Raw genomic sequence first — 72,089 nt, 5'->3', positions numbered from 1 at the left:
GGCCTTTAGAAGCCGTTTTTCGGGATTCTGAGCTTAATTTGGGATCACAACTTTAAAAGGCGTTTTCTGGCCTTTAGAAGCCGTTTTTCGAGATTCTGAGCTTAATTTGGGATCACAACTTTAAAATGCGTTTTCTGGCCTTTAGAAGCACTTTTTGGGGATTCTGAGCTTAATTTGGGATCACCACTTTAAAATGCGTTTTCTGGCCTTTAGAAGCACTTTCTGGGGATTCTGAGCTTAATTTGGGATCACAACTTTAAAATGCGTTTTCTGGCCTTTAGAAGCACTTTTTGGGGATTCTGAGCTTAATTTGGGATCACAACTTTAAAATGCGTTTTCTGGCCTTTAGAAGCCGTTTTTCGGTATTCTGAGATTAATTTGGGATCACAACTTTAAAATGCGTTTTCTGGCCTTTAGAAGCACTTTTTGGGGATTCTGAGCTTAATTTGGGATCACAACTTTAAAATGCGTTTTCTGGCCTTTAGAAGCCGTTTTTCGGGATTCTGAGCTTAATTTGGGGTCACAACTTTAAAATGCGTTTTCTGGCCTTTAGAAGCCGTTTTTCGGGATTCTGAGCTTAATTTGGGATCACAACTTTAAAATGCGTTTTCTGGCCTTTAGAAGCACTTTTTGGGGATTCTGAGCTTAATTTGGGATCACAACTTTAAAATGCGTTTTCTGGCCTTTAGAAGCACTTTTTGGGGATTCTGAGCTTAATTTGGGATCACAACTTTAAAATGCGTTTTCTGGCCTTAAGAAGCCGTTTTTCGGGATTCTGAGATTAATTTAGGATCACAACTTTAAAATGCGTTTCCTGGCCTTTAGAAGCACTTTTTGGGGATTCTGAGCTTAATTTGGGATCACAACTTTAAAATGCGTTTTCTGGCCTTTAGAAGCCGTTTTTCGGGATTCTGAGCTTAATTTGGGATCACAACTTTAAAAGGCGTTTTCTGGCCTTTAGAAGCCGTTTTTCGGGATTCTGAGCTTAATTTAGGATCACAACTTTAAAATGCGTTTTCTGGCCTTTAGAAGCACTTTTTGGGGATTCTGAGCTTAATTTGGGATCACAACTTTAAAATGCGTTTTCTGGCCTTTAGAAGCACTTTTTGGGGATTCTGAGCTTAATTTGGGATCACAACTTTAAAATGCGATTTCTGGCCTTTAGAAGCCGTTTTTCGGGATTCTAAGCTTAATTTGGGATCACAACTTTAAAATGCGTTTTCTGGCCTTTAGAAGCACTTTTTGGGGATTCTGAGCCTAATTTGAGATCACAACTTTAAAATGCGTTTTCTGGCCTTTAGAAGCCGTTTTTCGGGATTCTGAGCTTAATTTGGGATCACAACTTTAAAATGCGTTTTCTGGCCTTTAGAAGCACTTTTTGGGGATTCTGAGCTTAATTTGGGATCACCACTTTAAAATGCGTTTTCTGGCCTTTAGAAGCACTTTTTGGGGATTCTGAGCTTAATTAGGGATCACAACTTTAAAATGCGTTTTCAGGCCTTTAGAAGCCGTTTTTCGGGATTCTGAGCTTAATTTGGAATCACAACTTTAAAATGCGTTTTCTGGCCTTTAGAAGCACTTTTTGGGGATTCTGAGCTTAATTTGGGATCACAATTTTAAAATGCGTTTTCTGGCCTTTAGAAGCACTTTTTGGGGATTCTGAGCTTAATTTGGGAACACAACTTTAAAATGCGTTTTCTGGCCTTTAGAAGCCGTTTTTCGGGATTCTGAGCTTAATTTAGGATCACAACTTTAAAATGCGTTTTCTGGCCTTTAGAAGCACTTTTTGGGGATTCTGAGCTTAATTTGGGATCACAACTTTAAAATGCGTTTTCTGGCCTTTAGAAGCACTTTTTGGGGATTCTGAGCTTAATTTGGGATCACAACTTTAAAAGGCGTTTTCTGGCCTTTAGAAGCCGTTTTTCGGGATTCTGAGCTTAATTTAGGATCACAACTTTAAAATGCGTTTTCTGGCCTTTAGAAGCACTTTTTGGGGATTCTGAGCTTAATTTGGGATCACAACTTTAAAATGCGTTTTCTGGCCTTTAGAAGCACTTTTTGGGGATTCTGAGCTTAATTTGGGAACACAACTTTAAAATGCGTTTTCTGGCCTTTAGAAGCCGTTTTTCGGGATTCTGAGCTTAATTTGGGATCACAACTTTAAAATGCGTTTTCTGGCCTTTAGAAGCACTTTTTGGGGATTCTGAGCTTAATTTGGGATCACAACTTTAAAAGGCGTTTTCTGGCCTTTAGAAGCACTTTCTGGGGATTCTGAGCTTAATTTGGGATCACAACTTTAAAATGCGTTTTCTGGCCTTTAGAAGCACTTTTTGGGGATTCTGAGCTTAATTTGGGATCACAACTTTAAAATGCGTTTTCTGGCCTTTAGAAGCACTTTTTGGGGATTCTGAGCTTAATTTGAGATCACAACTTTAAAATGCGTTTTCTGGCCTTTAGAAGCACTTTTTGGGGATTCTGAGCTTAATTTGGGATCACAACTTTAAAATGCGTTTTCTGGCCTTTAGAAGCACTTTTTGGGGATTCTGAGCTTAATTTGGGAACACAACTTTAAAATGCGTTTTCTGGCCTTTAGAAGCCGTTTTTCGGGATTCTGAGCTTAATTTGGGATCACAACTTTAAAATGCGTTTTCTGGCCTTTAGAAGCACTTTTTGGGGATTCTGAGCTTAATTTGGGATCACCACTTTAAAATGCGTTTTCTGGCCTTTAGAAGCACTTTTTGGGGATTTTGAGCTTAATTTGGGATCACAACTTTAAAATGCGTTTTCTGGCCTTTAGAAGCCGTTTTTCGGGATTCTGAGATTAATTTAGGATCACAACTTTAAAATGCGTTTTCTGGCCTTTAGAAGCACTTTTTGGGGATTCTGAGCTTAATTTGGGATCACAACTTTAAAATGCGTTTTCTGGCCTTTAGAAGCACTTTTTGGGGATTCTGAGCTTAATTTGGGATCACAACTTTAAAATGCGTTTTCTGGCCTTTAGAAGCACTTTTTGGGGATTCTGAGCTTAATTTGGGATCACAACTTTAAAATGCGTTTTCTGGCCTTTAGAAGCACTTTTTGGGGATTCTGAGCTTAATTTGGGATCACAACTTTAAAATGCGTTTTCTGGCCTTTAGAAGCTTTTTCTGGGGATTCTGAGCTTAATTTGGGATCACAATTTTAAAATGCGTTTTCTGGTCTTTAGAAGCCGTTTTTCGGGATTCTGAGCTTAATTTGGGATCACAACTTTAAAATGCGTTTTCTGGCCTTTAGAAGCACTTTTTGGGGATTCTGAGCTTAATTTGGGATCACAACTTTAAAATGTGTTTTCTGGCCTTTAGAAGCACTTTTTGGGGATTCTGAGCTTAATTTGGGATCACAACTTTAAAATGCGTTTTCTGGCCTTTAGAAGCCGTTTTTCGGGATTCTGAGCTTAATTTGGGATCACAACTTTAAAATGCGTTTTCTGGCCTTTAGAAGCACTTTTTGGGGATTCTGAGCTTAATTTGGGATCACAACTTTAAAATGTGTTTTCTGGCCTTTAGAAGCACTTTTTGGGGATTCTGAGCTTAATTTGGGATCACAACTTTAAAATGCGTTTTCTGGCCTTTAGAAGCACTTTTTGGGGATTCTGAGCTTAATTTGGGATCACAACTTTAAAATGCATTTTCTGGCCTTTAGAAGCCGTTTTTCGGGATTCTGAGCTTAATTTGGGATCACAACTTTAAAATGCGTTTTCTGGCCTTTAGAAGCCGTTTTTCGGGATTCTGAGCTTAATTTGGGATCACAACTTTAAAATGCGTTTTCTGGCCTTTAGAAGCACTTTTTGGGGATTCTGAGCTTAATTTGGGATCACAACTTTAAAATGCGTTTTCTGGCCTTTAGAAGCACTTTTTGGGGATTCTGAGCTTAATTTGGGATCACAACTTTAAAATGCGTTTTCTGGCCTTAAGAAGCCGTTTTTCGGGATTCTGAGATTAATTTAGGATCACAACTTTAAAATGCGTTTTCTGGCCTTTAGAAGCACTTTTTGGGGATTCTGAGCTTAATTTGGGATCACAACTTTAAAATGCGTTTTCTGGCCTTTAGAAGCCGTTTTTCGGGATTCTGAGCTTAATTTGGGATCACAACTTTAAAAGGCGTTTTCTGGCCTTTAGAAGCCGTTTTTCGGGATTCTGAGCTTAATTTAGGATCACAACTTTAAAATGCGTTTTCTGGCCTTTAGAAGCACTTTTTGGGGATTCTGAGCTTAATTTGGGATCACAACTTTAAAATGCGTTTTCTGGCCTTTAGAAGCACTTTTTGGGGATTCTGAGCTTAATTTGGGATCACAACTTTAAAATGCGATTTCTGGCCTTTAGAAGCCGTTTTTCGGGATTCTAAGCTTAATTTGGGATCACAACTTTAAAATGCGTTTTCTGGCCTTTAGAAGCACTTTTTGGGGATTCTGAGCCTAATTTGAGATCACAACTTTAAAATGCGTTTTCTGGCCTTTAGAAGCCGTTTTTCGGGATTCTGAGCTTAATTTGGGATCACAACTTTAAAATGCGTTTTCTGGCCTTTAGAAGCACTTTTTGGGGATTCTGAGCTTAATTTGGGATCACTACTTTAAAATGCGTTTTCTGGCCTTTAGAAGCACTTTTTGGGGATTCTGAGCTTAATTTGGGATCACCACTTTAAAATGCGTTTTCTGGCCTTTAGAAGCACTTTTTGGGGATTCTGAGCTTAATTTGGGATCACAACTTTAAAATGCGTTTTCTGGCCTTTAGAAGCCGTTTTTCGGGATTCTGAGCTTAATTTGGGATCACAACTTTAAAATGCGTTTTCTGGCCTTTAGAAGCACTTTTTGGGGATTCTGAGCTTAATTTGGGATCACAACTTTAAAATGCGTTTTCTGGCCTTTAGAAGCACTTTCTGGGGATTCTGAGCTTAATTTGGGATCACAATTTTAAAATGCGTTTTCTGGTCTTTAGAAGCCGTTTTTCGGGATTCTGAGCTTAATTTGGGATCACAACTTTAAAATGCGTTTTCTGGCCTTTAGAAGCACATTTTGGGGATTCTGAGCTTAATTTGGGAACACAACTTTAAAATGCGTTTTCTGGCCTTTAGAAGCCGTTTTTCGGGATTCTGAGCTTAATTTGGGATCACAACTTTAAAATGCGTTTTCTGGCCTTTAGAAGCACTTTTTGGGGATTCTGAGCTTAATTTGGGATCACAACTTTAAAATGCGTTTTCTGGCCTTTAGAAGCACTTTTTGGGGATTCTGAGCTTAATTTGAGATCACAACTTTAAAATGCGTTTTCTGGCCTTTAGAAGCACTTTTTGGGGATTCTGAGCTTAATTTGGGATCACAACTTTAAAATGCGTTTTCTGGCCTTTAGAAGCACTTTCTCGGGATTCTGAGCTTAATTTGGGAACACAACTTTAAAATGCGTTTTCTGGCCTTTAGAAGCCGTTTTTCGGGATTCTGAGCTTAATTTGGGATCACAACTTTAAAATGCGTTTTCTGGCCTTTAGAAGCACTTTTAGGGGATTCTGAGCTTAATTTGGGATCACCACTTTAAAATGCGTTTTCTGGCCTTTAGAAGCACTTTTTGGGGATTTTGAGCTTAATTTGGGATCACAACTTTAAAATGCGTTTTCTGGCCTTTAGAAGCCGTTTTTCGGGATTCTGAGATTAATTTAGGATCACAACTTTAAAATGCGTTTTCTGGCCTTTAGAAGCACTTTTTGGGGATTCTGAGCTTAATTTGGGATCACAACTTTAAAATGCGTTTTCTGGCCTTTAGAAGCCGTTTTTCGGGATTCTGAGCTTAATTTGGGATCACAACTTTAAAATGCGTTTTCTGGCCTTTAGAAGCCGTTTTTCGGGATTCTGAGCTTAATTTGGGATCACAACTTTAAAATGCGTTTTCTGGCCTTTAGAAGCACTTTTTGGGGATTCTGAGCTTAATTTGGGATCACAACTTTAAAATGCGTTTTCTGGCCTTTAGAAGCCGTTTTTCGGGATTCTGAGCTTAATTTGGGATCACAACTTTAAAATGCGTTTTCTGGCCTTTAGAAGCACTTTTTGGGGATTCTGAGCTTAATTTGGGATCACAACTTTAAAATGCGTTTTCTGGCCTTTAGAAGCCGTTTTTCGGGATTCTGAGCTTAATTTGGGATCACAACTTTAAAATGCGTTTTCTGGCCTTTAGAAGCCGTTTTTCGGGATTCTGAGCTTAATTTGGGATCACAACTTTAAAATGCGTTTTCTGGCCTTTAGAAGCACTTTTTGGGGATTCTGAGCTTAATTTGGGATCACAACTTTAAAATGCGTTTTCTGGCCTTTAGAAGCCGTTTTTCGGGATTCTGAGCTTAATTTGGGATCACAACTTTAAAATGCGTTTTCTGGCCTTTAGAAGCCGTTTTTCGGGATTCTGAGCTTAATTTGGGATCACAACTTTAAAATGCGTTTTCTGGCCTTTAGAAGCACTTTTTGGGGATTCTGAGCTTAATTTGGGATCACAACTTTAAAATGCGTTTTCTGGCCTTTAGAAGCACTTTTTGGGGATTCTGAGCTTAATTTGGGATCACAACTTTAAAATGCGTTTTCTGGCCTTTAGAAGCACTTTTTGGGGATTCTGAGCTTAATTTGGGATCAAAACTTTAAAATGCGTTTTCTGGCCTTTAGAAGCACTTTTTCGGGATTCTGAGCTTAATTTGGGATCACAACTTTAAAATGCGTTTTCTGGCCTTTAGAAGCACTTTTTGGGGATTCTGAGCTTAATTTCAGATCACAACTTTAAAATGCGTTTTCTGGCCTTTAGAAGCCGTTTTTCGGGATTCTGAGCTTAATTTGGGATCACAACTTTAAAATGCGTTTTCTGGCCTTTAGAAGCACTTTTTGGGGATTCTGAGCTTAATTTGGGATCACAACTTTAAAATGCGTTTTCTGGCCTTTAGAAGCCGTTTTTCGGGATTCTGAGCTTAATTTGGGATCACAACTTTAAAATGCGTTTTCTGGCCTTTAGAAGCCGTTTTTCGGGATTCTGAGCTTAATTTGGGATCACAACTTTAAAATGCGTTTTCTGGCCTTTAGAAGCACTTTTTGGGGATTCTGAGCTTAATTTGGGATCACAACTTTAAAATGCGTTTTCTGGCCTTTAGAAGCACTTTTTGGGGATTCTGAGCTTAATTTGGGATCACAACTTTAAAATGCGTTTTCTGGCCTTTAGAAGCACTTTCTGGGCATTCTGAGCTTAATTTGGGATCACAACTTTAAAATGCGTTTTCTGGCCTTTAGAAGCCGTTTTTCGGGATTCTGAGCTTAATTTGGGATCACAACTTTAAAAGGCGTTTTCTGGCCTTTAGAAGCCGTTTTTCGGGGATTCTGAGCTTAATTTGGGATCACAACTTTAAAATGCGTTTTCTGGCCTTTAGAAGCACTTTTTGGGGATTCTGAGCTTAATTTGGAATCACAACTTTAAAAGGCGTTTTCTGGCCTTTAGAAGCACTTTTTGGGGATTCTGAGCTTAATTTGGGATCACAACTTTAAAAGGCGTTTTCTGGCCTTTAGAAGCCGTTTTTCGGGGATTCTGAGCTTAATTTGGGATCACAACTTTAAAATGCGTTTTCTGGCCTTTAGAAGCACTTTTTGGGGATTCTGAGCTTAATTTGGAATCACAACTTTAAAAGGCGTTTTCTGGCCTTTAGAAGCACTTTCTGGGGATTCTGAGCTTAATTTGGGATCACAACTTTAAAAGGCGTTTTCTGGCCTTTAGAAGCCGTTTTTCGGGGATTCTGAGCTTAATTTGGGATCACAACTTTAAAATGCGTTTTCTGGCCTTTAGAAGCCGTTTTTCGGGATTCTGAGCTTAATTTGGGATCACAACTTTAAAATGCGTTTTCTGGCCTTTAGAAGCCGTTTTTCGGGATTCTGAGCTTTATTTGTGATCACAACTTTAAAATGCGTTTTCTGGCCTTTGGAAGCACTTTTTGGGGATTCTGAGCTTAATTTGGGATCACAACTTTAAAATGCGTTTTCTGGCCTTTAGAAGCCGTTTTTCGGGATTCTGAGCTTAATTTGGGATCACAACTTTAAAATGCGTTTTCTGGCCTTTAGAAGCACTTTTTGGGGATTCTGAGCTTTATTTGGGATCACAACTTTAAAATGCGTTTTCTGGCCTTTAGAAGCCGTTTTTCGGGATTCTGAGCTTAATTTGGGATCACAACTTTAAAATGCGTTTTCTGGCCTTTGGAAGCCGTTTTTCGGGATTCTGAGCTTTATTTGGGATCACAACTTTAAAATGCGTTTTCTGGCCTTTAGAAGCCGTTTTTCGGGATTCTGAGCTTTATTTGGGATCACAACTTTAAAATGCGTTTTCTGGCCTTTAGAAGCACTTTTTGGGGATTTTGAGCTTAATTTGGGATCACAACTTTAAAATGCGTTTTCTGGCCTTTAGAAGCACTTTTTGGGGATTCTGAGCTTAATTTGGGATCACAACTTTAAAATGCGTTTTCTGGCCTTTAGAAGCCGTTTTTCGGGATTCTGAGCTTTATTTGGGATCACAACTTTAAAATGCGTTTTCTGGCCTTTAGAAGCCGTTTTTCGGGATTCTGAGCTTTATTTGGGATCACAACTTTAAAATGCGTTTTCTGGCCTTTAGAAGCACTTTTTGGGGATTCTGAGCTTAATTTGGGATCACAACTTTAAAATGCGTTTTCTGGCCTTTAGAAGCCGTTTTTCGGGATTCTGAGCTTTATTTGGGATCACAACTTTAAAATGCGTTTTCTGGCCTTTAGAAGCACTTTTTGGGGATTCTGAGCTTAATTTGGGATCACAACTTTAAAATGCGTTTTCTGGCCTTTAGAAGCCGTTTTTCGGGATTCTGAGCTTAATTTGGGATCACAACTTTAAAATGCGTTTTCTGGCCTTTAGAAGCACTTTTTCTGGATTCTGAGCTTAATTTGGGATCACAACTTTAAAATGCGTTTTCTGGCCTTTAGAAGCACTTTTTGGGGATTCTGAGCTTAATTTGGGATCACAACTTTAAAATGCGTTTTCTGGCCTTTAGAAGCCGTTTTTCGGGATTCTGAGCTTAATTTGGGATCACAACTTTAAAATGCGTTTTCTGGCCTTTTGAAGCCGTTTTTCGGGATTCTGAGCTTAATTTGGGATCACAACTTTAAAATGCGTTTTCTGGCCTTTAGAAGCCGTTTTTCGGGATTCTGAGCTTAATTTGGGATCACAACTTTAAAATGCGTTTTCTGGCCTTTAGAAGCCGTTTTTCGGGATTCTGAGCTTTATTTGGGATCACAACTTTAAAATGCGTTTTCTGGCCTTTAGAAGCACTTTTTGGGGATTCTGAGCTTTATTTGGGATCACAACTTTAAAATGCGTTTACTGGCCTTTAGAAGCCGTTTTTCGGGATTCTGAGCTTTATTTGGGATCACAACTTTAAAATGCGTTTTCTGGCCTTTAGAAGCACTTTTTGGGGATTTTGAGCTTAATTTGGGATCACAACTTTAAAATGCGTTTTCTGGCCTTTAGAAGCACTTTTTGGGGATTCTGAGCTTAATTTGGGATCACAACTTTAAAATGCGTTTTCTGGCCTTTAGAAGCCGTTTTTCGGGATTCTGAGCTTTATTTGGGATCACAACTTTAAAATGTGTTTTCTGGCCTTTAGAAGCCGTTTTTCGGGATTCTGAGCTTTATTTGGGATCACAACTTTAAAATGCGTTTTCTGGCCTTTAGAAGCACTTTTTGGGGATTCTGAGCTTAATTTGGGATCACAACTTTAAAATGCGTTTTCTGGCCTTTAGAAGCCGTTTTTCGGGATTCTGAGCTTTATTTGGGATCACAACTTTAAAATGCGTTTTCTGGCCTTTAGAAGCACTTTTTGGGGATTCTGAGCTTTATTTGGGATCACAACTTTAAAATGCGTTTTCTGGCCTTTAGAAGCCGTTTTTTGGGATTCTGAGCTTTATTTGGGATCACAACTTTAAAATGCGTTTTCTGGCCTTTAGAAGCACTTTTTGGGGATTCTGAGCTTAATTTGGGATCACAACTTTAAAATGCGTTTTCTGGCCTTTAGAAGCCGTTTTTCGGGATTCTGAGCTTTATTTGGGATCACAACTTTAAAATGCGTTTTCTGGCCTTTAGAAGCCGTTTTTCGGGATTCTGAGCTTTATTTGGGATCACAACTTTAAAATGCGTTTTCTGGCCTTTAGAAGCACTTTTTGGGGATTCTGAGCTTAATTTGGGATCACAACTTTAAAATGCGTTTTCTGGCCTTTAGAAGCCGTTTTTCGGGATTCTGAGCTTTATTTGGGATCACAACTTTAAAATGCGTTTTCTGGCCTTTAGAAGCACTTTTTGGGGATTTTGAGCTTAATTTGGGATCACAACTTTAAAATGCGTTTTCTGGCCTTTAGAAGCACTTTTTGGGGATTCTGAGCTTAATTTGGGATCACAACTTTAAAATGCGTTTTCTGGCCTTTAGAAGCCGTTTTTCGGGATTCTGAGCTTAATTTGGGATCACAACTTTAAAATGCGTTTTCTGGCCTTTAGAAGCCGTTTTTCGGGATTCTGAGCTTTATTTGGGATCACAACTTTAAAATGCGTTTTCTGGCCTTAAGAAGCACTTTTTGGGGATTCTGAGCTTTATTTGGGATCACAACTTTAAAATGCGTTTTCTGGCCTTTAGAAGCACTTTTTGGGGATTCTGAGCTTTATTTGGGATCACAACTTTAAAATGCGTTTTCTGGCCTTTAGAAACACTTTTTGGGGATTTTGAGCTTAATTTGGGATCACAACTTTAAAATGCGTTTTCTGGCCTTTAGAAGCACTTTTTGGGGATTCTGAGCTTAATTTGGGAACACAACTTTAAAATGCGTTTTCTGGCCTTTAGAAGCCGTTTTTCGGGATTCTGAGCTTAATTTGGGATCACAACTTTAAAATGCGTTTTCTGGCCTTTAGAAGCACTTTTTGGGGATTCTGAGCTTTATTTGGGATCACAACTTTAAAATGCGTTTTCTGGCCTTTAGAAGCACTTTTTGGGGATTCTGAGCTTTATTTGGGATCACAACTTTAAAATGCGTTTTCTGGCCTTTAGAAGCCGTTTTTCGGGATTCTGAGCTTAATTTGGGATCACAACTTTAAAATGCGTTTTCTGGCCTTTAGAAGCACTTTTTGGGGATTTTGAGCTTAATTTGGGATCACAACTTTAAAATGCGTTTTCTGGCCTTTAGAAGCACTTTTTGGGGATTTTGAGCTTAATTTGGGATCACAACTTTAAAATGCGTTTTCTGGCCTTTAGAAGCACTTTTTGGGGATTCTGAGCTTAATTTGGGATCACAACTTTAAAATGCGTTTTCTGGCCTTTAGAAGCCGTTTTTCGGGATTCTGAGCTTAATTTGGGATCACAACTTTAAAATGCGTTTTCTGGCCTTTAGAAGCACTTTTTGGGGATTCTGAGCTTTATTTGGGATCACAACTTTAAAATGCGTTTTCTGGCCTTTAGAAGCACTTTTTGGGGATTCTGAGCTTTATTTGGGATCACAACTTTAAAATGCGTTTTCTGGCCTTTAGAAGCACTTTTTGGGGATTCTGAGCTTTATTTGGGATCACAACTTTAAAATGCGTTTTCTGGCCTTTAGAAGCACTTTTTGGGGATTCTGAGCTTTATTTGGGATCACAACTTTAAAATGCGTTTTCTGGCCTTTAGAAGCACTTTTTGGGGATTTTGAGCTTAATTTGGGATCACAACTTTAAAATGCGTTTTCTGGCCTTTAGAAGCACTTTTTGGGGATTCTGAGCTTTATTTGGGATCACAACTTTAAAATGCGTTTTCTGGCCTTTAGAAGCCGTTTTTCGGGATTCTGAGCTTAATTTGGGATCACAACTTTAAAATGCGTTTTCTGGCCTTTTGAAGCACTTTTTGGGGATTCTGAGCTTAATTTGGGATCACAACTTTAAAATGCGTTTTCTGGCCTTTAGAAGCCGTTTTTCGGGATTCTGAGCTTTATTTGGGATCACAACTTTAAAATGCGTTTTCTGGCCTTTAGAAGCCGTTTTTCGGGATTCTGAGCTTTATTTGGATCACAACTTTAAAATGCGTTTTCTGACCTTTAGAAGCCGTTTTTCGGGATTCTGAGCTTTATTTGGGATCACAACTTTAAAATGCGTTTTCTGGCCTTTAGAAGCACTTTTTGGGGATTCTGAGCTTAATTTGGGATCACAACTTTTAAATGCGTTTTCTGGCCTTTAGAAGCACTTTTTGGGGATTCTGAGCTTAATTTGGGATCACAACTTTAAAATGCGTTTTTTGGCCTTTAGAAGCCGTTTTTCGGGATTCTGAGCTTTATTTGGGATCCCAACTTTAAAATGCGTTTTCTGGCCTTTAGAAGCCGTTTTTCGGATTCTGAGCTTAATTTGGGATCACAACTTTAAAATGCGTTTTCTGGCCTTTAGAAGCCGTTTTTGGGGATTCTGAGCTTAATTTGGGATCACAACTTTAAAATGCGTTTTCTGGCCTTTAGAAGCCGTTTTTGGGGATTCTGAGCTTTATTTGGGATCACAACTTTAAAATGCGTTTTCTGGCCTTTAGAAGCCATTTTTCGGGATTCTGAGCTTAATTTGGGATCACAACTTTAAAATGCGTTTTCTGGCCTTTAGAAGCCGTTTTTCGGGATTCTGAGCTCAATTTGGGATCACAACTTTAAAATGCGTTTTCTGGCCTTTAGAAGCACTTTTTGGGGATTCTGAGCTTAATTTGGGATACAACTTTAAAATGCGTTTTCTGGCCTTTAGAAGCACTTTTTGGGGATTATGAGTTTAATTTGGGATCACAACTTTAAAATGCGTTTTCTGGCCTTTAGAAGCCGTTTTTCGGGATTCTGAGCTTTATTTGGGATCACAACTTTAAAATGCGTTTTCTGGCCTTTAGAAGCACTTTTTGGGGATTCTGAGCTTAATTTGGGATCACAACTTTTAAATGCGTTTTCTGGCCTTTTGAAGCACTTTTTGGGGATTCTGAGCTTAATTTGGGATCACAACTTTAAAATGCGTTTTCTGGCCTTTAGAAGCCGTTTTTGGGGATTCTGAGCTTAATTTGGGATCACAACTTTAAAATGCGTTTTCTGGCCTTTAGAAGCCGTTTTTGGGGATTCTGAGCTTTATTTGGGATCACAACTTTAAAATGCGTTTTCTGGCCTTTAGAAGCCATTTTTCGGGATTCTGAGATTAATTTGGGATCACAACTTTAAAATGCGTTTTCTGGCCTTTAGAAGCCGTTTTTCGGGATTCTGAGCTTTATTTGGGATCACAACTTTAAAATGCGTTTTCTGGCCTTTAGAAGCCGTTTTTCGGGATTCTGAGCTTTATTTGGGATCACAACTTTAAAATGCGTTTTCTGGCCTTTAGAAGCACTTTTTGGGGATTCTGAGCTTAATTTGGGATACAACTTTAAAATGCGTTTTCTGGCCTTTAGAAGCACTTTTTGGGGATTATGAGTTTAATTTGGGATCACAACTTTAAAATACGTTTTCTGGCCTTTAGAAGCACTTTTTGGGGATTCTGAGCTTAATTTGGGATCACAACTTAAAAATGCGTTTTCTGGCCTTTAGAAGCGTTTTTCGGCGATTCTGAGCTTAATTTGGGATCACAACTTTAAAATGCGATTTCTGGCCTTTAGAAGCGTTTTTTCGAGATTCTGAGCTTAATTTGGGATCACAACTTTAAAATGCGATTTCTGGCCTTTAGAAGCGTTTTTTCGAGATTCTGGGCTTAATTTGGGATCACAACTTTAAAATGCATTTTGGCATTCTGAGCTTAATTTGGAATCACAACTGAAAATGCGTTTGCTGGCCTCTAGAAGCACTTTTTGGGGATTCTGAGCCTAATTTGGACCATAACCAGGGTTGTCAATTGTTTTTGGAAATAGTCTGGAAGATTTTGAAAAAATGTCTGGAAATGGCTGGAATAGTCTGGATTGCCAATTTTTGAAGGAGGTGACCTTTTTTTTTATTTGGTCGCCAGTTGTCAATGTTACAGATAATAAATTGAAATCGTCAGGAGTTAGAGAGGAATGACATCAAAGTGTTAAATTCCAATAAAAAAAAACGGATCGTTTAACCAGGTATACAGCTACTCGTAAGTACAAGTGAGATACCAATAAAACTTGAATAAGACTTCATTCCAATTCTTATGGAATCACCCGTAAGAGTGAAGGGCCTTTGGTTCTCCTGCTAGCCTAAACACACTTTACAGCACAGCCATTTTATCTGGATAGGTCCAATCTACCACTAGCTCTCCTAAATAAAAGAAAATAAAAAAAGTCGTACTTGCACACAAGTTTCTGCATCCAACAACTTACATAGTGCACACTACACAACATTGTATACAAATTATGTGCTACACAACATGTGTAGCGCAACAATTTCAAAGGCACCCTTTAGTTGCACAACACTCCGCTCAAGGCAGAAGACCCGAAAAGAGCGATACTTCCCAAATAAAACAGCTGTCAAAAATGTGCGCACGATTCGCCACGCCACCCTTAATTCTCTTTCAGTCAGTCTTTTAGTCAGTGAAGACGAACGGCGCGAAGCGGACAGAAAGGAAGGAAATATGTTTAGATTGTCGTGAGCAAAGCAAATAATCGGTGAAAATAGTAGATGTGCGCGCTCGTTTCCGGGGCCTTTCGGCTTGTGATGGGGTTGTTTCGAAATGTTTTCTAGCCTCATTATTCATTATGAATCAAAAGTGTTACAGGAAATCGGGGAATAGTTACCAGCTTGTTGCAACTTTGTAATGCGGTTGGGTGGACCGCTGACGGTGTTGAGTCGAGTGCAATTTACGCTCCCCAAAAAGTGCTAAAAATAGCAAGGGGAGGGCAATATTTGCCTAGCAGCGTCTCCTGCATTTTTCGGTGTGTGTCAAGATTTTGTTGTTGATAACCAAAAATCAGTGATTGGTACCTACATATTGGAAGATTTCGATAGAAGCGGCGTCACTTATCTATTATTTCAAATGAAGTGAATATAAATATTGCTGATTGTTGCTAAAACATGGATATGACGTAGGGTTACCAGTGATTAAATAATAAATATTGAAATGATCGAAAATTCACGAGTGTTATTGAGGCTAAAAAAAGGTTCATGCATCCAAGAAGAAGATATTTTCCTTTATAATTTTTTAAATATGGTATCTCAGAGTTACTACTTCTTCGATACAGTTGATTGGTGTGGAATAAACGTTGTCAAGCTTCTATTTCAAATGTCCTTCGCTCTTTTCAACAGATTCGTAATTTTCTTGTAATGTTCTGTTCGTCTATTTTTTTTAAATCAATCTGATTGATAAAGCTACTCAGAATATCTAATAACAAGTTCAAGGTGATTTCTTTAAAATAACGGACTGCTCTTTGCAGGGAAAGTTTCAAGGCCATTAAATTTAACAACAGTAAATGATGGAGGATTCTCTAACAGTTGTTTGCCAACAACTGGCCATCTAAATCTGTTAGCAAATCAAACTGACAAGCTGTAGAGGAGTGAATTTCCTTATCAACATCTGTCCGGTGGCGGGGTGTTATCAATTTGCTGGTAGTTTTGATTTGAAATTAACCATCACAATTTACAGTTACCGGGAGCGTGTCTCAGCAGTTGGTCTCTGCACTATTTCTCGGAAGCTGACTCATTAAGATTAGCAATCGTTCAACAGGCTATCCCTAATCAGCGGGCTTTGTTCTCCGTGAGAATTAAGTGCAGCGTTATTCAAAATATTTATGCTTGGCGATTTTTTTTTCAAGAAAACCTGTTATCAAAACTATCACGAAAAAAGAGTCCACTATCTGGGCATGTTTTAGAGCTAAGCTTAGTGATCAGACATAAAAAAAACAAACCTGTAGGAAATTATAGTGAAGAAAATAGCTGTAAAAGGTAATCTGAAAGTAATAATGGATCCTCCTGAAGAAACTTTTAAGACAAAATTATACCTAATTTTGCTATTATGCCATAAAAGTTCATTTTGGTAAAATTTTGCCCAAATAAAGTTAGTGTAATGCCAAAATTTGGGTCTCACGTTTCATATTCGGATACCTTGATCATGCAAATACAGGTTTGCAAATGCAGCTAATAGCTGATCGTGTCTCGCAATTCCTGAAGCACCACAATATCCTGTACACCTATCAATAAGGCTTTCGCGAAGGATCGAGTAATCTGACAGCTGTCTCTGAGCTAGTGGATGCAATCCATCCTTGATAGCAGAAAATTCATGGGAGTTTTGTTCTTAGACTTGAAGAAGGCTTTTGACACGATCGACCAGACTATTCTTCTCCGGAAACTAGAATCTTGTGGAATCAGAGGTAGTGCGAACTCCCTTTTTGGGAGTTATTCAACCAAACGGAAACAAAACGTCCAAATAAACCAGTCAACTAGTGATCTATGTAACTTGTCTGTTGGAGTTCCTCAAGGCAGCAACCAAGGGCCTCTTTTGTTCATCCTCTATGTAAACGATCTGCAAAAGTTACATTTACATGGTAAACCCAGACTGTTTGCTGACGATACTATACGATACTGTCCTGCGAGCACACCGATGTTGGAACGATAATTTCCCAGATGTCGACTGATTTAGAAAAACTTCAGGAATATTTTGATGCAATCCTCCTCTCGCTCAACCTGGATAAGACAAAATATGACATCTTTAGATCTACGAATCGACCTTCTGCGAGCCACAATCAGCTGAAAGTTGGAACCACAATTATTGAACAAGTTAAAACTTTCAAATACCTAAGCCTAAAGTTCGACGAGCAGATTAGATGGAACGCGCATATAGATTGCCTTAGAAATGAACTAAGTGCCATACACAGCATCATATGGAAGATTTCGAGATTCGTTCCTTCTAAACTACTAACCTGTGTGTATCATGCATTTGTGCAATCCAAGTTACAATACATGGTCTCGATTTGGGGAGCTGCTAGGAAAAGCTACATCAGACCTCTTCAAGCCATGCAGAACCGATGCTTAAAAGCAGTTTATAAACGGCCAAGACTTATCTCCTCCCACGATCTATACCAAGAAGCCTCGCAGTCGATACTACCAATAGCCGCTTTAAGAGAACTTCAAAGTGTGATTCAGGTCCACAATTAACTGTAAAATCCGCTTTTCCATCACAACCAACAAATCCAGCATCTGAACCACAGATTTCCAACACGCTAAAGAGGAAATCTAGCAACTAGGAGAGCCAACACGGAGAAAATGAAAAGATCGCCTGAATACTACAGCAGAATGAAGTACAATAATCTCCCAGCATTCTTGAAACATGAAACGAACAAAGCTAGTTTCAAGCGTCAAGTCAAAATCCACCTGAAAACCAACTTTACAAGCTTCCTGAACTAAAGTAAAGCAAAACTGTCATGCGTCATCAGTCGTCCTAACCCTGAGTTCGTTGGAGGGGATGGGGTTCTCCAGATCACACCTACAGGCAAGTACCCTGTTACGACAAGAACATCTTCTTCGCGTAGTCAGTTTCCACCTTCCAACAGATGCATCCAGCTAAACACTCCTGACTTCGGAAATCCGGCGTTTTCTACTGGGCCTCCAGCACCGGGACGCAACGAATTAGGAACCACGGAGACCCCAGAGCCCTTCGACTCAGTCGCGCTGTTTCCTGCCAGCGTCAACAGTTGTCCCGGCCCTGAGTTCGTCTGTGGCGAAGGGGTTCTCCAGCTTGCGCTATCAGGCAAGTATAATATCGTCGACTGTTCTTCTCCGCGTGATGAAATCTGCCTTTTCAGCGATCTTCGTTCCGGTACTACATCTGAATCGGACTACTCTATCAGCATTTTCTACCACAACACTGGTGGCGTCAATACCTGCTTGATCGATTATCTGCTTGCTACTTGGTGCTGCTGCTAAGATATCATTGCCTTTACCGAAACATGGCTTAATGACCGTACCCTCTCAAGTCAGATTATTGGCTCAGATTATACAGTGTTTCGTTGCGACCGTAGCCCCCTCAACAGCAAAAAATCTACTGGTGGTGGGGTGTTACTTGCTGTTAGATCTAAACTCCCGGCTGTGCTTATCGAAGACGTTTCCTGGGACGATCTGGATATTCTTTGGACCCGCATTGATCTCGGTAATCGGAAACTCTATCTATGCGTAGTGTACGTGCCTCCTGATCGTTCTGGCGACCACCAGGTCCTTTTCGCGTTGCCTGTCTAAAGTCAGCTCCTTTTGCTCTCCTGAGGATGACATACTTATCATTGGCGACTTCAACATGCCCGGTCTAAAATGGTGCTCCTCTCGAAGTGGCTTTCTGTTTCCAGATCCTGTGCACTCTTCGTTCTCGGCATCTTCTAGCGTATACTTAGACGCCCTGAGTACAGCGACTTTACGTCAGATAAATAATATCGAGAATGAAAACGGACGTATGCTCGACCTCTGTTTCGTTAACGAAGGTTTCTGGATTCCGACGATTGACTTAGCTCCCGCTCCCCTTGTCAAAGCTGTTCCACATCACCCAGCCTTAGTGGTCTCTTTCGCTGCTGCAAGGAGATATGCTCCGGTGAAGAAAACGGCATCCTTCTATCAAGATTTCAAGAACGTGGATTTCGAAACTATATCTCTCGTTCTTGAATCCATCGAATGGGAAGTTGAGCTCAATCCTTCTGATCCAAATGCAGCTGCTGAGACTTTTTCGAACATTCTTAACTACGTTATTGATCGCCATGTTCCGAAACGTAGGGTAGCTACTGATCTACGGGCTCCCTGGGTCACTGAAGAACTGCGCCGACTGAAGACGGCCAAGAAACGTGCACTCCGAAATTACAACAAGCACATATCCCCTTACACTAAGGGAGAATACCGCAAACTAAACTCTGCTCATAAAAAAGTCAGTAAGCGTAGCTACTTGAATTATCTAAATCGGTTACAAAGGAATTTCAAGACCAGTCCGAAATCTTTTTGGAAGCACGTAAAAATTCAACGGGAAGAACCAGGGCTTCCGTCCTACATGTTCCTTGACAGCGACACAGCGAATTCTGATCCAGAAATTTGTGAGCTTTTTGCCGAGAAATTTTCTAGTATTTTCACAACTGGGGGAATTTCCTTGGAGCAACTGGCCAGAGCTGTAGGGAATATATCACCCCTAGGGTCATCTTTGAATGGTATTCTGGTCGACGATGCAGCCATCCTAAAAGCGACAGTTAAGCTAAAAAATTCATCTTCTTCGGGCCCGGACGGTATACCAGCTACCTTTTTGAAGCGTTTTATGCCATCTTTGCTGACACCTATCAGGCATATCTTTCAACCATCGCTGGACGGCGGAATCTTTCCTTCATTGTGGAAAGAAGCTCACATGTTTCCTATCCGCAAAAAGGGAGATAAGAGAGACGTGAGCAACTATCGTTGAATCTCCGCTCTATGCGCGAACGCCAAATTGTTTGAACTAGTTGTTTTGGATCCCTATTTCTCATTTTGCAAGCATCACTTCTCCAACGATCAGCACGGGTTTTCCGCGAGTTCGATGTCCGCGAGTTCGAGCCCAAGAGTAAACATCGAACACAGTTGTACCGGATAAGTTTTTCAGTAACGATCCGCCAACTGTAACGTTGATAAAGTCGCGAATGCCATAAAGATGGTAAAACGACTATAATCGAAACAAAAAAAAAAAAGATCAGCACGGGTTCATGCCTAAAAGATCCACGACTACAAACCTACTGAGCTTTACATCGTTCGTGCAGGACAGCTTTGCCAAGAAAAGTCAAACAGACGCCATTTACACAGATCTCTCTGCTGCGTTCGATAAGGTGAACCACGAAATTGCAATCGCAAAGCTCGAACGATTAGGCTTCAGTGGTTCCCTACTGGATTGGTTCCGGAGTTACTTAATGGGACGAAAGTTATCCGGTGAATCCTTTTTTAGGCAGTTCGTTGCTCCTCGGTGGCACAAAGCTCGCTTATGCCGATGACCTGAAACTTTTTCACACTATAAACGGCCAAGACGACATCAACTTCCTCCAACAGCAATTCACCGCTTTTGCTCACTGGTGCGATATCAATTGCTTGCCCTTGAACCGCAGTAAATGCTCGGTAATATCGTTTACCCGTAAGGGGCATCTTCTTCATGCAGAGTACATCCTCGGAGACCAAACCATCATCCGGGTGGACCATATTAACGATCTGGGCGTTATTCTCGACCGAAGGCTGGAGTTCAAGATTCATACGGACTATGTTGTCGACAAAACTTCTCGAAGCCTTGGATTCTTGTTTCGTATGGCCAAAGATTTCAAAGACGTTTACTGCCTGAAAAGTCTTTATTGTTGCATAGTTCGTTCTATTCTCGAGTACGCTTCAGCTGTTTGGTGCCCTTTCTACCAGAACGGAGCTGAAAGAATCGAGGCTATCCAGCGGCGTTTCTTGCGGTACGCTCTACGACACTTAAACTGGCAGGATCCGTTTCGTTTACCAAGCTATGAAAGCCGCTGCCGTCTCATAGGCTTAGATACGCTTCAAGCACGCCGAAATGCTACACGTGCTCTAGTTGTAGCGGACCTTCTCACAGCTAGAATCGACTGCCCCGAACTGTTGGAGGCCATACCTCTCAGCGTACGACCACGAGGATTACGAAATCAGAACCTGCAGCTCTACGTTCCGATTCGCCTGAACAATTACGGGAATAACAGCGCTTTCATCGGCATTCTAAAAACTTTTAATCGGTTTTCCGAACATTTCGACTTCGACGTCTCAAGGAACGTATTCTGAAGAAAAATTTTAAGTGTATGAAGTATTGTGTAGTCTTATGTTGATATTAATTTTAATATGTTAGTTAGTAATCATTAGGATCAAATTTGATCCGTTGATGTTTTAAACAATAAACAATAAACAATAAAACTATTAAGTTGTGAACCAGCTCGAACTAGTTCCCTTAACAGAGAGCAACCTCTCTGGGGACTTCAAATTCCTTACTTGGAAAATATCTGCCACTAATCGCAACAATAAAAATTTTCTGTATACTTTCTCTCCGCTAGCCACCACCCGCCACCACAGCCCCCACCAAATCGCCCCACCAAACCACCACCAAGCTGCCACCACCAGGCAAAAAATTTGAAAATTGTAATAGTGAAGAAAAGAAATGATGTGCAATCGAAATATTGTAAATTATGAGAAGAAGTAACGAAAAAATAATAAATAGTGAGGAGGTTTTATGCCTTCGGGGAGTATGATCTTCCATTTTTTAAAATAAGATCAACTCCCGGGGGCTTTTCCCTGCTTAAAAAAAAACCTTAATGATGCCTCGTCAAGTCAACGTATGAAAATCACAGAGAAGAGAGTTCGGGCTGGAGCTAAAATCGTGTGTGAGAATACCAACCAAAGTTTCAAACCAAATTCGTAAGTGTACTAACATCCATGAGATGTCGCTACCGGTACACCACGCTTAGAAATTAATACTCATCGCTTATCTCAAAGGAGGCCAGCGCAATATATGACGGTAACAAAATTTTTTGTGTAATGAATTTTAAAAACATCATGATTTAAAAAAGTTATTAACTTATGATTAATAATAACTATATTCATTTCTACTGATTACTAACCCTGAGCTACAAGTCCTCATGTATCGATCTCAGGTAACATCAACCGGAATATCAACCCATAATTTACAATTATAACATTTATGTTCACATTTTCTGTTCTAGAAAACTGTTTACTGATAGTACAATCCCAACACATACTTTAAAACTTCATTCTCACACACGTTTATAACACATTTTTGTTCGGGGCCCGTTGTGTGTTCTCTGTTTAAAAACGTATTAGCTGCCAAAACTTGGCATCGTTACTTACTTACTTAATGATCCCGCGCCGATCCTCCGGTGCATAGGGCCGTGGTAAAAGACCTCCACTGTTGACGATCCGGAGCCAGCGTCTTCACCTGGTCCCAGTCAAAATTCTCGTCAACAGTTCGGATTTCAGCGGCTAGGCTTCGCCGCCACGAATTTCTGGGTCTGCCTCTTCTTCGATGACCTTCTGGATTCCAATCTAGCGCCTCTCTGCAAATCTCGTTTTCATCTCTTCGCAGCGTGTGCCCAATCCATCTCCACTTACGTTCCCGAATCTCGATTTCTAGCGCCTTTTGATGACACCGGCGATGTAGTTCCTCATTCGAGATCCAGTTGCCAGGCCACCAAGCGCGGATGATATTCCTCAGGCAGCGGTTTACAAATACTTGCAGTTTTCGCGTCGTTACCGCATATGTGCACCAAGTTTCGCACCCGTAAAGCAATACGGATTTGACGTTTGATTTGAAGATTCGGATTTTTGTTCGTAGAGAGATCTGGCGTGACCGCCAGATGTTTCGGAGACTCGCAAACGCAAATCGGGCCTTTCTGATCCGTGTTTCGATGTCTTTTCTGGTACCACCATCAGGCGTAATCTGGCTACCGAGATACTGGAAGCACTCCACTTTCTCAACTTGTTGCCCAGCTACCATGAAACTGGAGGGATTTCCTGTGTTGATCTCCATCGACTTGGTCTTTCCGACATTGACTTTGAGACCTGCTGCCTTGGAACTTTCGGTGAGGTCGTCGAGTTTGCTCTGCATATCTGGTTGTGTTTGGGCGAGCAAAACAATATCGTCAGCCAGGTCAAGGTCGTTCAGTTGCTCCATTGTTGAAGGATTCCACGGCAATCCTCGGTTCGGTGCACAGTCAATCGATCCAATCAGAATCTCATCCATTACGATTAGAAAAAGTAGCGGTGATAGAAAACATCCTTGTCTCACTCCAGCAGTTACCGGGATTGGTTCGGACAAGACACCGTCGTGCAAGACCTTGCACGAAAATACCTCATACTGTGCTTCGATGAGATGGACTAGTTTCTCTGGGACCCCTCGTCGCCTTAGAGCAGCCCAGATGTTTTCGTGGTTCAGTCGGTCGAATGCTTTTTCGAAATCAACGAACACCAGCAGAAGAGAGTCCTGGAATTCGTTGATTTGCTCCAGTATGATTCGTAGCGTTGTGATGTGGTCCACACATGATCGTCGAGATCGGAATCCAGCTTGTTGCCGTCGGAGTGTAGCGTCTATTTTCTCCTGGATCCTGTTCAGAATCACTTTGCAGAGTACTTTGAGGGTTGTACAGATCAACGTTATGCCTCGCCAGTTACCGCACTCTGTCAGGTCTCCTTTCTTCGGGACCTTTACGCGGATACCCTGCATCCAGTCGGCCGGGAATGTTGCAGTATCCCAGATGTCAGCGAAAAGACGGTGCAACATTTGTGCTGACAGGGCAGGGTCGGCTTTCAGCATTTCAGCAGGGATACAATCGATCCCAGGTGCTTTGTTGGATTTCATGTTTTTGATTGCCGCTTCTATTTCAGCCAGCGAAGGCGCTTCCGAGTTGACGCCATTTATGCGACTTACTGTTGGCGCTTCGAGCTGCAGATTCTGTTGGCCATCGCTATTCGTGACTCGGAAGAGTTGTTCGAAGTGCTCAGTCCATCGTTTGAGCTGATCTGTTCGATCGGTCAATAACTGACCTGCTCGGTCTTTTAGCGGCATTCTTGCATTAGTCCTTGCACCACTGAGGCGGCGAGAGATGTCATAAAGTAATCGGATATCTCCATTGGCGGCGGCTCTTTCTCCCTCTTCGGCTAGGGAGTTTGTCCAGGCTCTCTTGTCTCGTCTACAAGCTCGTTTAACTGCCTTTTCCAGCTCCGCATATCGTAAGCGGGCGGCTGCTTTGGCTGACCCGGTACATGCCTGCTCAATTCCGACTTTCGCCTTTCTCCGATCATCGACCATCCTCCAAGTTTCATCCGACATCCATTCACTCCTTCTTCCACAAACTTTACCGAGAGTACCATGGCTCGTCGTGATAAAGGCATTCTTGATTCCACACCACTGTTCTTCGACTGTTCCGTCTGTCGGCAGCTCCGAGGCTCGGGATTCTAGCTGTTCAACGTATGCCCTTTTCACCTCTGGATTCTCCAACCGGCGGACGTCGTATCGACACCCGACTTTCTCCTCGCGCCGTTGGACACGTGCAACTCTCAGTCGTATCTCACTTGGCATCGTTGAGCTGTCAAAATTCTTTTGAAAAAATGGATGCTAAACGAGGCATAACTAAGCCTTTTTGAAACCAAAAGTTGACATGACTGTGGCATTAGACTGAGTCGATTTGGGGTCATTTTTGAATTTCTCAAACCCTGGGGTCTAAAAAGCTCCGTCTTGGTCTAAAACTCATCCATGATTTTTTGCAAAATTTTTAAGTAACGTTTACATGAGTAAATTTGAACTTTTAGGTTTGTGTGGGAAAAATGAATATTTTGTACTGAAAAATCAACATCATTTTTGTTTCGTCTGTGGAACCCAGCCAGCTGATGGTTTTTGTGCCAATTTATAAATTCCTTCAAGGAAATTTTTCGCTGAACAACTTTGTCGAAGACCGTAACATGGTATCTAATTAGACAAAAAAGTTATTAGCTGTTTAACAGGGGTATGTCTTTTCGCACTGATAAACAATAAATTCAATTGACATCCCTGCAGAGTGCTTAGCGAGGTATTGCGTGACTACTTTCCAAGCAACACTTCGCGAGGCTCAAGCAGTGATGTCAATTGAATTTATTGTTTATCAGTGCGAAAAGACATACCCCTGTTAAACAGCTAATAACTTTTTTGTCTAATTAGATACCATGTTACGGTCTTCGACAAAGTTGTTTAGCGAAAAATTTCCTTTAGGAATTTCCTTTGGCATAAAAACCATCAGGTGGCTGGGTTCCACAGACGAAACAAAAATGATGTTGATTTCTCTGTACAAAATATTCATTTTTCCCATACAAACCTAAAAGTTCAAATTTACTCATGTAAACGTTACTTAAAAATTTTGCAAAAAATCATGGATGAGTTTTAGACCAAGACGAAGCTTTTTAGACCCCAGGGTTTGAGAAATTCCATGATGACCCCAAATCGACTCAGTCTACTGTGGTATTCGTGTATTCGAACCGAGAGCAACATTTTTCTAATTATTGTACCACCTTAATCAAGACTTAACTACACCAGATTTTTTTTGCTAGCAAAGCAGATACCTTAAAGATGCCTATTTTTACAAATACCTGAAAAATCAACCCTTAATTTGCCACACTATTCCGGAAACGAACAAATTTGCTGTTTGTGTCCAGTTCGATTGAATTTTGAACACCTAAATAAACCTGATTTTTCATACCATAATATATTTTTAAATTTATAATTAGAACACTTATTTTCTACAAAACTGTTTCCTCATTTTTACATTCTGTGAATTTTTCTTCTCTAATAATATAAACTAACATAAATTTAGCCAATTTCAGAAATTTGAAGAAAATGCATTTTTGTTGTTCCACCTGTTTTCTCTAATTTCTTTTTGCAACATATTCAAACTGGGACTCTTTTGTGATGTCTTATCTAGTATGATATCACTTTTGCTACTAACCAAAGGCTGGCTTTTTCCATTTTGTTATAGTAATTTGTCTTCTTGGTCAACATATTTTCGAGATCATTCGTAATTATTTTCAACCGCTGTTGAAATATGTTCTTCATCCAACTCCAAATTTCGTTTGATTTAATACAATTTTCAATTATATGACTATTCGATTCAATTGTTTGACTGTGAACATTGTCTGCCGATCTACTTACTGTATGTTGTACTCAAAAAACTTTTTTTTTTGTTTACAAGGACAAGGGTGATACGGTCAAAATTTGGTCAATATCAACTTGACGTATTTCTTTCAATGTAGCATTTAAAAAACCTGAACACCCCTCATTTTGAAGAGCTGTGTGTGTGTGTGTGTGTGTGTGTGTGTGTGTGTGTGTGTGTGTGTGTGTGTGTGTGTGTGTGTGTGTGTGTGTGTGTGTGTGTGTGTGTGTGTGTGTGTGTGTGTGTGTGTGTGTGTGTGTGTGTGTGTGTGTGTGTGTGTGTGTGTGTGTGTGTGTAAAATGTTGCTCCTATTTTGATTTTGGAATTCACTCTTCAGTTGTCAAAATGCCGCCCAAGAAAGAAGAGCATCGTATCAAAATTTTACTCGCGCATCGCGAAAATCCGAGCTACTCGCACGCAAAGCTGGCAAAATCGCTAAAAGTTGCCAAATCAACCGTTACAAATGTAATTAAACTGTTTGGGGAACGTTTGTCGACAGTCAGGAAGTCTGGATCGGGGGAAATCGAAAACCGGAAGCCGCTGAGACGACAAAGAGAGTTGCCGGTAGTTTCAAGCGAAACCCTAACCTCTCTCTCCGAGATGCCGCAAATAAGCTGGGTGTATCGTCTTCAACCGTGCATCGAGCCAAAAAACGAGTCGGTCTACCAACTTAGAAGAAGGTAGTGACTCCAATTCGCGATGATAAACAAAATACGACGGCCAAAGCGCGATCCCGGAGGCTGTACACGACGACGCTGACGAAGTTTGACTGCGTGGTAATGGACGACGAAACCTACGCCAAAGCCGACTACAAGCAGCTTCCGGGACAGGAGTTTTATACGGCAAAAGGAAGGGGAAAGGTGGCAGATATTTTCAAGCACATGAAACTGTCAAAGTTCGCGAAGAAATATCTGGTTTGGCAAGCCATCTGTACCTGTGGCTTGAAAAGCAGCATTTTCATAGCTTCCGGGACTGTCAACCAAGAATTTTACGTGAAAGAGTGTTTGAATAAACGTCTGCTGCCTTTCCTGAAGAAAAACGGTTGTTTCGTACTGTTTTGGCCGGATTTGGCATCTTGCCATTACGGTAAATTGGAAAATACTGGGCTATTGTCAAGCGGAACCTAAAGAAGACCAAAAAAACTGCTAAGGACGAGCAGCAGTTCAAGGCAAACTGGCTTTGTGCGGCGAAGAAGGTGGACAAGGTGGCTGTACAAAATCTGATGGCATAAAGCGATGGATAAGCGGAAGCCTAACTGAATGTTTTTCCTGAATTTTATACTAATTAAACTTGAAAAAGAAATTTAATTTGAATTTTTAAATAAACGATTTCACCGATTTACACGCGTTTTCCCTTGACCAAATGTTGACCGTATCACCCTTTATGCCATTTTCCTCGTTCATCACCTTGGTCGTTCTCGCTGGTTTGCGTGCTGTAGCCAATACACTACAAACATGGAATTCCAATTTTTTTTAAACTGATATTATTTAAAACGGATGTTTGGCGTGGCGTTGTGGCCGTGTGTTTGGATTTCATCTCGAAGAGTCGCGGTTCAAATTTGGTAACAGAACTAATTTTTTTCATAAGGATGTTGATTGCTTGAGTAAGCGAATCAAACAAATGTGTAGCAGAATTTGCGTGCGTACCGGTATGTATCGAACAAATTTTAAAATGCAGCAATTAAGTAAGATGACTTGAGGTGATGGGAGAAACAAAGATGGATGCCGAGAAACCGGCAGCACCACATGGGCTGGTGGTGACCAAAGTAAGAGCTTTGCTGATTAAATGATTACTTGTGGGCTGAACAGAAGGCCGTTCAAATCTGTAATGGAACTTCAAAGTACTTCAAATATTTTGGGCTGAATAAAACGAAATTCAGCACATTGATTATGCTGATTAAGCTGTGTTTGACCTTTTTAACGAGACTTTTGGTTGCTTGGCTATTTCAGCCTTATTTTCTGAAAAAGTGTCCTTCAACAGTTTAACAGTCAATTGGTAAATTTTACGGAAATTTTGGAAAACTATCAAACATTTTTTAAAGCTAAACAAATGCTGTATCTGCTATCTGCAAAATAAACATATTCACTACAGGAGAAGAAGAGCTTAGTAGAAAAGTGCGCAACTGGCCCGATGCTTCTTCATTGTAGGTATCTACCTATACCTACCTAGTTTAACGAAATGATAAGCTCATCAACAGGTGTCCAGCAGGCAGAGATTTGAATTCGAAAACATTTTCAAGGAGACAATTCTTCAGTCTGTGGCTGGCGGTCGGACGCGCCGGGTGACATTATTTTAATTAACGAGCAAAAAATCGCCAAAATTATCGCTGAAGTAGCATAATTTTTTCCGAACCTAAATGGGAGTGAACTCTTCGATTGTAGTGTATCAATTCATTCGACGTTTTTTGAATGGGTACGATTCCTATAGGCAAAACAGTGAACTGCAGTAAGCAAACGAAGCACTAAATTCAGCTGTTGTGAGACAATCAGGGACCGTTTTGTTGAAATAGCTCAGCGCGGTCAGCATTTTTCGTCATCGGCAACCCAGCTTAACAAGTGCCATAAACGGTTTCAGTAATCAGTTCTTCGTCGTGATAATGCAGTTTAGCGGCCGCTCGATAGCAGCTGTGCAGCGCAGTGATTCTCGATGATGAACTCGTGAGCAAAAAGGGTGGCGACAATTTTTATTCGGCATTATCAAATTGCACGGGGCGGCCGGCCTTCACGAAAGAACAGCTGATAACGTGGAAAAAAGAACAAAAAACAGTTGTGGATTAAATCATTGACGCTTCCGATTCATTGACTCGAGGGAACAAGTGGTGTAGTTTATCGTGAATCAAGTGGCTGTGTTTACCTTTCGATTCAGCTGTAGGGTCCAGTGAGTTTCCTATCGATTCATGGAGTATCAAGAATACTATATGTAGTGCATTTCACTTCTAATCAAGTGGGAGCTTTGAAGCGATTGTCTACGTGACTTGTGTGATTAGACTCTGGATGTTCCTGTGGAATAACTGACCCAGACGGTTGTAGCCGCCAAGAATTGGACAGAATGGCCGAGCCCGCCCAACTACGTCCACCTGATGGAGGCTGGGGATGGATGGTGGCTTTTGCCTATGGAATGGCCAATGTAAGTTCCTCAATTTTATCTACGATAATCTCTGACTAAAGTTCAATTTACTCATCGTTAATCCTTTCCACGGGCTTTTTTCTTGAGACTACGTCAACATAAAAATTGCTCACGAGACCTTAGTAGCTCAACCGGGATCAATGAGCTTCCGTTATCTGCCTGTTTCTATCGAGGTTCCTGGGAAACATAAAGTTGTCTCCAGTTTGTTTTTGCAAAATTGTATGGATCTACAGCCGGAAGATTGCTATCACTTATCAGTTTGGTTTGCGCTGTTTATCAAAGGCTTCGCCATCCGTCTGAGTGGTATCAGATATGGACTTCAATTCTCCTTTTTCATGTTAGTTTCTTAAAGGCTAATAATTTAAATTAAGGTTGCCAGAATTTTTTCAGCACGCATCCGGGCCGGACAAACCGGACAATTTTTATATAAAAACCTGGCAAAATCCAAGCATTTGATTTCAAATTGACGACCAAAAACCCGGGCAATATCTGGGCAAATTTGCTTATAACTCAGAAGTTCCTCAACAAAAATCAAGAAAAAAAAATGATTTTTTTTTTGTCAGACACATCGATAGATTTTGAATCGCATTTTAGGCTTCCAAAAAACCTTTCATGATTATTTTTATAAAACTTGCTCGAATTATTTAGTTTTGAAGGTATTTGTTGTTTTTTTGGTTCAATTTGCCAAATAAAGTAAATAAATCCGGGCAGGGCCGTAGGAAGAACCGGCTCATGGGGGGGGTTTTGGTGACAAAATTTTTCCTATAATATTTTTGCTTGCATATAATGCATAAATAAGGAAAAGTAAAAAAAACTAAAATTTTAGATAATTATTTAGGTTTGAGTTTTTTTACATTCGAAGTGAGGAATTTATTCTAATTTTCGAAAAAAGGTTTTAAAAGTTGCCGATTTGTCAAGAAGTTTAAAAAAATAGGGATTTGAACATTCATTTAAAAAAACTTTTTATATTTACTTACATTAGAAAGTAATCAGCTAATTCTTTTTAAGCATGACCATTTGAGGCATTGGTAAAATATTATTAAATATTTGAAATAAAAGTAAGAGATTAAGTTTGCGGTTCAAATCAGATTTATTTTCTTCTATATTAAAATTAAAGATTTTAGTTTGAACCTTTTTTAAGAAGAATCTGCAATATAAATAATGTTAAACAAAAAACCTTTAAAATAAGTTTTCAATTGAATTTAAACTTGAAAATAAAATACAAGTTCTTTGGCCTCATAAAATTACCATTGATAATTTATTTCATGATTATAATCCTGTGAAATAAAAAAAAAAATCTAAAATTTTATTTTAAATTTGTAATTTTTTCTTGTTTGTGTTTCAAATTGGACTCTGATTTAATAAAAAAAATTTAATTTAAATCCAGAATCAAAATTTTGAAATTGCGATCGCCTGTAATTTGAACTCTTAATAAAATGCTCATATTAATATTTGAATTTTGATTTTAAAACTTAACTTCGAGTTGAATCTGAGTTTTTGATTTTGATTCCGAATCTGAGTACTGCCTTTTAAACATGAGTTCGAAATCTAGATTCCGAATTTGAAAACGATTTTTGGAATTTAAGCTCTAGATAATAATTCTCAATAACTATGAGCCAAAAAGCGATATTTTGATCAAAATTTTCAACCAGAAATCTCTTCTTTGAAATCTGAATGTTTGACTTTAAATGTGAATTCTTTCTTCAGTTATTGATTCGAAATTGAAGCTGGATGAAAATTGAGAATGATGAAACTGTTTAAGATTTTTCAATTCTGGATCAACATTATGAAACTTTCTTTAGTTCCAATTCTGCATAAGAAATAAAGTAAAAATTTCAAATCTCAAAAATGGTTTGTAATTTTAAATACTTTCACTCAATATTCCGAAATCATGAGTTTCGAATATAGAAGTATGAAATCCAAAATCAAGATTCGAATTAGAATGTTTGCGCAATGATGATCCAAACTGAAGTTCAGTAACAATAAACCGGATGCAGAATCCTTAACAGAACATTTAACTTTTGTTTATCGAAAATTTCGAAATACATAAGTCAATTTCAAATCACATATTGAGCTTTCAAAAAACGTTCATATAGTTTTGTTGAAATTTACTCAAAAACATAAGACGCAAAATACCTCATTTTCGTAACTCAATTTAAATTTTTGTTTTATTATGTAAATCAAGTGTAAAAATTCTGCAAAATCTGAATGATTTGGCAAGTTGAGTCTCATCCCATTTAAAAAGGATATTCGGGATCAAATTTCTATCAACAAGTTAAATTTTTTTTTTAAACTGAAGTAGAATGATTGACCTGGGATTAGATTTTTAGGTTTTGTTTTTATTCCTGAAAAGCTATTGCTACTCTTGTATAATTTTAGTCGATCATCAAAATTTTATTGGGAATTCGTAATTTTGAGTATATAGAAGAACATTTTGCTTGGCATTTTTGGACCCTCATGGGGGGGGTTTAACCCCCAAAACCCCCCCCGTTCCTACGGCCATGAATCCGGGCATCATCCGGGCATTTTTTCATAAAATCCAGGCCACCGGGCCGGGCCGGACTGCCCGGATAAAACCGGGCAATTTGGCGACCTTAATTTAAATGGTTATTGACTCAAATGAGAAGCGAATAAGTCAGTTACGCCATTACATCTTATTCTCGGATGAATACTATTTCTTGATTAAAATCAATCGATTTTGAAAAGCCTCCATTTTTTTTTATATTTCAAGAAATTATTATGGGGGCGAATGATGGTCGGTGCCACAAATAAAAAAATCTATTTACAATGAATTTTGTGTGTATTGGGCAACATCTTTTCCCAAGATCGGCATTGCTCCTGGAAGCCTGGCAAGTGCGGATGATGACTGCAGACCACCGGAATTTTTGGCCACTGGTGCGGCAATAGTATGCAGTCAAGTTCGGCACCGGTTCGCCGGGATTTTTGCCCCTAGTTCGGCGAACGGAAGCCTCGGATTCGGCGGCGGTCCCTCGTGGATATTCGCCACTGGTGCGGCGATCGGATTTCACCGAATATTTCGCCACGGTGCGGCGATTTGACGCCCTACGATTCGGTGGCGGTTCCACCGGATGTTCACCACAAATGCGGCGATGGAATTCGGTCCGATTCTGCGGCTGTACCACCGGATATTTTTCACAACTGGTGCGGCGATCGAAAGCAGCCTGGGACCGATTGGTTGAGCCGAATTGTTGTTTGCCAACCCTGGGGAAAGTCTCCGACGAAACCATCGAGATAATGGTGTTGAAATAAAAGAAAAACGGCCGCCTTAGCCTCCTTTTCTTGAATCTTTTTCCTCGCCTCGACCCTTCTCAAGCCGAATTTCCAGGCCGAATTTGCAGACTCAGAGCCGAATTTGCTGTCCGATGGTCCGGTGCAAAGATGCACGGGGTGCGGTTTGTCAAGTTTTAGCTTTATTTTCCCGAACTTTTTGGCACGCTTTCGAGTCTCTTTTCGCGACTTTTCCCCCGGGCAGCACAACTTTTATCTCGCGATGATTTTTCGCGTGCCGACGTCTCACCACGCGCACCGGAAACGATTATGACGTTTCGCTCCGACCCTGCACGCTCACTATGGTTTACTCATTTGCTCTGTACGCTCGGTATCATTCCCTTATGTCTTTTCCTGTAAAACTGCCATGTTTGGATTGAATAAATAATCTGGCGACCCCTTATGCCGACCCCTGGCCCAAAATATGACTCCCTAAATCAATTGTATGTCCTTTACGCGAATTTTCTTCCTAATCCATTGTATATTAGCTTCAAGGTCGCAAAAATCAGTGAACACTTAATATGAACGACCCCTTTTGCCGGCGCCTTACACACAATTTAATACCTGGAATCGATTGCCCATCCCTGAGAACTCCCGTGTGCAAACTTTCATCTCAATCCGATGTATAATAACGTAAATATCGCAAAAACAATGAACAGTCAATATGGACGGCCCCTTTTGCCGACCCTTGATCAAAAATTTAATGAAACAATATTTGGCTTGTATGGACGACCCCCTTCAAAAGAGGTCTTTCGGAAATCTGAAAACATTTTTCATCATTCCTAGTCCTAATGAGCATCCGTGCAAAATTTCAGCTCTCGAGGTCTTAAGATGGCCTAGCCTATAGAGGACAAACAAACAAACACACAGAAAATGCTCTTTATGTAATGCTCCCACCGTAGAATTGGGGAGAGGGAGTGCATCTCACAGCACTAACAAACAAATACAGCTTTAAAAAACGTGAGTTTATTGCACTTGCCAGTAATCAATATATTTTTTAAGTTATTAAAAAAAAATAGAATGAAGTACCTCCCTTCCTCATTTTTACAGGCCTCTAACTAATCACAGTTAGCAAATATCTTTCATATCCCTGAAACTTTATGAACCACTCTAAAACTGTTTCATTCAAAATGAGCACCTCAAGTTGTTGTAAAAGTTTGTCTAAGACATGAAATGTATCAAACTTAAAAGGAAGACGCAAATAATTGTTTTTTTTTTGCAAAATTTCAATTTTGGACAACTATAGGCTGGTCTCATCGTTTGAAGTCACCAGTGAGCCGAGACGAAGTCTTCGACTAACGTATTTATGTTTTTAAATCATATCTGTAATATATAAAACAGGGAGAGAGACAGCCCATACAGAAATGTACGAACACGCAAAACTCTTCACTGGATCATCCGATTTGCATGAGATTTTTTTTGATGTGTTCGTCTTTACGCGAAGAATAACACAACGGAGAGATAATTTCGAAAATGTTTTTGTGGAATTTGAAAATTAATTTTTAGTTTTTATTCGTATCAAATAAAAGTCATGGCACCCAATTTCCATTTTTTTCATTAGAATCACCCAGAGTAGGAAGGCGCCAAAAGCAATCAAGGCTTACTGATGTTCATCCATCTCTCTATAGGCAGTTTTGGCGCCCATTTTCGTTGCAAGTGTACTTTTCACGTGGCACCAGTAAAATGGATACTTGGATGTAATTGTTCACCTTCCGTATGGAGTGAAAAAAAAAGAAGGCAATAAGCCGGCATGGAGTATATCTATTTTCGAAAATTGTCATTTTTGCTTCAGCATCAAGGCAACTTTAACATTTTTAAAGCTGATTTATCCAAAGCTAGCTGGATTGCCCGGTTTTACCCGGACTTGACCGGGTAATTGATAAAACAAAATTTAAAGGGCCCGGTTAAGTCGTCCAGCCCGGCTGTCCGGATTTTGATAAAAAACCCGAATTTTCCGGATTTAGTCATTTCATTTGCCAAATAAAAAAAAATATATTATTAAGTTATTATTCTTAAAAATTTTGCGTACTAAAACGGATTTTTTTGAGCAACTTTTAACATAATAATCATGTTTCTGGATGTTTAAAATACGATTCAAAATTTCTGATGTGTTTCGAAGAAAAAATATTATTGAAGTGCTTTTCGTTTTAATTTTTTTTTGAGTAGTTTCTGAATTTAGCCCAAATTTGCTTGGTATTGCCCGAATTTTGGATTGACAATTTTGAAATCAAATGTCCAGATATTGTTAGGTTTTTAGATCAAATTAATTTGCCTGACCAGGATACACTCGGGAAAAATTCTGATCTCTTTTATTTACTCCGTTATTTTGTTTTGTTTATTTTCGGGTTAATGAAAAACTGTCATATTATTTAAGAAAAATAATATTCAACGTATGACTGTGGAAGTTTTAACATATCCAAAACAACTGAACAGACAACAATGAAATATTTAAGGTATAACACCAAGAGAACGTCTTATTTTTAATTATTAGAATAAGACGACCATAAATTGATTTACTTGGTTTTTGTAAACGTCAAGAATGTAATGAGTTCTAGAATATAATGATATTAACTTTGTAATTCTATGTGGATTTCATCAGAAAACCAAGGAAATGTTAGATACAATCCACTTCTTCCTTTCATACTAAGGTGCTAAAAAACTGAACAAAATTAAGGATATAAATAGGGATGACTTTGTAAAAATAAAGTTCATAATTTGATCCAACACTCAGTATCAGAAATCAGGAACAGATAATTGGTTCAATAACATCTTCAAATACAAGAAGCTTGGAAAATAAAAAATTAAGTCTCGACGAAAATATGATTCAAGATCCGAAACAGAGATAATGAAAACTGAATTAGATTTGCAAAGACTTTTTTGAATTTCATTTCTGATTTTGAATCAAGATCTCAAAGTAAAAAAAGATTTCATAACCGTTTGATTTCAAATTGCTATGAATAAAAATTCCATGTACATACACATATATTGAATGTTCTAATTTTCTTTGTTCAGTGCTTAAGCATCCATTTCTCGATAAATATGATAAAGTTAAAGTCGATATGAAAAAGATGATTTTAAAAAATTAAGAGGAGATTATCTTATACAGAGAACATATCAAATGCATGATAGATAACGAAAAACAGAATGGTATATGGAAATTTGTTGATATTTATATATTTGCAGCATATAAAAAAATCGCGAAATTTCATACCATGAAAAGTGTTGGCCATTTCTACAAATTTGTTACCTATACGATAAAGAAAATTTAAAACATGGTTTTGGCGAAAAAGGAAAGGCAATTGATCAAAACTGCTTAAAATGACGACACATTTCAACAAAACACTTTTTGGCACTTGGGGATTTTTTTTTATTATCTGACGGGTTTGCGCCGGGGGTCTTCAGATTTTCCCCAAAATTGAAAATTTGGTTCATTTTTGCGACTTAAAAACACATGTATTTTTTCAGATTTCTAACATTTTTATTTTTTGAGTTAGCTTCGGTTAGATTTTTTTGTAAATAAAAAATAACCATTTTTCAAAGCTACATAACTCTGTTGTTTCTCAACGGAAATTATAAAATAGCACATCAAAATGCATTGAAATTTTATCAGCTTTCCAAATAGAATAGTTGAAAAAAATTAAATAATGACCTTCAACATGAAAAGTTGTAAATAAACTTTAAATGGCGTCTAAAAGTACCGTCTGCACCACCGAATATTTTGCAAAAAATACCATTGTATAGCTCGATTCATGATGCAACTTTCATCTGAAGACACCAAAGTGGGCCATTAACACCTTGAAAAGTTATGAAAGAAACAATGACAATAAATCTCTTTTTTAACATCGAAAACAAACAATGGTCGAACAACTGCACTCACATATGGAGATAGCAAGCACTTCTTACAACATGGAAACAAAAGAACTTATCAAAGCAGGTAAAAAACACTATTTTTTCGTCCTTTTCAGACTACCCCTACTCGCATAACAGTCCCATATGAATTTTCGTCAGTTTAGGTCAACATAAGGCTTTAACATAAAAGACTAAAAAAAGAGGTTTTGTTCTAGAAATTTCGAAAAAAATATTAATTCGTGGCTGTCCTATATGAAATATACCTTTCGGCGAAATAGTCTTTGGTTTATTGCTTTGAATCGTTTAAACATTTTTTTAACTCACTTGATGTCGAATGATGCACACTAGTTTTCGAAGGCAGGTCTGACTTTCTTAGGAATGACTTCCTGAGCGAAAAACTATCGGATGCAATCAAAAATCGTAGAAAGATTCAACTTACAATGTGGAATTCATGATATTTTTTTGCAAAAGTATGTTTCTTTTTCTGACAATTGCATTTAGAAGTTCAAAAATGATCAAATTTAAGTCTTAGAAAGTAGCTTTGTGAGAAAAATATATTTTGTATGGGACTGTTATGCTAGTAGATTCGAAAAAGGTTTCAAATATGGTCGATTAACAGTCTCATAATGAATAAAAATGGTGCTCTCGACCTTACCAATAACCCAATTTCGAAAATTTCAGGCCTAACGATTTATTATGACAACCTAGAAACGATTTTCGTCTATGCTGAAAGTGGTGGTCACAATTTAAAAATATATTCCAAAACAGAAAAAGCTGATTGTCTCGCTTGCTTATTTTTGTATATGGGACTGTTATGAAAGAAGGGGCGGTAGATTGTTGCATCTTAACTGACTTCATGTTATATCCAAAAATCTAATAACGTATTCGTTTATACCCAGTTTTGCACCAGGTCACAACAAGTTATGCACATTTTACTGCCATTTTTAGAAGTTTATGCGCTAAGTTTTGCATCCGTAATTCCCCAGATTTGATTTAAAATGGACGGTGGAACACTGAAGATTCGTGTGTGAGCGATCGAGGCAGCAAAACACTGACGACGAATTATGTTCGTTCTAGTATGGTCAACCTCAAAACTGGGCGAATGTAGAAAACGAATACGGTAAAGTATCATATTTTCATCATTTTACAGCCTGGGCTGGTCATACTGAGCTCTTTGATTATTTCTACAACATTTGTGCCACTTTCTCATACTTTTTTGATCAATGGGAAAGGATTTTGGTGTCCAGTGCTTAGCTCCCGATATAAAAAATACGTAAAGCACGTCTATATTCCATTTTTTTAATCACATTTTTGTGATCCCAAACATAGGAACTGAACCTTCTACTATTGGCATTGATTATGCTTCACAATGATCTTTAATCGAAAAATTAATAAGTTATATAGTATATGACCAGGTTGTAAAAGCATCATTCCCATTATTAGTTATATCACATAAACAATACGATACTCAGAATTTTGGTTAAAATTTTAAGTCAGTTTTGCTGCAAACACTCTACAAAGCACGAAAAAGAAGTGTTTTTTACCTGCTTTGGTAAGTTCTTTTGTTTCCATGTTGTTAGAAGTGCTTGATATCTCCATATGTGAGTGCAATTGTTCGACCATTGTTTGTTTTCGATGCTAAAAAAGAGATTTATTGTCATTATTTCTTTCATAACTCTTCAAGGTGTTAATGGCCCACTTTGGTGTCTTCAGATGAAAGTTGCATCATGAATTGAGCTATACAATGGTATTTTTTGCAAAATATTCGGTGGTGCAGACGGTACTTTTAGACGCCATTTAAAGTTTATTTACAACTTTTCATGTTGAAGGTCATTATTTAATTTTTTTCAACTATTCTATTTGGAAAGCTGATGAAATTTCAATGCATTTTGATGTGCTATTTTATAATTTCCGTTGAGAAACAACAGAGTTATGTAGCTTTGAAAAATGGTTATTTTTTATTTACAAAAAAATCTAACCGAAGCTAACTCAAAAAATAAAAATGTTAGAAATCTGAAAAAATACATGTGTTTTTGAGTCGCAAAAATGAACCAAATTTTCAATTTTGGGGAAAATCTGAAGACCCCCGGCGCAAATTGTCAGATAATAAAAAAAAATCCCCACTTATCTTGGGGTTAATAGAAATTGAACATATCGGTGTCAAGGATCCTCTGTAAATGAAAAAAAAAAAATAAAACGGAAGAAAAAAGATTTTTAACTTTATCCCAGAAGATATTCGCTTTCCAGTTTTGTTGGAACTTCCAACTTGGAAGTCAATCTTCTTCGAAAATTTTTGCCCCTGGAGGTAGGCACAGAAGTATTACGAAAATAGTCAAAAAATTGTGTCGATTCACTCCGTTTGAAGGTATGTAACAATCCAGTTTCATGAGCGTAAATAATTATTAACATATTTTCTGCTTATTTACATGTTTATTTTTTTTTTTAAATAAGTCTTTATTAGCCTTTTAATCATTACATTCAAGTTATATTATTACAGTATATTAAGTGTTCAGATCAATTATGATCAGTTCAACTCTTTAATTAAGTAGATATTAAACATTGTTTATTTGATTTACATTTGCTAGAGCAATAAATTATTTGATTTATGGGAGAATATACTTACTTACTTACTTACTTACTTAATGATCCCGCGCCGATACTCCGGTGCATAGGGCCGTGGTAAAAGACCTCCACTGTTGACGATCCGGAGCCAGCGTCTTCACCTGGTCCCAGTCAAGATTCTCGTCGACAGTTCGGATTTCAGCGGCTAGGCTTCGCCGCCACGAATTTCTGGGTCTGCCTCTTCTTCGATGACCTTCTGGATTCCAATCTAGAGCCTCTCTGCAAATCTCGTTTTCATCTCTTCGCAGCGTGTGCCCAATCCATCTCCACTTACGTTCCCGAATCTCGATTTCTAGCGCCTTTTGATGACACCGGCGATGTAGTTCCTCATTCGAGATCCAGTTGCCAGGCCACCAAGCGCGGATGATATTCCGCAGGCAGCGGTTTACAAATACTTGCAGTTTTCGCGTCGTCACCGCATATGTGCACCAAGTTTCGCACCCGTACAGCAATACGGATTTGACGTTTGAGTTGAAGATTCGGATTTTTGTTCGTAGAGAGATCTGGCGTGACCGCCAGATGTTTCGGAGACTCGCAAACGCAAATCGGGCCTTTCTGATCCGTGTTTCGATGTCTTTTCTGGTACCACCATCAGGCGTAATCTGGCTACCAAGATACTGGAAGCACTCCACTTTCTCAACTTGTTGCCCAGCTACCATGAAACTGGAGGGATTTCCTGTGTTGATCTCCATCGACTTGGTCTTTCCGACATTGACTTTGAGACCTGCTGCCTTGGAACTTTCGGTGAGCTCGTCGAGTTTGCTCTGCATATCTGGTTGTGTTTGGGCGAGCAAAACAATATCGTCAGCCAGGTCAAGGTCGTTCAGTTGCTCCATTGTTGAAGGATTCCACGGCAATCCTCGGTTCGGTGCACAGTCAATCGATCCAATCAGAATCTCATCCATTACGATTAGAAAAAGTAGCGGTGATAGAAAACATCCTTGTCTCACTCCAGCAGTTACCGGGATTGGTTCGGACAAGACACCGTCGTGCAAGACCTTGCACGAAAATGCCTCATACTGTGCTTCGATGAGATGGACTAGTTTCTCTGGGACCCCTCGTCGCCTTAGAGCCGCCCAGATGTTTTCATGGTTAAGTCGGTCGAATGCTTTTTCGAAATCAACGAACACCAGCAGAAGAGAGTCCTGGAATTCGTTGGTTTGTTCCAGTATGATTCGTAGCGTTGTGATGTGGTCCACACATGATCGTCGAGATCGGAATCCAGCTTGTTGCCGTCGGAGTGTAGCGTCTATTTTCTCCTGGATCCTGTTCAGAATCACTTTGCAGAGTACTTTGAGGGTTGTACAGATCAACGTTATGCCTCGCCAGTTACCACACTCTGTCAGGTCTCCTTTCTTCGGGACCTTTACGCGGATACCCTGCATCCAGTCGGCCGGGAATGTTGCAGTATCCCAGATGTCAGCGAAAAGACGGTGCAACATTTGTGCTGATAGGGCAGGGTCGGCTTTCAGCATTTCAGCAGGGATGCAATCGATCCCAGGTGCTTTGTTGGATTTCATGTTTTTGATTGCCGCTTCTATTTCAGCCAGCGAAGGCGCTTCCGAGTTGACGCCATTTATGCGACTTACTGTTGGCGCTTCGAGCTGCAGATTCTGTTGGCCATCGCTATTCGTGACTCGGAAGAGTTGTTCGAAGTGCTCAGTCCATCGTTTGAGCTGATCTGTTCGATCGGTCAATAACTGACCTGCTCGGTCTTTTAGCGGCATTCTTGCATTAGTCCTTGCACCACTGAGGCGGCGAGAAATGTCATAAAGTAATCGGATATCTCCATTGGCGGCGGCTCTTTCTCCCTCTTCGGCTAGGGAGTTTGTCCAGGCTCTCTTGTCTCGTCTACAAGCTCGTTTAACTGCCTTTTCCAGCTCCGCATATCGTAAGCGGGCGGCTGCTTTGGCTGACCCGGTACATGCCTGCTCAATTCCGACTTTCGCCTTTCTCCGATCGTCGACCATCCTCCAAGTTTCATCCGACATCCATTCACTCCTTCTTCCACAAACTTTACCGAGAGTACCATGGCTCGTCGTGATAAAGGCATTCTTGATTCCACACCACTGTTCTTCGACTGTTCCGTCTGTCGGCAGCTCCGAGGCTCGGGATTCTAGCTGTTCAACGTATGCCCTTTTCACCTCTGGATTCTCCAACCGGCGGACGTCGTATCTACACCCGACTTTCTCCTCGCGCCGTTGGACACGTGCAACTCTCAGTCGTATCTCGCCAAGGACGAGGTGATGGTCAGATGCAATGTCTGCGCTTCGCTTGTTGCGGACATCAAGAAGGCTCCTTCTCCATTTTCGGCTGATGCAGATGTGGTCAATTTGATTTTCTGTTCGGCCATCTCGGGATACCCAAGTGACCTTATGTGCTGGTCGATGGGGGAAGAGCGATCCACCGATCACCATGTTGTTGTTGCCACAAAATTCTACAAATAGCTCTCCGTTTTCGCTCATCTGTCCTAGGCCATGGCGCCCCATGATGCGCTCAAGGTCCTGATTGTCGGAGCCAATCTTTGCGTTGAAGTCGCCCAAATGGATTTGAATGTCACCCTTCGGAATTCTCTCAACCACGCTGTTCAGTTGACTGTAAAACTGCTCTTTCTCCTGCAAGTCGGCAACGTCAGTTGGCGCATAACACTGGACCATTGTAAGGTTTCTAACCCGTGTTCTGAATCTGGCTACGATTATTCTTTCGTTTATCGGTTCCCATCTAATGAGGGCCGCGTAGGCCTGCGGGCTTAACAGGAAACCAACTCCTCGTTCCCGAGTAGCATGTTCTCCTCGTATGCCAGAGTAAAGCAGGACTTGCCCGGATTGTGTCTTGTGTTCTCCAGTATTAGGCCAACGGACTTCGCTCAGTCCCAGAATTTCAAGCTTGAGGCGGCTAGCCTCTCTAGCAAGTTGTTCCAGTTTGCCTTGTTGGGCAAGGGTTAAAACATTCCAAGTTCCAATTCGTGTCCGTGTTTTCATGCTAAAAGTCGTCGCCAAAGTTCCAGGTCGGTCATTTCTTTCGGATTCCGTAACAATTTCAAATCGGGAGCAGTAGGTTGTTAGCCTAAAGTCCCTATCCCGCGATGGGGCTGCCATCTTGGACTTAGCTGGCGGGAGCCGCATTTCATAAATTCAGCCGCTTGCTGCAAGACAGACGCTGTTTGAGCCGCCCCTGACCTGGAGAACAGACGCTCGGTTGTTGTTGCACGCCGCCCCTGACCTGGGGAACAGACGCGTGCGGCCACCTTCTCAGTCTGTATGCGACCAAAGCATCCACCGGGGTTGGGTACCCGATCTCCGCTTAGGTTACTCGCACCCCAGCCAGCACCGCGGGGAGGGGGGGAATATCCTGTATAGAAAAAAAATATTTATATATAAACTTAAGCCTAAACTATATCCTAAAAACTAATTTAATTGTAAAGAGAACGAATCTCTGCGATGGAAGACTGCATCGATTTGCCTCTGAAGTTGGAGATGATTTTGTTGGCCATCTCTTCGATCGATTCAATGCCTGCAATCCGATGAAGATCTTCGGTGCTGTGCCAAAGTGGAAGCCGCAAAATCATTTTCAGAACCTTGTTCTGAATCCTCGGCTTTCTTCCTCGTCGCGCAGCAGCTAGACCAAATCGGAACTGCATACATTATCGCTGGTCGGAAGACTAGCTTATAAATAAGCATCTTATTTCGCAGACACAACTTGGATTTCCTGTTGATGAGAGAATAAAGAGATTTAGTGTATTTATTACATTTAGATTGAATATCTTCAATGTGATGTGTAAGTCCCAAATACTTCACGTGATCAGACCATTCTAAAGAAACCCCATTGAAAGTTATGGAATGATTTTCATTAGCTTTTAAAAAATTTGCTCTTGGCTTATGGGGAAATAAAATAAGTTGAGTTTTGGAAGCGTTAGGAGAAATTTTCCACATTTTCAAGTAATTCAAAAAAGAATTTAAATTTTGTTGCAATCCCGCTGCCCGTAAATTTCGACCTTTGGCTGAAAGCAAAGTATCATCAGCAAACAATCTTCTACCCTTTCCTTCTGGTACTTCAGGAAGATCAGAAGTAAAAATATTGTATAAAATTGGCCCAAGTATACTACCCTGAGGGACACCAGCTCTAATGGGTGTCCTTTCAGAGCATGAATTTTGATAGCTTACTTGTAAGGTTCGGCTAGTTTACTATAGAATTCGATATTCTTATCAAGATGAGTTTTGTTTGAGGAACAACCTTTAATTTCTTGTGTAAAACATGAATTTACTTCTAATGAGAACATATGTACGTGCTCCGTTACAGATCATGATCGTGCCGGTGCTGCAAAGTTTCGGCCTCATCTTCAAGGATACCTTCCGGGAGCTCCAGATCTCGGCAACGGATGCTTCCCTCATCATCAATCTGGCATCGGCTGTCGGCATGACTTTCGGACTGTTCAACGGACCTCTGCTACGAAGTTTTGGCTTCCGCAAAGTGGCCACCCTTGGCGGAGTAATGTTCTCACTCGGACTTATGGCTACATCCAGTGCCGAACGATTTGCCCACTTCATCATTACCTACAGTATTATTGCTTGTAAGTTTGGTTTATCACTTTATTTCTAAAATTGAAAATTAACGTTCAATATTTTTAAATTCCAGCACTCGGAATGGGATTCTGCAATTCATCGTTTTCGCTGGCCTTGAATACATATTTTGTGACCCGAAGGAATAAAGCAGCCGGTATGGCTATGACCATCACAGGACTTGGGCCAATTTTGCTACCTCAACTAGTGTCACTTTTGGTATCACTCTATGGTCCCCGGAACTGTTTGCTCATTATTGGAGCCTTATCTACGCACATCATTGCTGCAGCTCTTCTTCTACAGCCCGTCAAACGTCACATGGTTCCAGTGGTTCCAAAAGAAACCGCAAATGGGAACGCATCTGAGGCTATGTACTCAGCTGTCGAAGGTTTGCTTCGAAATTACTAAAAATATAAAATTAAGTTTTAGAATCAATGTCTACACATTACAGTATCCCATCAGCAAATCACTCAAGCAGATAGTAAATGGGAGATCGAGTCCGATGACGAGGAAGGGTATTTGGACAAGCAAAGCTACATCGCCAATCACGAAATCGATGCCCAAAGTATCTACGGATTTGAGCAAACATCGCAGCTTAGGAAGCAGGATTTCATGATTGGTGCAGTCCTGCTGCCGAGAACCAAAAGTGAAGGTAATATTTTTCAGAAGATACCTACTCGGTTGAAAGTTCTTTGAGTTTTATCAAATTTTCTTTCTTTTTAGTGATCAATCCCATTCGAAGTCGACCTTCAGTTGCGGAGATGCTGGTCTTCAAAACGTACTCACAAAACTTCGAACCAGATTCGAAGGATTCGAAACCGAAGCGCTGGTTTCAAGCCGGTTCGAGTGAAAGCGTCCATCTGGGCAGCTCGATGAAACTTTTCTCCTCCAACCCGGATCGACGTCGTGGTTCCCTGGATGATTGCGGCCAGCAGAGGCGCAAACTTTCGGGTGCCTTTCTGGGTAGAACTTCACCAAGACCACATAAACGATGGTTCGAGCAATCGGAGGATTCAATTCATCTGGGAAGTTCGCTACGGATTTTTGATGACCGAACGCGCCGAAACTCCCATGCAAGCTGTCGAGATATTTCACTTCCGGTGCCAGCCCTATCGCAACCAAAGCTCGCGGTTCTAAGTGAAAATCAGGGCTTGACCGATGAAAACAGGCTTCCATCGATAATGCGCCAAATCGAACGACCTACCTCACCAAAACAACAACCCCTCAAAACGACTACCTTCGATTTTAGCAAATCGAAAAATGGTGCCCCGGTGAAGTCTCTGGAGCCACCACCTGAATACCCTAGGAAGGAAACCATACTTACAAAAATTGTAGCCATTTTTGATCTCACCTTGTTGAGGGACAAGGTCTACGTCAACATGATGCTTGGAATGTCGATCGCGGTCTTCGCCGAAATTAACTTCTCACTGCTGACTCCGTTTATTCTGAACGATCTGGGTTACGAAACAAAACAGATCGCTTCCATCATGTCTACCCTGGCCGTGGCAGATCTCGTTTTCCGGTTCATATCGCCTTTTGTGGGCGATTTCCTCAAACTGAGCCCCCGCATCATGTACATGATCGCACTGACCATGTTGATCGTCACCCGGTTTAGTATCCTACTGGCACAAAACTATACCGAAATGATGGTAGTGGCATTCTTCCTGGGAGTGGCCAAGGGTGTTCGAACCGTCTACATGAGTCTGGTGATTCCCAGTTACATCCCACTGAAACGATTGCCAGCAGCTTCCAGTATCCAAATGATGACCAATGGCATTATCCTGATGACGATTGGGCCGCTGGTCGGTCTGCTGCGGGATCTGTCCGGGACTTACTCGAAAAGTATCATCTTTATCAATGCATTTACTATAGTGACGCTGCTGATGTGGGCCATCGAGATGGTATATGTGAGGCAGCAAATTCGGCGGAGAGAGCGAGAGGAATCGGAAAAGGACGATGCCGTGGATTTGTGATGGTGGTTAAGGCGGCACTTTAATGCAGTATCCACCGCGATCGGTGTTCTCGAGGCTACTTTACCAGTGAGATTAGGAATAAAGTTTTTCAATTCTAATCATTTTTGACTATTCATGTTCCGAAAGTTTCCTTTCTTACAGCTCAGGTTCAATGATTCAATACCACCTTAAAAATTAAAAAAAAAATGCAATCATTTTAAAAATGGGCCTTTAAAAATTGGAGATGGACTCCACCCTAAAAACGTTTCTAGTTCCTGTGCTACAATTGGCCCTCTTTGCAAAATCACTCTGGTGACTCTAAAGTTCTGGCTACTCTTGATGATTTTACATAAAAGATAGAATATTTAATGTAGATCATTCTATCAGAACGGTTTTAAAATGAGTTTCCTCAGTAAAATAATGACACGTTCAAAGTTTGATGTATAAAATAGAACTGAGCGTAGCTCCTGATTTTATTTGTATTTATATCCAACTCGAAAACTCCTTCGGAGTATTTTATGGCAAATTAATCGTTTTTGGTATAAGCCACAAAGCTCGAAAATACGATACACAACAGTTCTCCTTCCTTTAGCTTGAATTTACAATCATAATATTAAGTTTAGGCTTACATATGAAATCCACAAAATTATTCTTTTTCTTAATTCACATAGTAATAAAATTTTCATTATTCTTTTGCACATTTTCCGAACGTGATCTACTTCGTGTCTGGATAGGACTTCGTGACACTTCCATGCACTTAAATTTCGACGAGGGCATTCTCTCGGACTCCGATAGCGTGTTATCGTGCGGGCTCTGATTATCGTCGTCCGAAGATGATGTTTTTCTCCTACGCTTGTTCGTCTGGATTGGTACATTTATGGTGGCTCCTTTTGATCGCTGTTGTTCCACCAATTTCAGTTGGTTGCGGTGTGCATTCATCGTGGTACTGCCAATAGATATTTAGAAAATATTTGGTGAGACTCTTTTAACATACTTCGCTTCTATCCATTTCTGGATTTCTCTTTTATTTGGATTTTCGTAATAAATTCTATCACCTAGTATCAACGGTCGGAAAATCGCTCAAGAAAAGCAATCAGGATTCGTTTCAAGCTAGAATACTTACACCTCCGAGTGCTGTGATACGCACGTGATGAACGTATCCGTTGAATATTTGTCGAACATCAACACTAACTAGATACAAAAAAATATACCATGCCCCATGGGGGGCTACCGTTGCTTTTCGTCACGCGGCTGGCTTATCAACGGTGATCGACATACTTGATGATATATTTTGAACGTCGTTCCACAACCATTCAATAACGCCTATCCTTGCATCATTGTTGATAATGTCCGTTATTGATAGAGGATCATGAATGTCTCATAAGGAAAATCTGAAGGAATACCAGGACCACATGTTGAAAAAATCCGGATGCTGGACAGTTCATTACGGTTACTTAGTAATGATTTTGTTCTTCATATTGTAACCTTCACGCATCGCTCAGAACTGATACACATCAGTTGTGATCCTAGAAGGTTGAAATCCATCAAGGAAGGCAATCACCATCGAGACGTTCGTTGCTGCACATCATGTTTTGCGGGAATGTTTCAAATACAGAAGCGTCGTTGTCATGCATGATTGTTTATATTATTTGGTTGACGAAGGGAAAATTGACTGCTTCGATTTTTTGGCTCTGAATGTAGTAACACATGGCTGATCGAAAATGATTGATTTTCGGAACATTGCCTAGTATTAACTTTGAATAAGCATCAGGTTGTTCTGAAAGAAAACTATTCCAAGAAGTTACCTTCTTGTCACCTTCATTGATGCACTTTTTACAGGTTGTAATGTGCTCTTCTCTCTTTCCTTCCTTTGAAGGAAGTTTTTATACTGTTTACTAGGGTGCAATAAATCAAGTAAGGTCTTTGGTTTGAAGTTACATAAATACTTTTTCTGATGGAAATTTTTGATCATCAACTCTGCAAATGTTTCTGTAGTTAGCTAAAATTTAAGTAATCAGATCTTCAATGGGAATTGTTTTTGTTTTTTGATCTAAAATAAACTTTTTGAATGTATCTTTTACCGTTCTCACCATTCTTTCAGCCTGTCCATTACTACTTGGATGGTAAGGTGAAGATTTCATCACTTTTATGCGTTGTCTTTCTATAAAAAAAAACAAATTCTTGAGAGGTAAACGGTGGTCCACCGTTTGTAATTAACACATCTGGAAGTCCAAATCTTGCAAAACAAGAAGTAAATTTCCTTATCATTTTTTTCGCGGCTGTACCAAATTTCATTAATTCTATCTCTAACCACTTTGAATGACTGTCCACAATAACTAAAAAAATTTGTTGATTGAAGTGAAAGAAATCGGCATGTACTCTACTGAAAGGCCTTGTTGTGGGTATCCATGGTGAAAAAACTGCCTTTTTGGGTAAACTCGTAGTTTTTAGAAAAGGTTGGCAATGCTTAACGAATTTTTCAATATCATTATTTATACCCAACCAAAAAATGGAGCGTCTAGCAGTTTGCTTCATTTTCACGATTCCATTATGATTTGCATGAAGAAAGTTTAAAATTTTGAATTGCAATGAATGTGGAATAATCACCCGATCTTTATAAAACAAATAATCATTGGCAAGCTCTAAATCATCTTTCAATGAAACAAACGCTTGACATTTTTTTCTACTATTGCTGGCCAACCCACTTTGATAAATTTAACAATGTTGATTATCTCTCTGAGTCTTTTCTGCTATATTTTCAAAATTCAAAGGAAAATCATTAAAAAAATTTATGCTGTTTATGTTGTTATAATCTAAGTTATTAGAAACTTGTTGATCAAGAGGAAACCGGGAGCAAAAATCTGCGTTTCCCATTTGTGATGCAGGTCGATATTTGATATCGAGTTCATAAATAGATAATTCCATCACATATCGTTGGAGCCTTGTAACGCAAAGTTGATTTTTCCCTTTCCTTCCAAAAATTCCTAACAAAGATTTATGGTCTGTGTAACATGTAAAACGTTGATCAAATAAATATTTATGAAACTTGTTCACAACAGACACCAAAGCTTAAGCCTCCAGATGCAAAATGGGATATGACTTTTGAGTTGAATTCAAAGAAAACGAAACAAAACTAATAGGTTTTTCTGTGCCATTTACAATTTGTGCTAATACTCCACCAACCCCATAATTGCAAGCGTCTGAAACAATAATAGTTGGCTTTGCTGGATCATAAAACTCTAAAATGTCAGCGTTTATTAATGCTCGTTTACTCAAATCAAAAGCAGCTTGACAATTTTCATCCCAAATATATTTAACATTTTTTTTCAAAAGATTATAAAGTGGATTTAGTTTTATCGACAAATGTGGAACAAACTTTCCATAATAATTTATTAAGCCTAAAAAAGCCTTGAATTCAGTCACATTCGTAGGTTCTTTTGCCTCTTGAATTGTTTGAAGTTTTTCTGGGGAAGAAGCTAATCATTTGTCTGAAATTGAATGTTCTAAATAAATCAAATAATTTACAAAAAATTTGCCTTTAGAAAAATTCACTTTAATATTTGCTTTATTTAATCTTTTAAGAACGATCAACAATTTGTTATAACAATCTTTTTTAGTCTTGCCTAAAATCAGCACGTCATCTAAATAAACACAAACATTTTCTAATCCCAATAGAATTTGATCCATTACTTTTTGAAAGACAGAACTACTAGAAGACGCACCTTGGGGAAGACGGTTGTAAGTAAAAAGTCCAACAATAGTGTTAATTACCATAATTTTTCGAGATTTTTCCGCAAGTTTGAGTTGCGTGTAAGCCCCTGTTAAATCGAGAGAGCAAAACACTTTACAACCTGATAGTGTGGCAAAAATATCTTGTACCAAAGGAAGAGGATAGGTATTGGGGATTAAAACTTTAATAATATAGATACCTTGCAGTCGATGACTAATCTCATCTCATTGTCCTTTTTCAAAACAACAACAACTGGGGACGCCCATCACTCTTCTCGTACCATGAGATCTGCTTCAAATCCTATAATGGGTTTAGATAATTCTCTCTCAAAAACTTTCGGAAACATATTTTTTATAATACTCGTTTCACTCTTCTCGTACTCTCCGACTGCAACATTGTTTATTGAAAAAGGAACAGAAAAAGTATTGCGCCATCCAGGGTAGAAAATGTCCATCCAATTTCGTCCAAATAAAGGTATGAAATTATTTTTGCTATTCAAAATTATCAACCAGACCTCTCATACTCTTCCATTAACTTCCACTCTCACAGAGATTTTCCCAAAAATATCCAATGATTCTCCATTCACAACAACCAATTTACTATTAATTTTTATTAATTTAATTTTTCCAAAATTCGAATCAAATGTAAATTTACTAATGACAGATACTGCTGCTCCACAGTCTATCTCCATTTAAAATTTATTTTTTTCAATCAAAACGTAAACTAAACAAGGCTCATTTATATTCCCCCTGCTGAAATCATCGTACACGGGAATACTTCATTGTCATCAATATCTTCACCATCATCATCATCATCATCTGAACTATTCAGTCTGAGCCGTTTGAAATCATAAGTATTGTTAGGAGAGTTGTCACGTTGATCAACAAAATTAACAGACTGCAATTTGAATGAATTACGCTTGCTATGACCCTTCTCACCACATCTATTGCATTCCTTGAATAACGATTTGGCTCATATCTGTTATGAGTATAACGTCGGTTGTTGCGATCCGAATATCTTCTCTGAACTCTATCTCTGCTATAACTACGACTGCGCTCATTTCCATAACATCGATTTCTATACTTCACTGCATTTCTATCGCGCCTTTCGAGATCACCATTGTTGTCTCCTGATCGTGTTCCCAATCTGTGCTTGACCGAAAACACTCTCTCAGACTCTTCCCCAAACACCTGAGATCGAAGTTCAGCCAGCTCACTCCTTACAACCTCCTGCTCAACATTTGATAAAGTCAATCCAACTTGCCTTAACATTCTTTTTTGTAGCTCTTTGTTATGTAACCCAAATATTAATCTGTTCATGATGAACCCCTCCTAACGATCCCTAAAATCGCAATCTTCCGCCAACAATTTAACCGCCAGAATATAATTCTCTGCCGATTCGTTTGGGCCTTGTCTACGCTGGTCGAACTTCCATTTTATCAGTGCTTCCATACTTCCATCTAATTAGCATCAAATCATCTTTTTAATCAATCTTTGTCTCAAGCTTTGAATCATTAAATCATAGTCAATAGAACTCAAAACCAGGAAATATCAATTTCAATTCCTTAAAAATTACCGGCCCGCTCAAGGAGATGAACAGGCTTCGTTTATTTTCAGGCTGTATACACCTAGGTTTTTTTTACACGGTATTTTATTACGCGGTTATTTTTACACGGTTTTCGGGAATTAACACGGTTTTTTTTACACGGATTTCGCGAATTAACACGGTTTTTGAGATAAGTCCTTTTCAAAGGAAAACACTTAGAATATTTTTGAAGTTGGGAAAATCTTAGCTCTGAAACTAAGAACATGATACATGAGACCTGGGACCTGGGACCTGAGAACTGAGACCTGAAACCTGAGACCTGAGACCTGAGACTTGAGACCTACATTAGACATGAGACATGAGACATGAGGCCTGAGGCAAGAGACTTGAAACATTAGAAATTAGACATGAGACCTGAGACCTGGAACCTGAGACCTGGAACCTGAGACAAGGGATATTAGACTTGAGACCTCAGCATGAGACATGAGACCTGAGACCTGAGGCATGAGACATAAGACATAAGACATGAGACCTGAGGCATGAGACAAGAGCCTTGAAACATGAGACCTGATACCTGATACATGAGACTTTGGACCTGAGACCGGAGACAAGCTACTAGTATTAGTACCGCGAGAAATTAGTTTAACTCCGATTTCAACCCTTTCACAAGAGGGGTCGCAAGTTGAAATCAGAGCTAAACTAATTTTTCGCGGCAATAACACTAGTAGCTTGTCTCAGGTCTAAAATCTCATGTCTCAGGTCTAATCTTTCATGGCTCTTGTCTCATGCCTCAGGTCCTGTTTTATGTCTCACGTCTCAGGTCTCAGGTCTCAGGTCTCATATCTCATGTCTCATGCCTCATGCCTCATGCCGAACTCATGGACATCGGCTCAGGAAGCAACTGACATGCTAACTGAGCTATACCATAAGCTCGGCTTCTGTTCTACGAAACAGTTAAAGATGAAAAATGTATTTCAACCAAATCTTATGACTAGTTTAAGTTTTTACCCAGTTAGGTCAATTTTTCCTAAATTTTGAAACATATGAATACTGACCCAAAGGTATTTTTTTTTGTAGTTTTTGTTAAAATTGACCTACAAATATCTGAGATATTTAAACTTATATGCAAAGTAAAAAAATATTGTGCATATTTTTCGATTTGTGGTCGTACTTACCCAAAACTGATTTAAGAAGGGGTTTATGGTTAAGGTAACTTAAGGTTTTTTTTCTTCTCTCAAACAAGAATATTGACTACGCTTATTAATCATTTTTTAAGATCTAAAACACATTCACCAAGGATTTCCGAGGCTACCAAATTGATAATTTTTTGAAAGACAGGTCCATTTACAGTTTTCTTATATTTTACAGCTTCTCTTAGCTGTACTTTTGACAACAGTTTTTCAAACAGTTTTCAGTAACAAGGAAAGATAGATTCACGTATTTTTAATCTTTAAACGAAAAACAGTCTTCAACGTAGAATTATTTATCAAACGTTTTAACAGTTTATTGATAAATGTAAAGATAGTCAATAGTGTCAACCGAAATATGTATGTATGTATGTATGTATGAAATATGTAATAAATTACTCACTGAAACACCAACCCATGTTCATGCCAAAGTGGCATTTTTAAAGTAAGATTTTCCCAAAATTTCTTTGAAATGAACCTGAATTCGCTCTGATTATTTCAAAATGATGATATATGCCGATTTGTAAAATGGAAAAAATTACTAAATATTCTTTTAACAATGCTTTGTATAATGCAAAAAATTTGAATACATTTGTTTGAACGATAGCTCTAAAAAAAATTCGTGAAAATGGTTTTTTTTACCCGTTAGACCCTATTCCCCCCTTAAGTGTCGTGTCCTGTAATACGTCGTGTTTTAATTGTGTAATGAATTTCTTTCTTTGCCACAAATTCGCTTAAAAATGAATGAAAGAGAACTTTTTGTTTTCAAAAGGGCAAAAAAAGAACTAGGAACTTCAAAAATATATTAATTTTCTTACTTCGCTAGAAATATGTTCTGCAATTTATATACTCAAAACATCGAAAAACTGCAGACAAAAATAATAAAATGACATGGAGTCAGTAATTAGAATTTGGTATCATTAAATGGGCTCGGTAGGCTGTGCTTGTGAGTGACGGACACGTTTTGTTTTGGAGCAGAAAATCATAAAAATTTAAAATCAAGTTTTGAAGAAGAATCAGTTTTTTTTGGATTATCCCCCGGATTTTGCGGAAAGCAGGAGCGTCTGGACATGTTTCACGTAGGGAATCAACGAAGACTAATTTCCGCTGAACATTATCAAGCTGATGCCACTGGATTCAAATGATGCCCAACGGATCAGAACGACTAGGTGCAGCAGATCCTCAAGCGTCAACGACATCACAAAATTAAACCTTCAAGAATGGAACCGAGGGATCCGGAATCGTGAAAGACGGATGAGTATGATTTTTTTAGTGGGAGGAAAAGGGAGAATATTGCCAAAACAGTTACTACTAGCTCTAGAACTTAGTTTTTACAATTTTGTGAAATTTTGATAAAAAATCTTATGTTAGTTTGAATTCTATTCGCTTCAGTATGAGATGGAATTTTGAGTATCTTGATTGACTTCCTTAGTAAGAAATTTAAATTCGAGAAGTGTTCTTTCTTAGCTTGAGAAATTGTTTTCAATTTAAAAAATTTAAATTGGAAAAGTTATTTCATCATATAAATGAATTCAAGCAGTTCATGCATACGAAATGCAGTTTTTTTTTTATATATTTTTTTTTACAATTCGTTTATTTGAAACGGCTCGTACCGTAGGTTTCAAAGAGCCAATGTCTGGTTTGTGTAATTACATTTCAAAGTTTTCGATAGATTTAGATATAGTGAAAAAGAAAGTAGTAGTTATAAACGGAGATCAATAGCTTTGAGAAAGAGGTATCAGTTCAAGCTTATTTACGATGTCCTGGCCAACTCAACAGCATTTATTTTTCCCTACTTCACTGTTCAAGCACACGTCTACTCCTCTCTAGTTGGACCAAAATGATCATCTACAGAAATAAATTTCCGTTACATTCACTGGAAAATTCAATTCGGTTATACTTGATATTGTTTATAACTTTGGTAAGATAAAATAAAAAAAACTAATCTTTATCAATTTTTTAAGGCAAGTAAATAGATTTCTTTCATTTTCAAGTATTTAGAAATTTTTTTTATTACATATTTGTTGTTTTCAATATTTTTAGATTAGTTTTCATTTTAATAAGAAAATAAAACATCTTCATTAATATTCGGTATATTTTTCCTTTTTTCGATTTTTTTTGCGTTTGAGACTGGTATGAAAAATGGAAGGTACGACCACGCGTCAAATTTTAGTCAAGTTAACAGGTTCCGGATGATATGAAATTGTAATACAAAAGAAATGAAGGACTCTCAAAGGACCGGAAGTGGCAATACAAAGAAACCAGGATACCAATATCAGAGCGGATGATTAATTCATTGTAGCATCGATCCCATCATTTCAAGTTATCCATGAACTGAGCTGGTACAAAAAATTGGTGAGCTCTTTCCAATTTTAATTTGTGTATCTGTGTAATTTTGAAACATTCTTTCGTTCATCAATCCTATCTGCCAAGTAGGATTTCCTATAAACATAAATAACCCTTCCCTTACCTATCTGAAACAGCATCTTTATATGTAGGGTCGTATGAGTTCTCTGCACCTGAAAAGTTTATTTTGCTGTTTCAGACTATCCCTACATGATTACATTGACTTGACACGGTGTGCATTACGGTACCATACTAATCCTCAATAACAACACTTGAAATGAGTATTGAATCCAGATACTCATTTTGGCATCTCGGGTTGGGCTTGATTATTAGTTGTACCTTGTGTATCAGCCAATTCAAGATGTGTGTAGCCACCCAATGCTATGCTATGCTATGCTATGCTATGGAGTCAGTAATTAGAATTTGGATCTAACTTACTCGACTTAGCAAGAAAAAATCTAAAAGATCGAAAGATCGAATCGAAAATGAACGAATCGAATCGAATAATTTCATGCCAAAGAATCGATCCAAAAATCGAAAATCTGAGTTTAAAAGGTCGATCTACCATAGATCGCTCTAAGATCGACCAAACCTAGTTTAAACTATTTTACTTTGAATTTCATAGTTGGCTGAAATGCCAAAAGTTAAACAAGAGAATATAGAAAAATAATGTTTAATTATAAAAAAAACACAGTCATTCAAAAATAACCTCAAATTGAACTTGTATTAAAATGATAAAAGATAAATCGGGGAACGTCAAATTTTTTGGATAAGTGTTTATATTGGAACATTTTTTGATGGAGAATAAGAGCTTCGTTTGCACTTGCCTGCAATTGCGCTTGTGTACCTTACATATATTTTGAGCCGATAAAATCAGTAGTAAAAAAAATATCATTTTTGCAGCAATGTTTAATCGTAAGTTGCCCGTCAGGTTTTTTGTAGTTTCCAATACAGGAAAATTATTAATCAGTAATCGAAATCAAAATATTGTAAGAATACTTTCACTTCAGTTTAATAACGAGCCTGGCCGTAGGAACGCGGGGGGAGAGAGGGGGGTGGGGTTTGAGGGTTAAACCCCCCTATGAGGGTCCAGAAAGGTTTCATACTCTACACTCAACAGCAAATTTTAATGATGGTTATTTGAGAGTAACAATCTTGACTCAGAACTGATCATAAAACCTCTTAAATGTATCCCAGGTTCAGAATTTTTCCAAAATTATTCTAAATTTTCTCACTTGTTGATATAAATTCATTTCTGAATATTAAATTTAAAATGAGTTCATATTTAGGAGGTTGCGGTCTAATATTATCAAATTTAAAATTGTATTCTGTTCCCGTATTTCGGATTCTGTATCCAGTTTGGATCCTTGATTTTTAATTCGAACCACTTTAATAAATTAGAAATGAAATGCTGTTTGAAATCCTGTTTTTTTGAAGGTTCAAATTTGTTATTCCATGTCATACAACATTTGATTAATGATTTTCGAAACTCGTATTTATTTTCAGTATTGAGACAGTACTTTTCTGATTTTTTTTTAGAAGCTCTTAAACTTAATTCTTTACCAGAATTCAATCCTTACAAAGCTTCAAAATGGCTAATCCTAATTCGAAATAATTATTTTAATTCAGATTCACAAGTCGGAATAGAAAAATGTTTACAATTTTTAATTAAGATTGAAATTCAAAATTGCTAAATTTGAATAACAGATTCAATCTTCACTTCTTTCCTCAAATTTAATATTCTATTCTAGGATTTGGATACATCTAGGATCTATTCTAGGATTAAAATTAAAATTTAGATCTCAGGATTAGAATTCAGAACCAGAATTATTATTTCAAACTCAAAAAAGCTTTATAATCAAGATAAAAATATCAAGTTTATTTCGAGGAATACCATTCACAAAAGATCAAGAAGAATAATTTTGATTGTTAATTCAGTTTAAAAATTTCATTTTTTTTTTCAAATCAAAGCCAGTTTTGACAAAAATTCAGCTGAAAATCACAAATATAAAGTTTAATTTGAGTTTATATTGCAATTTTTTTTCCTATAAAAAAACTGATTTTATTGATCTACGTGATTTGAATCATGGAATTCATATTGAAAAAATATTTGCTGATAAAGAAACATGGAATCTTTACGTAAAAAAATCTGCATGGAATTAGACTTTTTCTCGGTATATTGTTCAACAGTATTATTATATTACAGTTTTGTAAAATTCAGCTTTAAAACTATAATCTTTAATTTAGAACGAGTTTGCAAGAATCAGATTTGAACCGCAAAATGTTTATCTCTTACTTCAACTTTTGTAATGTAAAAGATTTTTTAACACCGCCGGTTGTTGTTTTCTTTTTAAGTTTATTTTTTTCGGTGATTGGCAAATCAAATAATAAGAATTTCATAACGTTAGTATTTGAATCCAAATCTACTAAAATTTGGTTCAAATCAAATAAGACAGCCGCTACGGAAATCCAGAGATAAAATCAGGCATGGCATTTGGTATGGTCGAAATAATTCCGCCAAAAGACGCAGTAAGAGTGGCTCCAGAGAGTTTCTCCGAATACCCATAATGCTGTTATTCAGTTTAAGGTCAGTTTGTAGTCTATTTTCCAGATGAGCCTAGCTGTTCGTGAATAAGATACCAGATGCTCAACTAGTATGTGTTTGTAAGACCAAGTGTAATTCTTACGGGTTGAGTTCGAATTTTATTAATTTTGAAGCAGCCCAGATCAAAACTACTGTAGGAATTTAGAGGTGACCACCGTAGAATGTTTAAAATGCAAAACTCAAGTTTATTTTCCAGCTTGAAATCAAGTTTCTTTCATTCGAAGAAAATCTAACAACAGTGTTATTGAAAAAAATTTACAGTCTTTATTTTAAACACCTTTTCTGAGCGACAAAGCAATGATTTTAGTCGATTACATTGCCTACACATTTACAATGTTACAGCTAGTATATAACGATGCACCGTCTTGTCATCCATCCCTCCATCAATGCAATGGCTTGTCGAGTCGTGGGATTCGCTAAATTTGTTCAACTGAGTAGCAGCATTCATGATTACGGAAATTAACTTATTTACAAATTTTCTGCTTATATACGCCTCATTTTTTTAGCATGTTTTAGTCGACATTTTTTTTCAGTTCTAGTTTTTTTTTTGCTTAAGCAGATTGAAATGAGTTTATGACGCGAATTTTTCCTAGTGTTCAGCTACCTGGTACAAAAATACACAATTTTTCATTATTTTATTCGTTTTATTCGTTTTAGCAGTTGCCCGCGGAAGATTCGATTACGTACCGTTTGGTTGTGTTGTTTTTTTTTTTTTTTTTAAATTAATGTTTATTTGCTTATTTTTGTCGCTTAATTGGAGTAGTGTATTTTTACCTTTTTTCTTCTAGTTGCCTGTTCTATTTCTGATGATTCGTTAGGATTTGTTTCGTTTCCACGGTTTTTTGTTCGACTTGTTGTTTCGTGGTAAAAATCACATGTGTTGATGTTAGAGTTTTTGGCATTCCAAAGGAAACGGCCAATATGTTTGTGTCCGTAGCTCGAGTCAGTGGTTTCGTTTGCTGTTTTCATTTGGTTTTTTTCTCTTCTGAATCTTACATATTACGTTTTAAACTAAATATCAAAGAGTATTTTATTCGTTAGAGACTGGAATCGATAATGAGAGAAACATTTACACAACTCTCGGCTAGAATTATTTTCAGGATTAACGATAAACTATTAAAGCTCATTACTGTGTGAGTACTATTCAACGTACTGTTGGAATTGTATAAAATTTTAACGTTTAATCTTTCTTTTATTGATCCAAAGTGTAACTAGCTAACTGTTTTTGTTGAGTTATTGACAATTTTCCTATGGAACTTTTGGTTCGTTTCTTGCGTTTTATTCATAAGAAATAAACCCCTTTTTACGGCTTTTTTTATATTGAAAAATACATACAATTAACAAATAATTCGTTAGCTACCATAGATTCGCAATAGAAGTCGTTTCAATAAAATCCGTCTTAGAAAATCATCTTTCACATAAATCTACCCACCATTTTGAGTAAAAGAAAAATTATATACATATCTTAATAAAAAGCACAGCTGGTGATTTTCCTAACTGAGAATGGAAAAATATCCAACTAACTGACAGAATTTTAACTACTTTACCTACATCAATATTATCTACAGTTTCCTCCTAATTCGAGTTAGCGATGTGCGTTTTTATCATCGGGTACAAAAATATCAAACAATTTTGCTCAATAACAATAATAGTGTTACTAATATGTAGAATGACTATGCGTTCGTATCACCTGTAAAGGTATTTGGAAAGAAATCTATTTCTTGAATCTAGAGATACCTACACAAAAGCTCAACAACCTACAAGTTCGAAACAAACTTCGACTTGAAACTTCCCAGCTTGGTTCCATTCCTTGGGAGAAGGAAAAGTGGCCCCGCCTAGAACCGCAGCTGGTACTACTTCTTCAGACGGTATCATAACAAATCCTGGTGCAGGCTATGATGATGACCCAGAAATGGCCCTGGACCACCATTCAGCAGACCTCCCTCATCCTGCAGTAGGCCCTTTTTCTCCTCGGATGGGGCTGAGGATTTCCCAGAGGCACCACCGCCACCGATAGATAGCAATAGGGGGTGGCTGAGGGCACTGCTACTGCTGCTTCCGCCACCTCCTCCTCCTGCACCGCCACCCAGGATGCTACTGCTGCCTCCACTGCCACCGCTGCTGCTGCCACCCACGCCAAGGATGCCGCCAACTCCGCTGAGAGGCAGCGTTGAGGAGTCCGAGTGCACGTTGATGCTGCCGGCGTACATCGAGTCGTACACCGGGTTGGCAAAGTGGGCCTGAAAAGAGATGGAAACAGAGACTTTCAGGACATGGTGGTTTTCGGAAAACAAATTTTTTATCAAAAATTTGAAGAAACTGGGTGCCTACGACCTCAAGGTTAACGCAAAACAACGTAAATCTGTCTTCTGTAAACACATTAACATCATTATTTTGGTAATGATCCTGAGCTGAATCTGAGTAAAACCCTAAGTCTGTACCTATTCCTGACTCTAACAGGATCAAGATCCTACACCTGACCTCGAACCAGCTCCAGATTTTGATCCTTTTTTTGATTGTAACCCGATCAGGAGAGCATATCAAAATAATAACTAAAACATTTCTCACCAAGATATTTACATCTGATTTACATTAAGTACTCTAAATTTTCGATTTTAAGTTTCTTCAATCTGAATTATATCTTATTCTGATTGACAGACTTCAATAGGGTTGAGCTCAATTTCAATGATAAAGATTTTTTTCGGATTGTCCTAAAATAAAATGATTATATCATATTTTGATACACATGCAACTTTTTCTGAAGCACGGACATCGACCTTGTTTTACAGCACTGTTTCTATTCCAGCCGTATGTGATAGAAATATTGCTATTTTTGCATCACATCGAAGTCAACGGCCCAAGCCGTGCATTAATGAGTTTTGCTCAAAAGATCCATAAAATTGAATTCAAATTTTGGGAAACCAAAAATGGAGCATGCCTTTAGCATACAATGTGGTTTATTGACATTCCATTAGAAATTTTTCTCGAAGCACTCATATCTTGATGAGTTATAATTTTGATAGGTTTTGTTCTGTCCAATATCAAACTATGCTATCTGAATGAGATATAATCTTGAAAGGAGCATATCTAAAATTGATATAATTTAGCTATGATTGCATAGATTTTTTGATATAATTTGAGATATTTTAACATCCTACGAGTACTGAATAATGACTCATTTAGATAGGAAAAAATTAGTATCAAAATATCTCATCTTGATATAATTTAGTTTTTCGCTCCTGGTCGGGAAACCCGATCATGATTCCAATCACAATCTTGATCGGGATCCTGAATACTAACTCTGAATCCTAATCCCGTACTCTGATTATGGATCACTATCTCAATCTTTGACCCTGATGTTGATGTTGATCCTGGATTAAAATCCTGGTCCCTGATTCTGAATCTCGATTTTGATCCTTGATCTAGAATAGTGGATTCCTTTTAAACTGGACTGCTATGCTGGTTCCTGAATTTTAGTCCAGGATAATGCATCTGAATCTCGAGCCCAGATTCTTATCTTGATCTCCCATCTTGGACAATTATCTCTTATTCTGGTCCCTGATGATCTCAAATCTCGATCCTGAGTCTTGATCTTTATTCAGATCCCTCATCCCGTACCTAGTTCCAGATTCAGATTTTAGACTCTTATCCCAGATGCGAGATGCTTATTCTTCGAGATTCTTATCCTGATTCTGAACCCTGATCTGATCTCGAATTCAGCTTTCGCATCCTAATCTCGGAGCACAGCTAATTATATGGGATTCTGATTCTGGAACACGATCACGAAATCTGACACTGATCATGATCCCAGATTCTGATCCTGATCCTGAATTTTAATCTCGAATTCTTAATCTTAGAATCGAATCCTGAGCCATGGACCATGATCTCGATATGGAAACTTGATCTTTAGTTCTGATAATAATCCTGTTTCTAGATCTTGATCGGTGTTTCTGATTCTGTACCTTGGTATTAAACCTGATCCACAATCTTGATCCTGAACCATGTTCGCAGATGGGGAAAATATTCTGAATCTTGTCCTGATGCTGATCATGGATTTCAATTCTCGGTATTTCGAATTTGGATCAGACTCCTTGATAAAGGATCCAATGTTATCCGTCATTCTTATCCCAATTCTGGGTCTTCACTCTAGATCCTGCATTCCGCTCTCGGTAACTTAACACGTTCGTAGCCAACTTTGCAATGCTAAAACACTAAATATCGTTTCGGCTACAAATTTCGGCTCTAAATTTTGGCTAGAGAATGAAGAAGAACATGATTATAATCCGGGAGAATTTTGAAAAAAAAATCTCCAAATTGGTTTTTTGACTATTCACGCCAAGAGTGGGTGACGCATAATATGTCTCAATGCGTCACCCACTCTTGACGATGAATGTGTTAACACAGGTCCTTGATTCTGGGGCTTATTAATATGCAAGTCGATTGACGTGACGTGAGGTGTTAATTATAGTAACCTTAGTCTAGTCCGTAAATGTCGTGTTTTGGAAGACTTCATTTTCATTTTCATTTTATTTTTTTAATAGCGTAAGATTTAACATCTTTTTTTTTGCTACATCGAGTGTTATGTGTATCATTATATGCTTCAGGTGACTTCGAGTGAACACTAAACTGGCCCAAATCAGCCGATCGTCGAAAATCTTAAACGCTGGAGGCTTAACACGTTCGTCGCCAAGCGCATTTTTGAAGTTTTACTTGCCAGGCCCATAAAAAATCCGGAGCGTGAAAGTAACGCGAGAGAGCAGTAGCTTTCCTACGCGTGCGAAACTGAGCGGCTATCTTGAGTAAGAGAGCGTCACACGTTTTTTTTTAGGTGACGGGACCCCCCTTGATATACACCCGTCACCCGAATATGGGTTCCATGGCGACGAAAATTGTTAAATTGATCATTAGCATGACAGACGATCACCTACAAATTTGAGCTCAATCGTACCATGGGAAGGAGTCGCGCAAAGAGCCTGAATTTTGAATGAGATTTTGAGAGTCTGGGAGAATCATGTAAAACTGGTAGGATTTCATCATTAACTTTTTTCATTCCCACCAAATTTCATTCGAATATCGTTTTTTCTTAAAACTTGAATTATGACGAAAATTTCATTCGAAGACCGCATCTCGATCAGAGATGCCAACTGTTTTTCAGAAAAGTCTGGAGGATTTTGAAAAAATGTCGGAAATATACGAAAGTCCAAAAAGTCGGGAAGATCCACACAAAATCTGAAAGGTTGACACCACTGATCTCGATATGAGCTATGCATGTAAGTATGAATCCTCCATCGGTTGCTGGATTCATCTTATGTCTGTGTGGTTTGGCCTAAGCAATTCGAAGGCCAAACCACACAGACGTAAGGCTTCCGACGAACGATGGTTCGTCGAGGGAAGGCATCCAACCTCCGGAAGGCTCCAAAAAAAGAACAAGAATTTAACAAACATGGCGGACTTTCCATCATTCCGATTTAAACTGACTTCAGATTTATACGATCTTTTAACTGTGCAGTTGAAATTGCGATTCGCAACATATCGTTGTAAACGACTTAAGTTAACATTTCTGATACGATTTCATGTTTACTGGGTAATCGTTTTTTTTAATCTTCTTAATTCGAAATTTTATGCTTTACTTCATGAAATGGTCTAGCTGAAAAATTCACTTTCTATTCTAGAAGTATTTCGATTTGAATTTCAATTTCTTTATATAAAAATGAACTTGGTTGATAAGAAAAATACTTTTCTTATGCTCAAAAGAATTCGTAGTTGGTCCTGTCGTCATCCAACCAGTAGGATGATCTTTTATTTGCTCTGCTATTAGGTTATGGGCCTTGACAACGTTTGACCTGGAAGTTGGCAGTTTCAAGATGTTTTGACCCGGAGCCAAACCTGCGATAGGATGGATCCGAAGAACTCTGTGAACCTCAACAATACGAATTTCGTATCCTGGAATATACGAACTGAAGCGCTGCTGATCCGGGTCAGATTTTGGACCTACGCCAGATCACACTCCACTTGAACTAACCTCTTCGCTCGTTGCGCCTCTGCTCGTCTCGTTCCTACCGGATTGGCAGCGAACACCTGTTTCGCAGGAACGTCATTCTCGCAACATGTCCTGCCCAGCGTATCTGGCCAGAGTTCACCACGCAGGCCCTACCTGTCTACCTATCTAAGGGTCCGGCGCCGATTGACCGACGCATAGGGCTGAGATAAAAGATCTCCACTGCTGGTGAGCCAGCGTCTTCACTTGCTGCCAGCCAAGGTTCTCGTCAACTATGCGGATTTCAGCAGCTAGACTACGCCGCCAAGAGCTTCTGGGCCTGCCTCTTCTTCGATGCTCATCTGGATTCCAGTCAATCTCTTCGCAGCGTGTGCCCACTCCATCTCCACTTACGTTCCGGGATCTCGATTACTAGCACTTTTTGATGACACCGGCGATGAAGTTCCACGTTTGAGATTCAGTTGCCAGGCCACCAAGCGCGTATTATGTTCCGCAGGCATCGATTCACAAAAACTTGTAGTTTGCGCGTCGCCACCGCATATATGCACCAAGTTTCACATCCGTTCAACAATACGGATTTGACGTTTGAGTTAAAGATTCGGACTTTAGTTCGTAGAGAGATCTCAGGCGTAATCTGGCTACCAAGCACTTCACATTCTTAACCTGTTGTCCGGCTACCACGAAATTGGAACGATTTTCTGTGTTGATCTCCATCAACTTGGTCTTTCCGACATTAATTTTGAGACCTGCTGCCTTGGGGATTTTTCGGTGAGGTCGTCGAGTTGGCTCTGCATGTCCACGCTGGTCCTCCTCCAGCAATATTCAAGTCTCGTTCATTCTAATGAGCGTTGTGTACAGCTTACACTTCGTGCGAGAGCTAAGTCGTCTCGACCGCAATAGCTTGTAGTACGACTTTTGTTGATCATTCGCCACCGGATCTCACGGCTGGTGTCATTGTCTGCAGTCACCAGTGAGTCGATATAGACAAAGTCTTCGACTATATTCAGCTCATCGCGATTGATCGTGACCTATTACTGGATTAGCGGGCTCGGTCAGTCTCGGATCCGCAGGCCAGAATACACTTCGTCTTGGACGTATTAATCATAAACCCAATCCTTCCTGCTTCACGTTTTAATTTGCAGTAGATCTCCTCCACCGCCGCAGATGATATTTCGAAAATGGAAGATCTCTACACGAAGCTGTGCAGAGCAGGAAAGGACTTGGGAGAATATACCATGGTGGCCTTTGCCCTGCGAGGATTACTCGAATCGTTCAACGCACTAATAAAGGGTGATAAGGTCAAAATTTGGTCAATATCAACTTGACGTATTTCTTTCAATTTTGCGTTTAAAAAACCTGAACACCCCTCATTTTGAAGGTGTGTATGTGTAGAATGTTGCTCCTATTTTTAATTTGGAATTCACTCTTCAGTTGCCAAAATGGCGCCCAAGGAAGAAGAGCAGCGTATCAAAATTTTGCTCGCACATCGCGAAAATCCGAGCTACTCGCAGATAAAGTTGGCAAAATCGCTAAAAGTTGCCAAATCAACCGTTACAAATGTAATTTAAGTGTTTGGGGAACGTTTGTCGACAGCCAGGAAGTCTGGATCGGGGGGAAATCGAAAACCGGAAGCCGCTGTGACAAAAAGGAGGTCCCGGTAGTTTCAAGCGAAACCCTAACCTCTCTCTGGTGGTCTGGGTGTATCGTCTACAACCGTGCATCGAGCCAAAAAACGAGCCGGACTATCGACTTACAAGAAGGTAGTGACTCCAAATCACGATGATAAACAAAATACGACGATGCTGACGAAGTTTGACTGCGTGGTAATGGACGACGAAACCTACGTCAAAGCCGACTACAAGCAGCTTCCGGGACAGGAGTTTTATACGGCAAAAGGAAGGGGAAAGGTAGCAAATACATTCAAGCACATGAAACTGTCATAGTTCGCGAAGAAATATCTGGTTTGGCAAGCCATCTGTACCTGTGGCTTGAAAAGCAGCATTTTCATAGCTTCCGGGACTGTCAACAAAGAAATTTACGTGAAAGAGGGTTTGAATAAACGTCTGCTGCCTTTCCTGAAGAAACACGGTTGTTCCGTACTGTTTTGGCCGGATTTGGCATCTTTCCATTACGGTAAAAAGGCCATGGAGTGCAGGTGGTTCCCAAGGACAAGAACCCTCCCAACACACCAGGGCTCCGCCCAATTGAGATAAACTGGGCTATTGTCAAGCGGAACCTAAAGAAGACCAAAAAACTGCTAAGGACGAGCAGCAGGCAAACTGGCTTTCTGCGGCGAAGAAGGTGGACAAGGTGGCTGTACAAAATCTGATGGCAGGGGTTAAGCGTAAGGCCCGGCAATTCGGATTTGGAAAAGCGGAAGCCTAGCTGAACATTTTTCCTGAATTTTATACTAATTGAACTTGAAAAAGAAGATTAATTTGAGTTTTTAAATAAACGATTTCACCGATTTACACGCGTTTTCCCTTGATCAAATGTTGACCGTATCACCCTTTACTGAACTCTGATCCAGAAAGCTGAAGCCGATCCTGAATTCTGAGTATAATCCTGAATCCAAAACCAGATTTTAGACTTATCCCGGATTCCGAATCCTTTATTTTGAGCATTTAGATTGATTTTCATCCCAATCCTGAGTCTTGATTTATGATCCTGCATTCCGCTCTCGGTGCATGACGCTGAATACTGATACTGAACCCGGGCTTCGGATACAGGATCCTGATTTCGGATTCTACCTAAATTTTATCTTTCATTGAAAATCTTTAAATTGCTAAACCTTTGCAAGAATTGATTCTTCGGACGCACAAGGCCAAATGAATTGTCTTTGTTCTTTGTACCTATCAAGAAATGTTATAGATTTGAGGGCCAAATCCTAGTTCTGCAATTCGCCTAAAATTGCTTTACGCCTTGCTATTTTCTTGCTTGCAATATGTACATACACATATGTATTTAGTGCAGCATCCATCAGAAAACCTGGAATGAGGTTTTGTCAAAGCCTATAGGCCGTCTGTTTAATATCTCTTTCAATTTTTCAAATATTAGGACAAGATTGGTATCAGAAACACGGAGCTTTAGTTGGAGATAGGGGATCAGAGTGTACAAGGGAGAAATCGTACTGAAAATTTATCGCAACAACTTAACAGAGTGTATATGGATTTTAACAGAAGATAAAAAGATAAATAGGAGCGTGCCGCGAGGATTTTACTGGCTCACGCAATATTTGGATTCCATCGGACCGAACTGAACCCCAAGAAAAAAAATTGAGTTAGCTATTGCAGCGGATGCAAAACATATTAAACTACCTACCCATTTATCCAACTTTTAAGATTTCATTGAAAATGTTCAATGTTGCAGGCAGTGGGAATGTCAATGGCTAACGCGTTGTGCCAAAGTGAACTGAGAGATTTGGCTCACTGTATCGGGCCAATTTTGATCAAACATGACAGCCCACAGTAGGCGTAGTTCCCGGAAATCTCACGAGAAGTCGAAAAATGTAGCCTGTCATCAAGATTTTCGGTGGAAAAAAATCATTTCCACTCTAAACAAGTTGCAGTGAAAAGTGGCAGAGTGCCTTGCCGACATTACTTTTCCGAGCAAAACTGGTCACACGCATCGGGAAGAGCCGAAGGTATGCCAGCCAATCTAACCCGATGCCCCGACAGAGAAAAAAACCAACGCATTCCGGAAAGCAAAAGGGTCGCGCAGACGGCGTTTTCTTTACACCGCTCGAAGCATCGCTCTCTGGAACGTTTAATTTTCCCCGGATTGATCTATTTTCCGCACCGAAACGTTCGCCGGAAGGTTTCTGCTCGAAACAAAACCAGTAGTTGCGGGTGCGAGATCCGCATTATTTCACACTGTATCCATTCGAAGAAAATCACGACAGCAGAACCGAGCTAGCCGGAAAATCCGTCGCCGCAGCAGCTTGATCAGAAGTCGGTCAGTCAGGAGCAAGGTGAATCCAGAAATTCGACAGGACCCCGAAAAAGGATCTCAACAACAACAGGTTATGCTTATATCACCGCAAGGTTCGCCGGCTGGAGTCGGCAACAGAATGCTTTGGAATTTCATGTATAATGAGGTGTTAATGATCACCGATGAAACAATCGAGGCACCTGGATGGAAGGAGTCGAGCTTCAGATAGCACACCATAAAAACGTAGTTCTGCTCGTGACCAACAAAAAGGGTTGTGCTGCATATGGAGTTTACTGTTGGAGGACACACCACATCTTCGACGTAGCAGCTGCAATACCTTGGATTAATGGTCGACCATAGCTTAAGTGTTAGTGCACATGTCAAAAACTGTTGAGATAGTGCGTTGAAAGTCTTCGAATCGTTGGCCTGCAGAACTGACATAGTCCAAAGAGAAGCAAAAGAGGTCTCCTTGCGAACGTTGTACTCTCAAAACTACGATACGGAGGAGTGGCCTGGAGCTATGTCCTAAAAGTATAGTGCATCAGATCGAAATAAGGGAGTACACAACGGTTGACAGCCATGCGAGTTTTCTGCGCATACAGGATCATCTCAACAGATGCAGCTTTTGTCATTGCGGGCTTGATTCTCATCGACATCACTCTGGTAAAGGATAAAGAGTGTTACGTAGCTAGAGCAATTTGAGGGGTGCGTAATGCTCAACAAACAGCGTAAATACTGAAATGGAAGGGGCAATGGGAGGCATGAAACAACCCTACCCCTACTTCTATAAACCTTTCAAGATTTCATCAAAGATTGACGAAAAAATATTTTTTCCTCGAACAGTATTTGGACGGGGAATACGGGAAACATCTCCTCAACAATTTTAATGAATACCAACCTTGTCATCCTCGTGTATAAAAGCAGGAACTTCCTCCGTATCTCCCAAATACATGGGATTCGTGATCTCCACATTTTCCGTCAGCCGCGCATGCGAAAACGGTTGTCCACCCCTCCGTTTCCTAGAAATACATAGGAAACGCAATATTAGCAATCAATCACAACTAGCGAATGACTGAATATTAGATACTTACTTCAGTCCATAGAGAGCCCCTCCAAAACCGGCCACTCCAATCAATATCACAAATAGCACCACCGCCAGCACCGAGAGTGTATAACCGGCTCGATCTCGACTCTCCAGTTCAGATAAGGAAATCTGCTTCAAACAGCTACTGAGCGTGCCGTCTTCGCACCTGTAAAATACATTTTTTTCAATTCAAACGTCCTTCTTTTGGTTACATTCGGATGGTCTTACATGCACTCATTGATGAAACTGTCGGCCACACAGGTACCGCAATCGTCGACGCAGTTCGGTGGCCGCTCGCACTGATCCCCGGTCCATTCACCGACGCACACGCACGACGGCACGTACGTTACGTTGGCGCTCGAGATGACCTGCAGCTGACAGATGCCGTCGTTTTTGCAGTGGTTGGTGCAAGGATTCGGATAGCTCACGTAGTTCTCGCAGTGCTTGCCGGCATACTGATTGGTGCAGTTGCAGATCGGCTTGCCCTGCACCTTCAGGCAGTGTCCGGTGTTGCTGCACACGAAGTCTTCACATGCAGTGGGCGGAGAAGGAGAAGGCGAAGGACGTATCGGAGGGCAGTCTAGGAAGAAAAATGTTAGGGTTTAAGATTATTTTATGATATGCATAGAAAGGAATGCTCCAAGAAACTTACAAGATGGTCGATTCTCTAGACTGTCACACAGATCGGTTTCGCAATACGGTCCACTGTATCCGATACGGCAATGGCAGTAGGGATTCTTGTCCCGAACACATTCGCCACCGTTCAAGCACAGCTGGAAACAGTCTCGGTTTTCGCATCGCTCCCCAAATGTTCCCTGAGGACAGCTGCACTTCGCCGATCCATGTTCGATTATGCATTGTCCTCCATTGTCGCAGTACCCAATACAGATGTCCAGCTCACAGGTCCTACCGCTAAATCCATCCGGGCATTCGCACTGACTCTTATCGCTAGCAGTCTTCCGACAGACGCCTTTGTTTTCGCATCGCAAATCCGAACAGTGCTGACACTGATGACCGAGGAATTCAAACGGACAGTGACAGCTTCGGGTTCCATCGTTTGCAATCGAACAGTTCCCCCCATTGTGACAGTAACCTTGACAAGCTCCCGTCGACAGTTCGCATTGTTCTCCGGTCCATTGCGGTAAACAGGAGCACTTGCGGACATTGTTTACAATGTAGCAGGCGCCACGATTCTTACAATATCCGGAACAGATGTAGTGCTCGCAGTACTGCCCGCTGTAGAGAGCCGGACAGCTGCACCTGGGAACTCCTTGCTCCACGACGCACGTTCCCATGTTGCACGGAAGCTTGCACTCGACCTTAGCTTCGTCGTCACATTTGATGATTTCTCCTCCCTGATCCAGGGTAGGGCTTTTCTTGCTATCGGCACACAGACAGCGACGTCCCTTAGGGTTTTCCGTCGAGAGCAGACAGACCGTCGTCTCGTGGCAGGGATAGAGTAGACATGGGTTGGACACTGTGGATGAAATAAGAAAAATAACAAAGTAAATTTGTCTGATCGATGTCTTGTCTACGGTACTATATTTTTTCATTGAGAAGCATTGAATTGGCTTCGTTCAAGATGTTTATGACCGAGTATCGCGTATATATGAATATGAAAGTAGGAAAGTTGGAAATTTGATTGTTCATGCCAAATGACTTGGAAATACACAAAACATCCAGATGAAATTTTATTTTGGAAAAATATAAAAAATTAACAAAAATGACAAAAATGACAAAAATGACAAAAATGACAGAAAATGACTAAAATGACAAAAATGACAAAAATGACAAAAATTACAAAAATTACAAAAATTACAAAAATTACAAAAATAACAAAAATTACAAAAATTACAAAAATTACAAAAATTACAAAAATTACAAAAATTACAAAAATTACAAAAATTACAAAATTACAAAAATTAAAAAATTGCAAACATTACAAAATTACAAAAATTACAAAAATTACAAAAATTACAAAAATTACAAAAATTACAAAAATTACAAAAATTACAAAAATTACAAAAATTACAAAAATTACAAAAATTACAAAAATTACAAAAATTAAAAAATTACAAAAATTACAAAAATTACAAAAATTACAAAAATTACAAAAATTACAAAAAATTACAAAAATGACAAAAATTACAAAAATTACAAAAATTACAAAAATTACAAAAATTACAAAAATAACAAAAATTACAAAAATTACAAAAATGACAAAAATAACAAAAATTACAAAAATTACAAAAATAACAAAAATTTCAAACATGACAATAATTACAAAATCAACAAAAATGACAAAAATGACAAAAATGACAAAAATGACAAAAATGACAAAAATGACAAAAATGACAAAAATGACAAAAATGACAAAAATGACAAAAATGACAAAAATGACAAAAATGACAAAAATGACAAAAATGACAAAAATGACAAAAATGACAAAAATGACAAAAATGACAAAAATGACAAAAATGACAAAAATGACAAAAATGACAAAAATGACAAAAATGACAAAAATGACAAAAATGACAAAAATGACAAAAATGACAAAAATGACAAAAATGACAAAAATGACAAAAATGACAAAAATGACAAAATGACAAAAATGACAAAAATGACAAAAATGACAAAAATGACAAAAATGACAAAAATGACAAAATGACAAAAATGACAAAAATGACAAAAATGACAAAAATGACAAAAATGACAAAAATGACAAAAATGACAAAAATGACAAAAATGACAAAAATGACAAAAATGACAAAAATGACAAAAATTACAAAAATGACAAAAATGACAAAAATGACAAAAATGATAAAAATGACAAAAATGACAAAAATGACAAAAATGACAAAAATGACAAAAATGACAAAAATGACAAAAATGACAAAAATGACAAAAATAACAAAAATGACAAAAATGTAATTTGGCTATTTTTTGTCATTTTTGTAATTTTTGTAATTTTTGTAATTTTTGTAATTTTTGTAATTGTTGTAATTTTTGTAATTTTTGTAATTTTTGTAATTTTTGTAATTTTTGTAATTTTTGTAATTTTTGTAATTTTTGTAATTTTTGTAATTTTTGTAATTTTTGTAATTTTTGTAATTTTTGCAATTTTTGTAATTTTTGTAATTTTTGTAATTTTTGTATTTTTTGTAATTTTTGTTATTTTTGTAATTTTTGTAATTTTTGTAATTTTTGTAATTTTTGTCATTTTTGTAATTTTTGTATTTTTTGTTGTTTTTGTAATTTTTGTAATTTTTGTAATTTTTGTAATTTTTGTAATTTTTGTAATTTTTGTAATTTTTGTAATTTTTGTAATTTTTGTAATTTTTGTAATTTTTGTAATTTTTGTAATTTTTGTAATTTTTGTAATTTTTGTAATTTTTGTAATTTTTGTAATTTTTGTAATTTTTGTAATTTTTGTAATTTTTGGAATTTTTGTAATTTTTGTAATTTTTGTAATTTTTGTAATTTTTGTAATTTTTGTAATTTTTGTAATTTTTGTAATTTTTGTAATTTTTGTAATTTTTGTAATTTTTGTAATTTTTGTAATTTTTGTAATTTTTGTAATTTTTGTAATTTTTGTAATTTTTGTAATTTTTGTAATTTTTGTAATTTTTGTTATTTTTGTAATTTTTGTAATTTTTGTAATTTTAGTAATTTTTGTAATTTTAGAAATTTTTGTAATTTTTGTAATTTTTGTAATTTTTGAAATTTTTGTAATTTTTGTAATTTTTGTAATTTTTGTAATTTTTGTAATTTTTGTAATTTTTGTAATTTTTGTAATTTTTGTAATTTTTGTCATTTTTGTAATTTTTGTAATTTTTGCAATTTTTGTAATTTTTGTAATTTTTGTAATTTTTGTAATTTTTGTAATTTTTGTAATTTTTGTTATTTTTGTAATTTTTGTAATTTTTGTAATTTTTGTAATTTTTGTAATTTTAGTAATTTTTGTATTTTATGTAATTTTTGTAATTTTTGTAATTTTTGTAATTTTTGTAATTTTTGTAATTTTTGTAATTTTTGTAATTTTTGTAATTTTTGTAATTTTTGTAATTTTTGTAATTTTTGTAATTTTTGTAATTTTTGTAATTTTTGTAATTTTTGTAATTTTTGTAATTTTTGTAATTTTTGTAATTTTTGTAATTTTTGTAATTTGTGTAATTTTTGTAATTTTTGTAATTTTTGTAATTTTTGTAATTTTTGTAATTTTTGTAATTTTTGTAATTTTTGTAATTTTTGTAATTTTTGTAATTTTTGTAATTTTTGTAATTTTTGTAATTTTTGTAATTTTTGTAATTTTTGTAATTTTTGTAATTTTTGTTATTTTTAGTAATTTTTGTAATTTCTGTAATTTTTGTAATTTTTGTAATTTTTGTAATTTTTGTAATTTTTGTAATTTTAGTAATTTTTGTAATTTTTGTAATTTTTGTAATTTTTGTAATTTTTGTAATTTTTGTAATTTTTATAATTTTTGTAATTTTTGTAATTTTTGTAATTTTTGTAATTTTTGTAATTTTTGTAATTTTTGTAATTTTTGTAATTTTTGTAATTTTTTAATTTTTGTAATTGTTGTATTTTGGGTCATTTTTGTAATTTTTGTTATTTTTGTC

General features: G+C 38.4%; 2 protein-coding genes across 8 annotated transcripts in view; one reads left to right on the top strand and one right to left on the bottom strand.

The window, feature by feature from the left end:
* The first annotated feature begins 14,711 nt into the window (after positions 1–14,711).
* On the top strand, positions 14,712–45,134 carry LOC129747359 (monocarboxylate transporter 13-like). 7 transcript variants are annotated; one of them, XM_055741523.1, is made up of 6 exons: positions 14,712–14,909; positions 28,512–28,772; positions 42,831–43,101; positions 43,167–43,478; positions 43,542–43,742; positions 43,814–45,134. In XM_055741523.1, the coding sequence occupies exons 2-6, from the start codon at positions 28,695–28,697 to the stop codon at positions 45,061–45,063; spliced, it is 2,112 nt and encodes a 703-aa protein (XP_055597498.1). In that variant the 5' UTR covers positions 14,712–14,909; positions 28,512–28,694; the 3' UTR covers positions 45,064–45,134. The 7 variants fall into 7 exon arrangements, with proteins under 7 accessions (XP_055597498.1, XP_055597497.1, XP_055597496.1 ...); XM_055741522.1 differs by having other exon boundaries at positions 28,249–28,772; XM_055741521.1 differs by having other exon boundaries at positions 28,221–28,772.
* An 11,562-nt stretch (positions 45,135–56,696) lies between these two features.
* LOC129743200 (low-density lipoprotein receptor-related protein 1) overlaps positions 56,697–72,089 on the bottom strand; it is a 108,760-nt gene continuing 93,367 nt past the window's right edge. The window contains exons 12-16 of the mRNA XM_055735175.1: positions 68,120–68,944; positions 67,696–68,047; positions 67,475–67,633; positions 67,282–67,402; positions 56,697–58,695 (exon numbers count right to left, since the gene is read on the bottom strand). Of these exons, the coding sequence (XP_055591150.1) occupies positions 58,327–58,695; positions 67,282–67,402; positions 67,475–67,633; positions 67,696–68,047; positions 68,120–68,944 (1,826 nt within the window). The 3' untranslated portion in view covers positions 56,697–58,326. The remainder of the gene's footprint in view (positions 58,696–67,281; positions 67,403–67,474; positions 67,634–67,695; positions 68,048–68,119; positions 68,945–72,089) is intronic.

This window comes from Uranotaenia lowii, chromosome 2 (assembly GCF_029784155.1).
Source record: "Uranotaenia lowii strain MFRU-FL chromosome 2, ASM2978415v1, whole genome shotgun sequence".
NCBI lineage: Eukaryota > Metazoa > Arthropoda > Insecta > Diptera > Culicidae > Uranotaenia > Uranotaenia lowii.
Note: the sequence above shows the minus strand (reverse complement) of the source record. Positions and strands in the feature narration are given on the sequence as shown.

Excerpts from the sequence above, each read along its gene's own strand:
- LOC129747359 (XM_055741523.1), top strand. The coding sequence starts at position 28,695 with ATGGCCGAGCCCGCCCAACTACGTCCACCTGATGGAGGCTGGGGATGG. Across the intron at positions 28,773-42,830 it reads TTGCCTATGGAATGGCCAAT|ATCATGATCGTGCCGGTGCT; the intron begins GTAAGTTCCTCA and ends GCTCCGTTACAG. Across the intron at positions 43,102-43,166 it reads TACCTACAGTATTATTGCTT|CACTCGGAATGGGATTCTGC; the intron begins GTAAGTTTGGTT and ends TTTAAATTCCAG.